This window comes from Lepidochelys olivacea, assembly GCF_965140295.1.
Source record: "Lepidochelys olivacea isolate rLepOli2 genome assembly, chromosome: 4".
Lineage (NCBI taxonomy): Eukaryota > Metazoa > Chordata > Testudines > Cheloniidae > Lepidochelys > Lepidochelys olivacea.
This window is the reverse complement of record NC_140414.1, coordinates 33545896-33617984: the sequence shown is the minus strand read 5'-3', so window position 1 is coordinate 33617984 and position 72089 is coordinate 33545896. Positions and strand designations below refer to the sequence as shown.

At 43.7% G+C, this 72089-nt stretch overlaps 1 protein-coding gene across 1 annotated transcript; it reads left to right on the top strand.

The window, feature by feature from the left end:
• Positions 1-57302: 57302 nt before the first annotated feature.
• LOC311519748 (uncharacterized protein C4orf54 homolog) lies at positions 57303-67411 on the top strand (the record flags this gene model as incomplete). Its single annotated transcript, XM_084626604.1, has 2 exons — positions 57303-62022; positions 67222-67411. One exon carries the CDS (start codon positions 57303-57305, stop codon positions 61998-62000), a length of 4698 nt encoding a protein of 1565 aa, XP_084482730.1. The 3' UTR covers positions 62001-62022; positions 67222-67411.
• Between the last annotated feature and the right edge of the window lie 4678 nt (positions 67412-72089).

The following is a 72089-nucleotide window of genomic DNA, read 5'->3' as shown; positions in this document are numbered from 1 at the left end:
CTCAGTGTCCCCCTCTGGATCCCTGCTTTTGAACCTGTAACCCTCACTCCTGTCCCTGTTTTTCATTTATTATCCCCTGTAATCTTTTGATGCCTGGGTCCAGTGGCTCCTCCCCTGAGGCTGGCGAGGGCTTTTAGATGCGGTCGGGCTTGTGCCCACCCATTCCCAGAGGCTCAATAGGTACTGTCCATATGGCTGCATGGATATAACTGAAGAAAGAATTTGGCTCTTGTGTTTCACTGGCATAGTCTAGATTCTCATGTTTGTAAATCCATGAGAGGTAAGATTTGTCAGACTTTTCTCCAACTTCAGAGTCTAGATTCAAATAGTATAGAGAATATATACGTAAGTTATCAAAATTCATGGCCTATTTTTTATGCCACATTGTCTTATTAAACTTTTAACTCTGGGACAAATTGCATAAGCAATTGATGCTGACTGATTATGGATTCTTTCTCCTAAATAAAGTTATGGTTTGTAAACAAATGTAACATCCTGCAACATTCAATGGTTTACATTATATTACAATGTTCTATGAAAGAGTACTGTTCATAAGCTGAGTAAAAAAAAAAAGTATGTAAATTTCTTTCTGAGGACAATGATATTGGCTTAAATGCCTCCTCACTTCTGGAGGGACATGGGTTAATGTGCTGCTTACATCTGTGTAATTGAAACCCAAAAGGCACCAAGCAAGATTTATGGACGCAAGGCATTTTTCAAAGTGGTGTTGACAGCTCTGTTCATTGCCAGTTGCTTATTTAAAGTTACAAATGCCCTCTGGCATGAAAGTCTTCTAAAAAGACAAAGTTCCTAATCTTATACAGCATGCAAATGTTTCTCTGTAAATATTTCATAGGCTTTATTCAACTCGATTTGTGTTTAATGCATTGCATGCCGTGTATCTCGATTGATCCTTTTCTCTCTGTCCTTCAGCAGCAAGTGATATGAATGATGTATTTACACGCCATCGGCAGTTTCGTCTTCCATTTGAGTTGAGGCATTTTGGTGATTCTAAAAATCAGTATTTTGTCACATTAACACTCTGTACTGACCACCTATCAGGCTGCTAGTTATAAATAAAGATCCTCTCTAGAGGTATAGTCTTACCTGGGACAGCCATCTGTGAGAATTACATGGCATGATCCTGGCATGTCTATTACTTGGCAGTTGCTATTGATTTTGCTTTTGAAGAGAAGAGGCAGGAAGTATGCATTTCGTTACTGTGTACAATGTGCTTTGCCAGTTAATATTAAAACTCCCATTAAATGAAAATGAAGGAAGCAAGTGCACTGTTTTTTGTTGAGCAGAGAGACACATTTAAGCAACCTCAGAGGCATTATTTGAATAGCTGGTGGAGTGGGAGAGGTAGGCAAACATGATGTATCCTGATCTAATTCTTTCTTAGCACATGAGCTATATACGCTGCTAATAGTAAACATGTTTTAAACTGAAAGTATGTAATTGTTGCAACTTTTTGCTTCTCCTACACCAATTTGTACACATTTGTGTAACCAAGTGGCACAGCAGGTGGTATTCCCCCCAGAAAATCTATTGTGACCAGGTACCTTCTCATGGTTATTTATTGTAACACAGACTACAACAGCTGCACTCAGGTCCCATGTGATATACGGGTTGGGTCTCTGCCAGCATGTCAATCCATCAAGTCCTTTATTTTTATGTAGTGCCTTTCATAGTAGTGATCTCGCTCCTCTTCACGAACGTTATAATTAGACCTTCAAAATCAGTTCAGATAAACAAAAATCCAATTTTACAAATCCCCAAACCAATTCAGATAAGACCGGGAGAGCTCAGGAGGCTTGGTTGTGATGTGCCCTTGTCACCATTGCTCTGACACAGCAGAGTAGCTCTGCTTTGGTTAGTAAAAATGCTGCTATTTGTAATGGCTCCATTTTATGGTCCCAGAGTCATTCCTGAGAATGGAATTAATTAGTTCACAAGGGATGAATATAGTTAATTCCACTTGCAATGTAGCCATCATGGTTATAGTAACATAAAATGGGGTGAGTTTTATCTCTTTATTGTTCTGTTTAAAACTGTTTACAAGTTTCTGTGTCTACACAGCAGGTTTGCTCAAGTTACAGCAACGAGTGTAATTGCATTGGTGCAACCACTAGTGTAGGTAGGCAAAGCTGCTCTAAACCGTGACTGTATACAGCAATGCTAATAACTGAAATCCTCAGTGTAGACAAGGGCTTCATCATAACTCAGCTAGAAGTATTCCTGTGCAATAAGAAACAAAATTGACTTTAAAGAGGACTATTCCGCAGCCCTATAGAGTCACCAGTGAAGTATTGCTTCATCTGCATGTGATTAGAATAAAGCACTGAGGGTTGGGAGCGGAAGGATATGGAAGGATTGAGAAGCTGAAGATTCTAGACACAAACAGACATGATACTCTAAGGGGAACTGGAATAAGCTGGGCTCGTGGTAGATCCTGATTTGGCTTCAGGGAATTAAGGGTTGCTTTTCTGAGACTCAGAGAATAGACCTGTGTATGTATTAGCCAGGAGAGTTTGCTATCTGTACAAGTCCTGGTTCATTTTGAGACAGAACAGCTAAATTTGGAACTCAGCTTCTTTTACGGACTATCTTTATTTTCAGCACTTTCCCAGTTATTGAAGTTGACATGTAATGTGCAGCGTTTGATTTGAAAATTTGACTTGTATAAACAAAGGATAGCTGTATGCTCCATCAAAATCCAAAACCTAGGACAAACAAATCAGAAGTTGTTGACAGTTTACCACTAACTAGAAGCAAGCACTTCCCTAGAAACCTTTATTTTTTATGGATTTTAAAATTTGACAAAATGAATGCAAATTTGACAAGCTCAGGTTCAAAAGTATTCAGTAGCCCAAGAGCCTAGGTACATAAAAGGCAGAATGCTTACCAAAAGTTTACAGGCTATATTTTGTAGAAAGTTCCATCCATACATAAGGAGCTTACGCATCCTGGAAACCATGCCCATGTCAATAGCTACCCAAATCTTAGCAACCATGAAAAACCAGAGATTTTCACTTCTGCCAGAGCTGATCAGAGTAATTGTAGATGTTATACCGATAGTCAAGTAGATTTCCTCGGCTGGTGTATAAACTAGACATGGTGCATGGATACGTTTATTTCAAATATTGTAAGAGCTTCATGCACAAAACATTCCTTGACAAACATTATTCCTGTAAGTAACATAGGATCCTGCTAATATCTCATCACCCGCAAAGTCTCGGGAACAGGGCACTAGTAAAGAACACACACACACTGTAGAGGCAAGTCACATTTAGGCTAGCAGAGATGACTCTTGTCTCTTCAGGACATACCTGTAGCATCCATGCTGTCCACCTTGTTTTATTTGGCTACAATATGTCTCAGCTCAGGATCTCAAAATGTTTTACAGACATTAACTAGTTTGCACAAGGTGCTAGTGAGGTGGGTGAATGTTACATGCATTTTGGAGATGGATGAACTCCAACACAGTGAGAATGAGTGATTTGTCCAAAGTCAAATAGTAAGTAGCCTAGCTGGGAATAGAATTTTACCTGTTAATTCCCTTCTCCACTCACAAGACAAATCTGTCTCCCTTATGATTCCTACCTGCCTGAGATGTGTCATGAGGTTTAATTAAGTAATTTGCCCGGTACTTTGAGTCTTCAGAAGAAACGTGCTACAGGAATGAAAATTATTATTGTGATTTAGGAACTTTTTATACTTCAGCATAAATCTGAATCGCAAAGTGAGCTCAGTGAACTGTTTAGATCTGATCCTATACCTTTGAAATATAGGGCAGTTTTGACATTGATTTAGTAGGAATTTTGAGGAGGATTTGAAGAAACTGAAGCCTTGTAAATTGAAAGTCTAGTTTTAAAATCAGTCTGAGCTGAAGTGGAGAGCCAGTGTATGGAACTGGGGATACAGCAAAATTTTCTGTTTGCTTCAGGTGGCAGGGGTCATTCTGGCTGCCACATTCTGGATGGATCCCAAGTCATGTAAGAGTGTTCCTGGCAAAGCCACAAATGAAGAATTTACAGTAATCCAATCTGGATGTAACAAACAGTATGGGTCCACAGGAGTTGGGCAGCATTTAATATGTGACATATTTCACAGGTGATATTAAGCTGTTTAAATAGTAAATATATATTTTTAAACATGTTCGTAAAAAAAGAGACTTGCAAATCTAAAATAAGTTGGAGGTGGCTTGCTGGTGCATAAATAGGGATGCACTCTCAGAAGCACCTAAAGAAATTTAGTGTAGTTGGATTGGGGTGTGCATTCTGTTTAATGCCAAGAATGAAAATGTCAGTTTGACTCTGGCGCTTTGTCAGTGTGCTATAACGGGTACAAGAAACAACCCAGCCTCCAGTCTCTGCCAGTTCTCTGTAAAACAACCACTAGGTTTCACTCTGTGGGGGGGAGCAAGGGTGAAAACTGCTTTTCACAGCAAGGACTGTCATTTACTACACGTTTGTGCATCACAATGGGGCCCCTATTTGGTTGGCCTCCAGGTGCTACCACAATATACATATTCATAAAATATTATAATATTTTCCTGAACACTTTCAGATCAGATTCAGGGAGAATGTTAGCTCTTCTGCTGGCAAACACAGCTCTTTGACTTCAGGAAATACCTTATCATATCTGTAGAACCTTTAAATGCCTCAGCATTGCATAATTCTTTAAAATTGTATAGATGTGGCCACCTCTGAGATTGAGTGGCAGAGAAGCAGGCAACTGCTAAACAATGGTAATGTGGGAGGAAAGAGAAGGGAAAATTTATCCAAGAGGAGTTCGTACATTGCTGTTACAAAAAGCACCCTGGGGTCTTTAAAGTTCACATAGAGCAGATAGAATCTTAGACTTTAAGGTCTCATCTGTAGGTTTCCACATAGGGTAAATTGCAGAGAACTCTGTCACCTGAGAAGAATGAAGGCTGAGTCAACCCACTGATGATCTGAACCGGTGGATTCAGGGGTCTCGGTATTTTATTTCTGATGCTCAACCCAGTAAGCCCAGCAAGATATTTCTTGAGTGAACATACATTTTTCCTTGAAGAGAAATTTTGCCAGTGTTGGCATTTTACAGTCGAACATCTATCAAAATTCCCAGTTAGTTACATTGAAATCTGTTGCAAAGTTGAGGGAACATGGGGAACATATTGTGTGTTGCCTTCAGTAAGAAACTGTGGATAGAGCTCTTGTATCTGCAGAACTATTTGGAAAGCGCAATAGAGTGTGAAAAGGGTCTGTCAAGAGCTAACTGTGACTGGGGGCAGGTTGTCTCCTCAGATCTAAAATTTCAGACTTATGTCTCAGTGAATCCTTTGAACAGGCAGCAGCTTTTACACACAAACAAGCAAAAGGATGTATACAAAACCAGCCCCTATTGGAGCTTACTTCAGTGCTGTACCAGTAAACAAGTCGTGAATAATGTTCACCCAAATTAACAGAGAGAGAGTCATCACCAAACTATGGTATGAGCCAGGCCAATGTGTACTGCCTGAAAGGCCTGCATAGCTTTGAGATCTATCCCAAGTGTTAGTAGAGTCAATGTCCCATTCCTTGTGAGTTGCTGAGTGCCCTCACATTCGCAGGCCTTTGGTTCTGGGAGTCGGGTTCTCGGCTGGTCACAGTATCCAGCCCAAAGTTCTCTGTTAGATTTAAGAGCAATACTGCACCCTCTCTTTATCTAAGTCAGCCTTGATTGCACTATGAAAAAAATCTTTAAATATTATTAGGAATTATATTTGTGGCCAGACTGTGCTATAACTTTGTGTAATTTTGCCTCCTTTGAGCAGCAGAAGAAATTAACCCATGTTATAACTATGTTCGAGAACCATGTTTCAGCATGTAAGTATGTAGCAGTGTTTAAAATATGATTATAACATATCTTTGTCCATCTACACGGGCAAGAAAATCCACGCTAATTATAACACTGTTTGGCCACACCTGTGTTTAAACATGGTTATTTCTGAAGTGCAGACAGGCCTAAGCTTGTCTAATGATTATAAATAATAATAAAGCCGGTTTTGTTCAGTAAGTAGGCCCATGTGCTCATCAATTCCATGGCCACAAAATTCCACTCTTGCTGAAAAAGTGTGCTCCAAAATCTAAGCCTTCATTTACAAAAAAGCAGTCCAACTCCCCAGGCTGTGAAAAATAACCTTGAAAACATGACCCAAAACTGCTACAGAATATTTAGTCTGCCACACTGAAGTGTTATTGAAACAGAGTATGTGGGGATTATATAGTTCTGAAGAGATCCAGAGTGAAGCTTCTCAGGAAAATTACAGCAATTCAGATGATTTCCATATCCACCATTTGTTTCCCCCAACAAATATTCTAAAAGAGAGAAAATTACTAAAAAAAAAAAAAAAAATCTCCATTGGCCAAAGACCTTTACTCAAGTTCAAGTGTCACTAAACCAGCTGGAAGGAAGGTTCTCTTATGCCTGTTACGTGCCTACAAAACCAAGCAGGCTGGATAGAATGATAGTGTGAGTCTAAATCAGTTTGACTAACAGAAGTCTTGTTTAGACATCTGCTCCACTACAGTAACCAAAGGTAACTGATCTCTTTGTAAGTGTACATGTCTAGACAGGCCTGCAGGTCTCAATGACCTCGACTAAAATTATCCTATTTGGAGAGGAGTTTCTTGTGAATCTGTTTTGAATCTTATATTCCCTTCAAATAAAAATGAAAAACCAGACTAGCAGCTTACTTGCACACCCTTTTTTCCTGAATGTTTTCATGCTCATGGTTTCCTTCAAAGTCTGGTGATCAGAAAATGGTCATTTGTATATGGGAGTGAAAGGAATCTGTACGGCAGGTTCAGCTTCTTTTAAACTACCACTAACTTCAATATGTAGGGCCGATCCAAAATCAATGGATAGACCCTTGTTGACTTCAGTGCAATTGGATGAGGCCCTTTGGGAGGCAGCATAGTGTGGTGGACAGGGCACTCTAGTGGGAGTTGGGGAGCTAGGTTCTATTCCTGGGCTCTGTCGTCAGTTCCCGGTGGACTCCTGTGTAAACCACTTCATCTTTCTATGCCTCAGTTTCCCCATCTGTAAAATGGGGTAATGATACTTACCCACCTTTTTAAAGAACCTGGAGATCTTGTATGAAAAGCAGTGTGACCTAGTAGACAGAGTATGGGCCAGGGTTTTAATTCCATCTTTTAATCTTTGGCTGGCTGGGTGACCTTGGGCAATTCACTTTGCCTCTACATGCCTGAGTGTCCCCATCTGTAAGAAGGGGATTGTGATATCTGCTTTGTTTGTACAGCTCTGTGGATGAAAATCACTGTATAAGACTTATGCATTATATAAGTTCCTATTATATATGTTTGTATTATATTTTAGGTTGTAATTCAAAAAGTTACGATCCAGGTTTGTTCAAATGGGGCCAGAGTCTCTGAAGCTTTGGCTACTTCTGCCTCAGGATAGACTTGCCTCAATGGACGAAACGTGCTGTTGCCCCCAGCCCTTCTGCCTGTCTGTTTCTGGTGGGGTGGGAAGGGCAGCTTTAGTTTTAGGCCTGAGCTCTACAGAAGCCCTACTGCTGGGGCCGCTGAAGGGGGTACACTGAATCAGCATATCCCTCAGCTACTTTGGCCGCTTGCACTTCCTGGCAAATCTGCTCACTCTTTGGGCTTCCCTGGCTATCTGTCTGCCTAAATGTATTTATATTATGCTTGCCAGACACTATAATGATGAGTGTGTATGACTCGATTACAGAGCACGCTCTTCACTGAACTATCTGAATGTGGTGTAAGTATGATTGGACAGAAGCCACAACCTCCCCTTCTCTGGGGAGCTCTGTTTCCTGCTATTGCAAGTTCTTCCCCTGCTGAACTTCCTGTCTTGGGTCTTTGTGTCTAGGTTTACACTGAAGAAAGATAGGATAAACTTGGGCTGAATCTGTTCTTTTAGCTATAGCGTTGATCCCAGCAACAGTCTAATAGACTCAACTGATAACAATACTTTGCACTCACATAGCTCTGTAAACCCAAGAATGACAGAAGGCTTTATAAACATGAATGAACCCTCACAACAGTCCATGAGGTGATGGGTTCCAGACAGGGAAGCTGAGATACAGAGGGAGAGGTTAAATTATGTAGTCAAGAACTCAAAGCCAGTTAGTGTCAAATCCACAAAACTCAAGTCCTGCTTTCCAGCCCTGTGCTCTAGCCTCAAAACCATCTTTCCCCTCACGAATTGGGAAACTGAGGTGCAGGGTGACTAAGTGATAGAGCCATGGTCAGACAGGAATTTTGTGGCCCACTAATTTCTGCAGAGTTCTTTATCATTTATGCATTCTGTCTGGGACTTGGAACTGATATTTTTTAAATACTTATGTTGCCGGCACCCAGTGCCGAGAGGCTGAACAACAGCTTGAGTTGGTTCGTTACCCGGTGTGCTGCACCCAATAATCACAACGGGGTGGAGAAGCAGAAAAGTTTATTTGCAGCTGCAAAAAGGTACAGGGAGAATGATATTTTTTAAATACTTAGAAGTCCTTGAATGCTAATACTGTATAGCTGCACAGTGTTTCTCAAGTGCAGCCACCTGTGGCTACAGCCTCCTGGATAGTGATTTGGGGGCAAAGCAGCTGCACCTCCCTGTTGCTTCTGGATGTGCCACCTTGATGTTGGTTGCTGGGATTGCCAACAGGGGTTGGCCCGTGCCCCGCTCTGGAGACACCTGGGGCACAACCCTGGAGGAGCAGGCAGCTTATGAGTTCCCCACCTTCCCAGGGGTGGTGGGGCTCAGGCTTCAGCCCTGGGATGGTGGGGTGGCAGGTTCTGGCCACGGGGCTTCAGGCTTCGGGCTCTGGCCCCATCCTGTGGCCGCAAGGCCCCACCTCCTGGCTGCAGGGCTTCAGGCTATGGCCCCGGGCTTCAAGCTTCTTCCTGGGGCCCTATTTCTCAGGCTTCAGGCTCTGGCTCCCCGCTGCCTTCCCCAACCCTCATTGTCCCTGGCCCCTGCTGCCTATCCATCCACCTCCCCATCCAGGACTTAATTTGTCCCGAGGCTTGCCGGGGCTGAGTAAGTCTGCTGTGAAAAGTGTTAATATCCCTTTTCACAGCAGAGAGACTTGTTAGCTAGCTGGAAGGCTGTGAAAAAGTGATACTAACAAATGTACAAAAATCACTTTTCACAGTAGCAGACTCACAAGCTAGCAATAAATAAATTACAAGGATTTGGATGTGCGTATTTATTTGTTTCTCTTCAAGTTAATTAAGTATTTTAGAAAAAATTGTCAGAGCGGCCACGAGCAGCAGTTGGTGGCCGTACTCTGAGGCCACTAAAATTTTGTCGTGAGAAACCCTGGCTTAGGAGTTAGCATGTACATTATGTAAAATTTATAATAGAACTGAAGAAAAACCCAAACTCTCCCCAGGCCCCACGATCCCCTATACTTTCTATTGGTAAAGATTTTGGTTAAATATCTGCTTCAAGGTTCTCAATATATATGTCCCCAAAGGAAATAAATGCTAAAGACTCAAGTGTTGTTTTGTGAAAGTTTTAACACTCAAGATGTCAAACATGAGAATTCCGGAGGTTTCATTATTTCCTTTAATGACTTGGCTAAAAAACTGAAACGCTGTCCTCCACTATCACTGAGCACGCAAGGCTCTGTTGGATTTTTTGTTCTTAATAGTTTAGTGAACAATTATTCAATGTAACAAAGGAGTTGGTGTTATATTTTTAAAAAGTTAATTATTAAAAAGATATATATTCCAAATTTTGAAACGTCCTCCAAAAACGCAGGCACAAATGTTGCCCATGTCCTCATTGTTGTTTGCAAAGAGAATTCTCCCCAGACAAGTTGGGCAAATGCATTTCTAAGGATAAATTCTGAGCTCTCACATGTTGGTTTGCACCCACAAAGGCAAATTTTGTGTGCACAAATTAAACACTTTCTGGAGCAGCTTTGAAGATCATTTTGAAAACTTGGCTTTATATATTCAATAACTGTAAAGAAGGTGGGAAAAGAAACTACTCTTGAGACAGCAGGTGACCATCTGCAGCTGGTTGCTATGGAAGATGTGAAAGAAAACTGTAAACTGTCCCAGGCTCTGCTTAAAGACTAGTCTCCTGAGTGAAAATCCTGAACCCCCTATCTCCCATGTGTGAAATTCTTGCAGGCTGCCCAGATAAGTTGCTGGGATGGCCTATCACCTAAATTTAAAGATAAGATTTATACTACTACAACTGGGGATATCACATGATATCTGAGACCAGAGGGAGTGTGGGGGAAGGAATTGTCTGTCTTGGCAATGCTTTTTGTCTGACTGGCATGAAGCCACCTCCTTTTTCTTGCCACTGGGATATAGATATATATATTTTTTAGAGTGGAAAAAACACAGACAGGATTGCAACTAGCAGTTGTGCTCTGAGCAGAGTTATGATATGGAAGCTAGGTTTTCCCATCCTGCTGTCCAGTAAACTGGGAAAAATCAATACCAAAAATCTAGCATGTATAAACATTTGTCAAACCTATTATTGATTTCACATCTGTGGTTTGTGTACTGTATTGCTCTGAGCTTCCAAAGAATTTCACATGCATTCAGAGCTGTGTAAGGTGATGAGAAATGGCTAGGAGTAGTGAAAAGGAGAATCTTCTGTCTTCTTTTGTGAATTAGATGGTGACTTATTTTGTCTTTTAAAATAATACAATGAACTCTGGCTATAATGGTCTGTTCTTATATGTGATCCCTGTTGCATTATAAAACTTTGTGGTGTCTGGACCAGTCCAATATAAGGCACTCCTCTATAGCAAGCAATCCAGAGCTCCCAGGACCACATTCGCAGGGAAGGGAACAGGGTGATTTATTACTCAAAGGCTCTCTTATATTTTTCTTTCTTAAATGTAGGTTCACTGCTGGTGAAAAGTACCTGTCTGATAGCCCTGGAGAATGAAATAATTAGGGCTGTTACAGCACTGGTGGTGGCATGGCAAAATTTCCCCACGCTGCTCCACTGTTCTGCCTGAACCCTGACCTCTAGGGAAGGATTCAATCTCCATGCCAATTCATTGCTTGGTCTCGCCTAAGAGTGCAAATTAGGGAGCTCCTCAATTTTCCTTTCTTACCCACTGGGGTAGACAGAACAGCGTATGCAAATTAGGTGGTCTGCAGGAAGGAAAAGGCCCTCAATTTTCTCACATCACTCATAGAGGGAGCCAAAAAGCTTCCATTCCCACAACCCCACTAACTATAACTGGCCAGAAATAAGATAGGCATGTTTCCTGGGATAAAAATTAATGATTTTTCACGTTGTTCAAAATTGTGCGTGAAATATTTCACCTTTTGACCAAAAAAAATTCGTTTTGGTAGGGGAAAAAACATTTTTCTTAAAAAGAAATGAACATTTTTTCCACTAGAAAATGATGGAGAAAAGCTTTTCTGTGAAAAATGTCATTGTCAAAAAAAAAAATCAAATCTCAACCAGCTCTATTGCTAATCTTAGTCACACACAGGCTCAGATCCTGCAATCACTTATATATCCATTGATTCCATGAGGCTACTCAGTAGTAAAATTAAGCCTGTGGATAAATCTTTGCAGGATTGGGGTCCTAGATTGTAAGCTTTTTGGAGCAGGGACCATCTTTTGGTTATAAGTATGTACAATGCAGTCTGGGATTGCTAAACAATGCTGTAATACAAATAAATAATACTAATATGTGAGACTGGACAGGAGGGTGCTTTGGGAATCCTCAGAACAGAGGTGATAACTGAAACTGGGGGAGAATTTGGGGGTTGCATAAAAATAGGGAGAAGGAAATGGAGGCTAAGGACAGAACTCTGAGAGATGTAAAGTTAGGAGGAGAGGGTAAGGCCAGGATCTACCAAAAGGGATGTTGAAGCATGGTAAAATGAAAACTAGTAAACTACAGAGACACAGAAGTTTAGAGTACTGCAGCCAGATAAGAGTGAAAATGGAGAAGTGCCCTTCAGGTCACTGGTTAAAATTTGGTCAGGCTCCTCCCCCCCGCCCCGCCAACATATTTTTTTTAAAAACCCACAACATTCTAAACTACTTTTTAAATGAAAGGGAAGTTTTCGTTACATTTAGAAACAAAATAGAATTTGGGGGGGTTCCCGTCCTTTCTCTCCCTTTTTAACTCCCCCTGCCCCTTTCTTTTATTTTATTAACTTTTTCTCGTTTGAAATAGAGGAAGTAAAAGTTAAAACAAAAGTTTTAAAAAAAGAATAGAGTGACACTTTTTGTTTGTTTTTTGGCCATTTCAAACAAAACTTAAAACCACCCTGAAATACCTTCAAAAATGAAAAATTGTAATGATATTGAAATTTGCCATGAACATTTTTTGCTGTCATTAAAACTCCACATTTCAGAAAAAAAAATTATATTCATCTGGCTCTGGTCAGACCAGCAAGATGGAAGGAGCAAGGAACGCTGAAGGAGAAGACAACTAGCAGCTGGAATATATAGCCCAGCTCATTCCAGGATTTTAGAGGCTAACGAAAGGAGGGAGACAGGTCCATAGCAAATAAGATTGAGGGAAAACTTGTTCATTTGTTTTTTTTCCCAACATGGGGAAACAAGGGCAGGCTGCAGATACTTAGACTCATGTGGCAGACACTTAGAAGTCAGATTTGGTAGAGAGCAGGTAAATAAAGGAGTGTAAAGAAGCTAGAGAACTGAATGAGGAATGACTGGAGATGGCAAAGGATGGAGTTGAGGAGTTAGAGGCAGATTGGAAAAGGGCAAACTTCGAGTCTTGCATTAGACCCATCGAGTACTTTGTCCAGTCTATATTTAAATAGCACTCAATATTTGTGAATCATGGAAGAGCTGCTCCGTCTCAGCTGTAAAATCAGCAAAGACAACATATATTTCATAAAAATTATAAACACGTAAATCTGTGGGTTCCATATACAATTCATACATTAAAAATCTTAGGTGTAGTTGTTTCTGATGTGGAGTGGGGCTCTACAATACTCACCATTTCTAGAAGGAAAATAAGGATTTCCCTTTTTATTGACCGTATATGGGTATTTCTACACTGCAATTAGACACCCATCGCTGAACTCTGCCAGCTGACTCAGGCTTGCAGGACTCGAGCTAAGGGGCTGTTTAGCTGCGGTGTAGATGTTTGGGCTTGAGCTGCAGCCTGTGCTCTTGGACCTTCCCACCTTACAGGGTCCAGAACCCAGGCTCCTGCCTGAGCCCGAACATTTGTGTGTATAGCGAGCTGGAGAAAATGTATTTGGGAAGAAGTGGTGGACATGCTTAATAGGTAGGTCGAGTGAGGGCGACCCTCAGACTAGCAATGCCATGGTCAGAGGGGAGAGGATTACTTTCAAGGGATGAAATCTATTGACTTCTCTTTTTTTCTTGGTAGTTTAGATCAGAAAGGCTAATCTGGTTTCCCTGAGGAAAAGGGAACTCTTGAGATTTTTAGGCAAACCATTTCTTTGGTTTTGTTTTTTGGGTTACTTTACACAGACTACCCTCAAAGAAGGAAAACACTCTAACCTCTAACAGGAGGTGTTGAGGGGTAAAGAGTTTCTGAAACCTAGACCTCTCATGCAGTCTCAGTCAAGGGGCTTGCATGAAGGTGTCCAGTCCCAAGGAGTTGCGTTACCATCAGGATGCAGTGGGTGAGCTCAAGGAAAGAAGCCAAAAGACCAAGGAGGAGACAAAAGTTGATGGTGATGTTGGCTGCGCAAACGTTAGCCCTCAGGCCATGTCCACATTTAAGAAATTACTAAATATGGATTTACCTTAGTGTAGGTGGGGCCTAACTAATGCTTATAATACCCCCTGAAAGGGAAGTTAGTAGGTATTATTCCCATTTCCCCAGATGGGGAAACTGAGGAAGAGAGGTGAAGAAGCTTGCCCAGGACCACAGAGCAAATCAGTGGCAGAGACAGGATTATAATTCAGGAGTTCCCAGTTCCATGCATTCAGTCCTCTAGACCATGGTCTCTCTTAATTTTGCAGGGATGGAATTTGCGTGATATTTAAAGAACAGTGTATCATTTTTCCATGGAATTCAGACTAGAAAGGCACAGACAGCAGTTGATAGCTATACGTTGGCATGAAGAGGGTGACGACATACCCAGAGGAATCCAAGCCCTGTGTCCCCCATTTGGAATTCTCTGTACATGGAATAGCTGATTAACAAAGGCATAAAATTAAGGGTTAAAATACAAACTTGCATGTTGAAGGGGTTGCCTACTGTGCTTGTAGCAATGATTATCATGACTTTCCTAAGAAGATCTCAAAGCACTTTACAAAGGTGGGCAAGCAGTAGATACTTCATTGCATACGCAGGATGAGAAGACAATTTGATGATACATTATTTTTTAAAATGCAAAACAATTGGACAAACCAAAACAATGCCAGGAGATCCTCTTTCTCAAACCCCAATCTGCCTTCACGTAAAGTGGAACTTGGACTGAAAAGGGCCTTTAGCTACCTGTGGAGGTGTGTGTTCATTGTTTTTGCAACTAAATCCTCCAAAATGTATATGCTCTAAGGGAGCAGTCCAGGATATTGTACAAAGTCAACTCAGTGCCCCTCTTTTTTTTTTTCCAGGAGGTGAGGAGGATGTGTGCTCAACTGTGGAAAAACAGTAATATTTTGCAAGTAAAGCAAAAGCTTTGTAATATCCTGTATTCATACTGTATGAATAACGATGCACTTATTTTTAGAAAGACTTGAGGATTAGATGCAGCGAAGTGCAGCTATGCAGCCATCTCAGGGAGGAAACATGAGGAAGACTGATAACTTATCATTCTGTTCCATGTGCCAGAAGACTAAAAAAAGTTTTGTTGAGGAAACCTTGCAAAACCTAGTATTGTTTTGCTTTGGTATTTAATGTAAATGTTCATGCTGGTAGCATCTCTGTTTTCTTCCTTATAAATGCTATTTTCACCCGCCTTTTTTTAAGATGCTTGTTTTAATCAATGTAGATTTGATTTAATCTTGATTGCTCGTATGACAATTGGGACCAAATGAACCCTTGAATCAATCAGTGGATCCCATTGGCTTTAATAGGATCTTGGCATCTGAGGGAAGAATTTTGGCCACTGAATGCAGATAAGCGGAATGGCAGAGGTGAGGAAGATGGATGTGGGCTGTACAGAACCCAGTAAGAGAAGCTGATTGGTCTGAACAACCACCTTTCACTGACTTCAATACAGTATATTGGAGCCATCACTTAGATGCTTATTGATTTAGGTATGGAAGTGGTTTTCAAGTGAAGGTAATGGTAACATGAAGGGGACTGTGACTGCTTTTACACACTCAGTAGCAGCAGTGTCTTACACTCCAGGGGATGTTTGTGATAGTCCCAGCTGTCCTGGGGTTCTGTGATTTGAGAGAAGAAATATTAACCAAAGAACCGGTAGCAGCTTCCACACTTGTTGAATAATGTTACAAGAGCTTTAAATTAGCAGCCCAGCAGTCAGAGGGGGCAGAAGTTTGATAGGATGCTGCACACAAGCAGTCAGAGGGACGATGAATTCAGAGGGGTGAAAACTCAGACAGGTGGCAGAGCTTTGTGGGCATGCTTCTTCAAGAGGCCGCTGTGCATTCCCATGTCTGGGATAGAAAAACTCCCACGCTTCTGGCTGCGAATTTGGTAGACCCCTAAATATAAATGCTGCTTGTGAGACATGAAAGGGTAAAAGTTTAGTGAATGCATGTGTGACAGTTGCCCCCCCACTCTGTGGTGCCACCTGATATACTGGGGTCCCACTCAGCCCACCCATTCCACCAGCCCGGGCTCCCTCACTCTGCCCTGCTGTGCCAGGCCCTCAAACCTACTCCAGCACACACACACAGGTAGGGACACACCCAGCTGCAGAAAGATACACAGACAGTGATCAGCTCTGTGTGGGAAGACTCAGCTTGGGGATTGCTCAGCCCTCAAGTGCACACCTCCTATGGAATGCAAACCCAAAATTATATTGTCTTGCACTGCATAGAGATCTATACAGCGTAAACTCATGAAATCTGTCCCCTCTCTCAATGTGGAGGAAGATATGCAAAGCTTTTTGCTGCCCCAAGTTATGAATGACACAAACTGCTTTTAGAATAAACAAAAAACAAGTTTATTGACTACAAAAGGTAGATTTTAAGTGATCATAAGGGATAGCAAACAGATCAAAGCAAATTACTGGGCAAATAAAACAAAACATGCAAACTAAGCTTATTATATTAAATTAACTGGTTAATAGTAGCAAACTCTCACACAAAATGTTTTTTTATGCAGATTGCAGAGTTTCTTGAAGGTAAACTGCACTGCTTGCAGCTTAAATCTCCAGGTATTCCTTTCACAGGCTAGACCTTTCTCACCCTCTCTCCCTCCTGCCCCGCCAGTTTAGTTCCTTTATTTCTTCAGGTGTTTTCAGTCGTCTCCTTTCTTGGGCAGGGAGGCAGTTGAGAAAAACCTAGATTAACTGACTCCCCAGCCTTAAATAGGATTTGCATATGGTGGAAATCCTTTGTTTCCCAGTTTGACCCCTACCCCCTCCTAGTGGAAAAATACCAGCAGTCCAAGATGGTGTCCAGTACCTGGTGACGTGATCACATGATCCTGCAGTGTCAAACCAGCATCCCAGGAAATGTTTCAGGAAGGAGGGAGATTAGTATTTTCAAAATCCTATGGTTCTCCCTAATGGCCCATTCCGGGCTGATTGCATACTGTCCGGTGGGTGTTCCCCAGGTGAAAACACAATTGTAATTGTTACATAGTCAATATTCTTAACTTCAGATACAGAAATGTTATAGGCATACAAATTGGATAATCACATTCAGTAAATGATAATCTTTCTAACGATACCTCACATGACCCGACTTGCATAAAACATATCCTAGTTACACCATATTCATATTATAAGCATATCTCTATGAAGAATATGGGGCGCAGTATCGCAGTATGGGTTTTATTCAGCTCCAAAAATTAAATCATGAGCAGTGAAAGTTTTCAAACTGAGTCTTTCTTCCCCTGTGACAGTCTTAAGAGTTTTTGATGGCTACATTGTGAAGAGAGCTAGATCTCCGTATAAAAAGATCCATAAGCTTCACACGTATTAGGTTTTTATTACTTCATTTTGACATCCTTCCTGAAAGGTCTGCCATGTGACTAGCTTAAGTTCTTCATGCTTCCTCAGTGGTGTTAATGCTGTTAATTTTACACTCTTTGCTCCTAGTCATATGACAAAACCTGGACATCGTACAATGCTTTATGGCTATAGTACATATGATTCGGTATTAACATGTCACATTAATTTATCTTTGAAATGAAACTGGGCTTAAATACATTGAAATAGTTTTCCAATTATACAGTTTGAATGTACTCTCCAAGAAAAGATGTCTTTCTCATCAAGAAATCTTTTCTCCTCTCTCTTTAAGAACAGCTTTGTCTCTTTTTTAATATATGGAGAAGGAGCTCAACACCTGTTCTCGGCTCGATTCATATCTGCTGCTACAAGGAGCCAATTGTGCCCCAGTATGTATTCACCCCCAGAGGAGGGCGGTGGCTATTTGCAATGCTGAACTCCCTCAAGGAGAGAAGATCTTTCAAGGCATCTGTGGCTCCATAGGAATCCTGTCTGTGGAGGCTGCCTGAGGGATGCATTGAATCAGCACATTGCTTGGCTTTCCTACTCAGGCCCTCTCCATGACCATTGTTAGATTCATAGATTCATAGATATTTAGGTCAGAAGGGACCAGTATGATCATCTAGTCTGACCTCCTGCACAACGCAGGCCACAGAATTTCACCCACCGCTCCTGCGAAAAACCTCTCACCTATGTCTGAGCTATTGAAGTCCTCAAAACGTGGTTTAAAGACTTCAAGGAGCAGAGAATCCTCCAGCAAGTGACCTGTGCCCCATGCTACAGAGGAAGGCAAAAAATCTCCAGGGCCTCTTCCAATCTGCCCTGGAAGAAAATTCCTTCCCGACCCCAAATATGGTGATCAGCTAAACCCTGAGCATACGGGCAAGATTCACCAGCCAGATACTACAGAAAATTCTTTCCTGGGTAACTCAGATCCCACCACATCTAATATCCCATCACAGGCCATTGGGCCTATTTGCCATGAATATTTAATTACCAAAACCATGTTATCCCATCAGACCATCTCCCCCATAAACTTATTGAGTTTAATCTTAAAGCCAGATAGATCTTTTGCCCCCACTGCTTCCCTTGGAAGGCTATTCCAAAACTTCACTCCTCTGATGGTTAGAAACCGTCGTCTAATTTCAAGTCTAAACTTCCTGGTGGCCAGTTTATATCCATTTGTTCTTGTGTCCACATTGGTACTGAGCTTTGTTGCCTGCTTTGAGGCTGTGTCTTGCTACACTGTCTTGCTACAGTGCAATTCCTGTTAGACGTCCCACCTTAGGGATAAGTGTCCATCTGCCTAGGTTATACCCATGGAAGAGGGCATTACTCAGAGATGAGACCGATCCTGGAGTTACTCAGGAAGTTTAGCATATAGCTCCTGTTAGCAGAAATAGAAATGTTTGTGAGATCACAATTGTGTCAGTCAGTTCCCATTGGTGGAAGTGAAGCAGGAGCAAGTTGTTCTGTGTGTTCTGAAGGAAAGTGCACACATCCACGTAACTGTTCCTGATCACCTTTCTCTCCTCCAAGTGCTTCAAAGTGGATTCCTTGAGGGCCTGCTCCATGATTTTTCCAGGCCTGAGGTGAAGCTGATCTGTCTGTAGTTCCCCAGGTTCTCCTCCTTCACGTTTTTAAAGACGGGCACTATATTTGCCTTTTTCCAATTGTCCGGGACCTCCCCCAATTGCCATGAGTTTTCAAAGATAATGGCCAATGGCTCTGCAATCACATCAGCCAGCTCCCTCAGCACCCTCGGATGCATGGCATCAGGCCCCATGGACTTGGGTATGTCCAGTTTTTCTAAATAGTCCTTAACCTGTTCTTCCACTACTGAGGGCTACTCACTTCCTCCCCATACTGTTCTGCTCAGTGCAGCAGTCTGGGAGCTGACCTTGTCTGTGAAGACCGTGGCAAAAAAAGCATTGAGTACTTCAGCTTTTCCACATCATCTGTCATTAAGATGCCTCCCCCATTCGGTAGGGGTCCCACACTTTCCCTGACCTTCACATATCTGTAGAAACCTTTCTTGTTAGCCTTCACATCCCTTGCTAGCTGCAACTCCAATTGTGCTTTGGCCTTCCTGATTACACCCCTGTGTGCTTGAGCAATGTTTTTTATACTCCTCCCGAGTCATCTGTCCAAGTTTCCACTTCTTGTAAGCTGTCTTTCTGAGTTTAAGCTCACCGAAGATTTCTCTGTTAAGCCAAGCTGGTCACCCTCCATATTTGTTATTCTTTCTGCACTTTAGGATGGTTTGTTCCTGCACCCTCAATAAGGCTTCTTTAAAATAGAATCATAGACTCTCAGGTTGGAAGGGACCTCACGAGGTCATCTAGTCCAACCCCCTGCTCAAAGAAGGACCAATCCCCAATTTTTGCCCCAGATCCCTAAATGGCCCCCTCAAGGATTGAACTCACAGCCAGCTCTCCTGGACTCCTTTCCTCCTCATATTAGCCTTGCAGGGGATCCTGCCCATCAGTTCCCTGAGGGAGTCAAGGTCTGATTTTCTGAAGTCCAGGGTCCGTATTCTGTTGTTCTCCTTTCTTCCTTTTGTCAGGATCCTGAACTCAACCATCTCATGGTCACTGCTACCCAGGTTGCCACCCACTTCTACTTCCCCTACCAGTTCTTCCCTGTTTGTGAGCAGCAGGTCAAGAGGAGCGTGGCCCCTAGTTGGTTCCTCCAGCACTTGTACCAGGAAGTTGTCCCCAATGCTCTCCAAAAACTTCCTGGATTGTCTGTGTACTGCTGTATTGGCTTCTATGATGAGATAACTGGCTCTGTGGATATGGGGAAAGTGCTGAATGTGATATACCTTCACTTTAGCAAAGCTTTTGTTACGATCTCCCACAGTATTCTTGCCAGCAAGTGAAAGAAGTATGGATTGGATGAATGGACTATAAGGTGGATAGAAAGCTGGCTAGATGTTAAGACTGTCACAGGGGAAGAAATACTCAGCCTGAAAACTTTCACTCAGAGTTGGCAATATCGGCTTATAACTCATCTATGTTGCTCATACAGTGGTCGCCATTAAAAAAATATAAACATTTACCTACAGTTAGAATGGAATGATACCTGAGATCCACAGGGCTATCCCTACCCTAAGTATACATTTGACCAAAGGTCCAAGTTTTTGTAAAAATGTTTGTTTAGCTGCAAAATACTCACAAAGCAAGTATGGGTAATGACCATAGGTCTCGTCATTGGTAAGTTTTTTCTGCAAGGTCCTGACATTACACAGCCCTTTTAATGCTTGCAAGGATGCTGCAAACTGTTTGAGGGATTCTCCTGACTTCCGAGCTCACTAGCTGAAAGTAAAATCCTGTGGTGACCAGGCTCAATGTCTAGTTGACAGCCGGTATCAAGCAGAGTGCCCTAGAGGTCAATACTGGGGCTGGTTTTGTTCAACATCTTCATTAATGATCTGGAGGATGGGATGGATTGCACCCTCAGTAAGTTCGCGGATGACACTAAGCTGTGGGGAGAGGTAGATAAACTGGAGGGCAGGGGTAGGATCCAGAGTGACCTAGACAAATTAGAGGATTGGTCCAAAAGAAATCTGATGAAATTCAACAAGGACAAGTGCAGAGTCCTGCACTTAGGACAGAAGAGTCCCATGCACCGCTACAGGCTGGGGACCGATTGGCTAAGCGGCAGTTCTGCAGAAAAGGACCTGGGGATTACAGTGGACCAGAAGCTGGATATGAGTCAACAGTGTGCCCTTGTTGCCAAGAAGGCTAACGGCATATTGGGCTGCATTAGTAGGAGCATTGCCAGCAGATTGAGGGAAATTATTATTCCCCTCTATTTGGCATTGGTGAGGCCACATCTGGAGTATTGCGTCCAGTTTTGGGCCCCCCAAGTACAGAAAGGATGTGGACAAATTGGAGACAGTCCAGCGGAGGGCAATTAAAATGATTATGGGGCTGGGGCACATGACTTATGAGGAGAGGCTGAGGGAACTCGGCTTATTTAGTCTACAAAAGAGAAGAGTCGGGGGGCGGATTTGATAGCAGACTTCAACTACCTGAAGGGGGATTCCAAAGAGGATGGAGCTAGGCTGTTCTCAGTGGTGGCAGGTGACAGAACAAGAAGCAATGGTCTCACGTTGCAGTGGGGGAGGTCTAGGTTAGATATTAGGAAAAACTATTTCACAGGGAGGTGGTGAAGCACTGGAATGGGTTACCTAGGGAGGTGGTGGAATCTCCATCCTTAGGGGGTTTTAAGGCCCGCCTTGACAAAACCCTGGCTGGGATGATTTAGTTGGGGTTGGTCCTTCTTTGAGCAGGGGGTTGGACTAGATGACCTCCTGAGGTCTCTTCCAACACAAATCTTCTATGATTCTATGATTTTTATTAGTTCTGAGTAACATTTGCCAGAAGAGGATAGTTTGTTTGTTCAATGAATCACTACACGAGGGCACAATGCGATATCACAATCTAGTGACATGAGGATAAAGTCTCAGGTGGCAGTTATATAGGTGGAAACTCTGCACAGTTAGCTTAATCCTGCAACTACAGTCCCACTTCTTGGTAGTACCAAGGGATCCTTGTATAGCACCTTAGTCCTGGTGGGTGTAGTTTAGCAGCATTTTGCTGGTGTTCAGGCCACAGGATGTTACAAATATCTGTGCAAGCTGTTCTGTGTCATAATCAGGAGAGCCAGGATGTATGTGCAATGAAGGACCTCAACCAGCAAATATGAATAGGCTAACAGTATAAGGGGAAAAACTGGGTACTTCGAGCCCGGTCACCACAGGATTTTACTTTCAGCTAGTGAGCTCTGAAGTCAGGAGAATCCCTCAAACAGTTTGCAGCATCCTTGCAAGCATTAAAAGGGCTGTGTAATGTCAGGACCTTGCAGAAAAAACTTACCAATGACGAGACCTAGGGTCATTACCCATACTTGCTTTGTGAGTATTTTGCAGCTAAACAAACATTTTTACAAAAACTTGGACCTTTGGTCAAATGTATGCTTAGGGTAGGGATAGCCCTGTGGATCTCAGCCATCAGTCCATTCTCACGGTAGGTAAACGTTTATATATATTTTTAATGGCGATCACTGTATGAGCAACATAGATGAGTTATAAGCCGATATTGCCAACTCTGAGTGAATCTCCCCATAATTGGTGTTTTTCTTAAAGCCCCTGGAATCCGTGACTAGATACAAATCTCAGCTTTCATATAAAAATATATATTTCTGTCCTTCATGGGTGCAGAGAAAAGGATGAAAATTTCAACTCTCAAGGCTCAAACATCCGAGAACAACTAAAAGGACCCCCCCCCTACTATTTTTAAAAAAATCTCATGATTTTTAGGGGCCAGGTACATGATTTTTAAATGCTTGGGGTTGGCAGTACTGTGAACCATAGGGTCAAGACTTGAACATGTACTGAAGAATATCCACAGTGCTTGAAGTGCTAACATGAAATTCTTGGCACCACACCACCCTGGTCTTTTAACCGTATGTGATCAAAGCGCTGCGCTTTGTGTGACTTAAAACTGCAATTCGCTCTAGGACTGATAGATTGTTTAGGGAACCTTGACAATTCTGTCCTTTCATTTCTGCCCCCAAGTTTCTTAATTAGTGTTATTTCCAACACTCTGACTTACTATCTAATAGATATTTCTGCCAAGTACCATAAAAGATGTATATTATCCTTCCAGAAACAGCTGTTTGAGCGCCATGTAATACCTTTATATATAGCCAGTCCAGCTAGCACATCAACATTAACAATGTTTTCCTCCATGTGGAGGATACCAGGTTTTAGAGGGTATTGGATTTCAAGCTTCTCACTCAACCTACCCATGTTTTATGGGGATGTCCCTCACAGTTTCAAATTGAGGGGAATTATGATGATGTACTGAACTTAAAACCCCAGTGAGCTGTTAAAACACTGCCCAATCAATGTGAATCTTGCCAAGGGTTTCTCCATTCTTGTTGTTTGGAAACTGAAGTCCTCCTTTGCTTCTGGGAATTGCCAACTTGTCTATAAAGGAATATTATCTCCCATTTCTCCTGTTTACTCATCACAGAAAAAGTTGGACACACTTAGTCAGCAAAATATTTAGCAGACAGTTAGGGGCCTGATTCTGCTTTCATATTGGTAAATCAGAACGAACTCCGTTGAAGTAAATGGGTCAGATCCTCTGCTGCAGTAAATGGGCATAGCACCATCATGACTTCAATGAGATTTGTGGGTGCTCAGCACCTCAGAGTCTGGCCACTTATGTTTAGATGCCTAAATATGAATATGAATGGCTTTAGGAATCTAGCTTTGAAAACTTTGTCCTATATTTTACATCAGAAAGTGAGCATGTTAACTTTTTCTAAATCCTACCTTCTCTTTATCTGACTCATCAAAAAGTTAAAATGTTGAATTTCTATACACATAACAAACAGCCTGGCTAGGTTGTTTGTTATGTGTAAATGTAGTTACATTTACAATAACCTGTCTGGTACATTGTTATGCTTTCTTGACACGAAGAATGTTTTGTATTTGTCTCATTGTACTTCCTTATGAAAGATTAGATAACCCATATTCTGATGAGTTAACATATCCAGCTGGTCAGTCAAGAAGTGGTTTGCCATACAATGTCAGCTGTTATTAATATTCATATCTGGGGGATTTCCCTCAGAGGGTGGTGAAGCACCAGAACAGCAGCAGACTTATACAGATGGAGAAAACTTCTAGCAAACATTACTGTGTTCTGTGAATAAATCCAATATCAAAATGGAATAATTTCCCATTCAAACAATACTAGCCCCTCTTTTTATATATACAAAGGGACAGATTGAATACAACTTTAACTTTGTTGTTGCCTGCTTTTTGTGTGCTTTGATTTGCAGTTTTAATGTTCTTTTAATGTAAATGTTTGTAATGAAATAGTTACTCTAATACTCTATGTCCCATAATACTAGGTTACACTATCTGGAAATAAAGACTGTGCAAAATATGATGAAAACTGGCTGCTCTGTGTATACAAGTGCCCAAATTCTTTTCGAGCTATGTCATGAAGGTCCAGAATTTTTAGAGGTTCATTTATCAAGCCATTCCTGAGTAACACAGCTTTGGAACAAAATTCTCTAAAAGACAGAATGTGAACAACCTCCCCTATGCTAGTACCCAAAGACGTTTCTGGGAAAAGTCTAGTGTGTTACGTGCTGAGAGAACATTAATGTATTTGGGGTGGAAGGCGGGGTGGGGAAGAGAGCACTTTTGTACATATGTTTGTCTTGCTTGGTTGGCTTTTGTGCCAGCTTCAGAGCCATCTGCTCTGGAGTAGAAAGCCTGCCTAACAGACTAAGGCAGCTGCCATGAAAGTTTTTGCACACTGCTCCTTCAGTTACCTCTGCTGTAACCTTGAATGACCACCCTTTCTAGGTAAAGGGAGAGAATTTAATCTTACAGTTGATAAGTCCCAGGTTTCTCCTACACACAGACTACTTGTTATGTTAGTCTAGCTAAATGATAGATGATTTAGCCACATCAGATCCTAACTTGAGAAGCTGTTCGTTTATATTAGTGGCTGGAGTTACTTGATTCCCTGTTTCAGAGTAACAGCTGTGTTAGTCTGTATTCGCAAAAAGAAAAGGAGTACTTGTGGCACCTTAGAGACTAACCAATTTATTTGAGCATAAGCTTTCCTGAGCTACAGCTCACTTCATCGGATGCATACTGTCTGTTTCATCTGATAAACTGTCACTATTTTTAAAAAGCATTTGATAGGATATATTGTCTCTCTACCCTTATATGGTTATTTTATGAAAATAGGGACTGCTTTCAGGTTGTCTCCACTTTTATAATAATATTTTAATTCTCTTCTGATCTGTAATGAAAAAAATATGCAACACCATTCTCCTCTGTTGTATTCCCTTTGCATCTGCTCCTTAGACAAGAGGATATACTGTTAGCTAAAACTTTCTTGCCTGCTGCCCCCTTGATTTTATTCAAGATCTTTTTATCATTGCCACCTCCCCATATACACCTCCAACATGGCTGCAGTAGATGTACAGGGATATTAGCTCAGTGTGGCGATGATATTTAATAACAGTGATTTGCATTTCCTATGGACAGACACCAGCCATAGTTGGAAAATTTCTGTACATTTCTATTTTGTGATTTTTTTTTTGCCAGATTCAAAAATTAACTTGCTTCGGGCCCGGGTACTAAGGGGTTCTGAACTCCCTCAATTTCTATTGACTTTGCACCTTCCAGAATCAGGCCTTTACTGAAGAAGCCTTTGTGTAATGAGGCGATTATGTGCAATAGAGGAACACTTGTAAAATAATAATTTTTTTCACTGGAGCACTGACATGTATAAGCAGTTAAATTAATTTTGGGAACATCTTTCAAGCTAAATATAGCATTAGAGCGTAGGAGGAGGTATTAGACATTAATCTCTTATATGACTGCACTTTTCCATACAGAATCATTCGAACATTTTAATAGGATTTACTGTCATTCATAAAAGCAGCCTGAAGGACAGACTGTTTCATTTAACATTTCTTTAAGCAGCTGTAATGTTTTATTAGGTAACTCTGTCCTAACTGGGATCCTCACTCTCTCTATCTTGCAGATATTTTTTTTTTTTTACCAGATATGGGTGTATGACTGGGGTCCCAGGGAGCCACATCGGAGTTACTCAATTAGAGTGAACTGCAAAGAATGGGGCAGATAATCCTCAAAGCTGGTGGATAGTTCAATACTTAAATGTTTTGTGCTGGTTTGGTAAATCTTCTATAATACCTTACTGGTTACCCAGAAGCCACCAACACAGTTCCCTTAAAGCAACCTAACCTTGGGGCTCCACCCAGACACCCAAGTCAAATATGATGAGGATTACTGAAAATCTTATTCATCATATAAAAAAATTATACCAATCCCAAAAGATCGGACACATTACCTCCCCAGTTAATGAATATTTCAGATCTTACCCAAATGTACGCTTACAGCCAATCCTTATTAACTAAACTAAAATTTCTTTAAAAAGAAAAGAGAGAAAATATTGGGTACAGTTTCTGAGATCAGATTCACAGTAGAGATGGTGAGCTTTGTAGTTGCAAAGAGTTCTTTAAGAATTGGTCCACAAGTTATAGTCCAATGTCCATATTCAGGGTGATCCAGCTCAGGACTGGAGATCTCAGCCTTACGACTTAAGCTTCCCTGGCATGAAGTATCAAGCTGGTCTGAGATAAAAAGGATTGGGACCCAAGGCATCTTTATACAGTTCCAGGCCTTCTTTGACAGTTCAGAGTCCTCAGGCGAACAATAGGCAATTATGGAGACTTTTAAGTAGGTCTGTTTCCTAAGCATTACAGGTAATTAGCTATACGGATTAACATAAAACAATTGCCCGTTTTTCACCATTCTCAGGTGATTTGCTATACATTTCAGAGAGAGAGGAATACGGTGATATTACTATGGTTACAGTTCATTTAAATGTTAATATTTCCTTTTGATCTCTGAATCAATACCTATAGTGACAGACAGGAACTGTCTGTTTACATGGCTAACATCTGACAAGATATAAGTACACACATACAGTTAGTACCACCTCCAATTCTCTAACAATACAGGTTTGCATTTCAAAGTTCTAGCCTATCTGTCATGGAGTGGCCCTAATTACCATTCACATACTTTTCTAACATGTCTCTGATGGGTGGACTCTGGTCATTTATCCTGCAGGATGCTTAACCCTTTCTGGCCATGTGTCACAGGGATTTCCAGTCCTGCTGCAGTACTTCATTTACCTCTGCAAAAGCGTAAAAGATGACTAAGGGTACGTGTAGGGAGCCAGGGTGGCTCCCCTCCGAACCAGAGGGTAAAGAGCCACCCTCTGAGCCGGAGTGGGCGGGGCCAGGCCAAGCTTCCACCAATCCCCGGAAGGGGAAGGGTGGGACAGGAAGTACAAAGGGAGGGGCCCCCTGCCCAGTGAAGAGAGCACCAGGGAGGGAGACAGACACAGGCTGCTGGCTGCTCCCTCATGATCCTGCTGCTGACCCAGGCGAAGCCCTGGGCAAGGAGGAGCCTGACCGGGGGGAAGGCCTGTGGCAACCAGGGCTGCCGGCCGCTGAATACCCAGAGGACCTGGAGGGGCCTGACTGCAGCCCGGGCCAGCATGAGTCCGATACCGAGGGGGAGCGGGAGTGGCCTGCAGTGGAATACCCAGGGGAACCGGAGCTGCCCGCAGCGGATTACCCGGACGAGATGGAGGGACCTGAGAGACCTGCCTGAGAGACCAGGTAGGAAGTAGCCCAGGGGCTGAACTACACCGTGGGGTGGGTGTGTTTGGTCAGCGGGTGCGGACGGCCCCGCTGACCCAGCGGCGGGACTTTCGCCTCCCACCACTGCCAGGGCCCTGGGCTGGAACGCAGTGGAGTTGGGTGGGCCTGCGTTCCCCTACCCCGGCGCTCCCTGGCCTGAGGGGCGTGCTACTGACTCTTGCCGGCGCTCCCCGGCCTGAGGGGCGCGCGACCGACTCCGGCCGGCACACCTTCCCGCTAATTCTCCAATGCCCAGAAGGTGTGGCCGAGGCCGGGCACGGAGACCATAGCTCTCCATCGCCCCTAGGGGCTCAGAGGACCGACCGACACCTGTCACAGTACGGTAGGGAATCCCTCTGTTCTTTTATTTTCCTTGTAAATAGAAAACAAGGCAGCTGTTTTATCAGTCACTTCCTCAGGAAGTTGATCACTATCCCTCCCCCAATAATGCTATGGAAGTCAACATTCCTAAAACTTTGTGGTTGGTGAACTTCTTTTGGAACCTTTTGTTGGGCAGACAAGCATCCAAATGGACAGATTCTTATGCAAAGCTTATTTTGAAGCTCTTGTATCTCAGAAGTTGGGCTGGAAGCTTTATAAAGGCAGACCCCTGTTTTCTCTTTTCCACATACTTTCCATGTATCTCTCCAGTTCTGGCTGGCATCAGGAAACGCAGAGGATACAAAAATGAAAAATTATTTCAAAAGGAAATTGACTAAACGTTTTCTCCTCCTTCCCCCACTGCAATCTTCTAAAACAAAGGGTGGAAGGTCCGGAAAGAGGTTTGGGTGGATTCTTATTAGAAATGCTTCTCTAGCATGTCACAATACAGAAGAAATTGTAATGAATATAAAAGGGATTCTTGATTGACAATGTCCTGTGCTTCTCTCTGGCTGCCAGTGAGTGTGTCTACACAGCTCATGGAAGCAAGCCTCCTAGCCCGGGTTGACAGACTTGGGCTAGTGGGCTCACACTAGTGCTCTAAAAATAGCTTTGTAGAGGATGCTCTGAAGTTGCGGCTCAGGTTCTGAAGCGTAGGGAGGGGGATAGGCTTGCTTCCACAGCAGGGGTACTGGAACAATTTGTATAGTATGGGTGCTGAGAGCCATTGAACCACACTGTAAACCCTGGATAAATATTACTGTGTTAGCAGTTTGTTGTTTCTTCATTCCAGTCTTACCTTGATGTATCAATAGGTAGTGGCAAGGCAAGTGCAATATGAGGAATAGCACCTGTGACAGACCCAGACCAGTGGGGTACAGGAGTCTGGCAGAAGGCAAATATACTGGCCACTGGATGAATCGTTTTCTGTTCCCTGAGTGACCAGAGCAGGGGCGGCGCTAGAGCAATCAGGAACCTGCTAGAACCAATTAAGACAGGCAAGCTAATTAAGACACCTGGAGCCAATTAGGAACATACTAGAATCAGTTATGGCAGGCAGACTAATCAGGACCCCTGGTTTAAATAGGACCTCCCATCAGTTAGTGGAGGGTGTGCAAGGAGCAGGGAGTGAGAAGGCCCTGGGCTGGAACCCAGTGTAGAGTGCGGGCCCGGGTTCCCCCTATCCCCTCCAACTCCTGATCGAATACAGGAGGAGTTGACCTGATCTGTGAGCAACACCAGAAGGGAAGTTCTAATTTGGAAAGAGATCTGGCCTGTCTCCGACCCACTAGGTGGGATAACGGAGACGGTGGAGATTGTTCTCCATTTCCCCCATGCTGGCCAGTGATATGGTTAGCTGAGCCTCTAGCAGAAGAGACCAAACTGAAGGCTGCCGTGAACCTCTGAGGTGAGCAAATTGTCAAAAACCGCAGGACCCAGCGAGGCAGAGGAGGAACTTTGTCACACACCAGTTTGAGAAGAAAGGCCTTATTGAAACTGCCTTGTTTTTCCTTTCCCAAGTCAGTGCAGCAGTGAAGCTGACCGTGCAGCCAACAAAGAGATGAAAGGGTCTCTTGGAATGGGACAGCCACCTTTCAAAGCTTTTTGTTCCAAGCACTATTCAGAGCCACAACCACTAGGTTCATTAGCCAAAGGCCTGATACTGCCGCTTGCGCTGAACTGCTAGAGAGATTAAAAAGGAGGCTGCATGAGGCCTGTGCCACAGCTGCACAAGGACATGGCAGCTGGAACTATGTTATATGACCAAGCACCACTTGATGCTTAGACCTTCACTTGCCTGTTTGTGTGTGGGGAGGAAGGACTGTGGGGAAAAAAACAAGTACGAAAATCTGCATCTGAGCAAAAGAATCATTTATTAGTATCAAGAATAGTGTCAACGCAGAGCATATTTATAAAATATATGTTTAAAGATGGCCCAAGCCTACTCCCATCCAAGAGAAGGGGGAAAACATTTCATAGAATTCAGTGATGCAGAATAGGCCCTAAATGATTGAGGGGACAGAGTGAAGAGGTGCTAGCTGCACCAATGGTTTCATACACGAGTCGTTCATCTTTTGGGCCCTGCGTTCAAATCTGATTTTGGCCACAGACTAGATGACTATGCAGATTTTGGGCCTTTTGCATTTCCTGTCCTTAAAAAAGGTTAACTCTGCAGCTTGGAAGTTCTGTCTGGGTATAGCTTAGGGCATTATATAGACACTGTGTGTAAGACCTTACCTTAAAATGTGATGGTTGCTTTTATCTATACTGCAGGAAAAAATTATCAGATTTTGAAAATAAAGCTAAAAAATAAGGATCCAGTTATGGCAATGCCTTATTCATGTGAGTAGCCTTCGCTTAGCAGAGTAGTTCCACTGATCACTATGGGACTACTTACAGGAGCAAGGACTTCTCATCAGAGTGAGGTTTGGCAGGATCAAGAACTAAATTTGAAATTAAAAAAGAATATGCAGTCCAATTTAAACAAATCCCCCCTCTCATATTACCCAGTTACCTTCTGCCAAGATATTATTTTTCAGCATCGTAAACATGTCAAGTCATTAGAGATTTGGCATGATCTCCTTGTGAACCTGACCTTTACAACTAGGTTTAGAAATCTCACTCTTGCTTTTGTTTAAAGTTCTTTGTCAGGGATTTTTTATTTTGGGACAGTTCCCAGCTCAGGCTAACTAAAGTGATTTGCTGTCGGATAGCAGTTGATGTGATTTATAATTGCTTATAATATACACCCTCACTTTTAGGTACTGATTGTACTCATGAAATGGGCTTATGTGTGTGTATAACCTTAGTCCCAGGCAGGCAGATTGCACACAGTTCACAAGGGTGTTTATTGCACTGCCCTATATATAGAAAGGTCCAGTCAGATAGAGGCTTTGCTTTGAGAGCTGTTTGATCCTCCTTTTCATCGCCATGTGGTGAAAAATACTTTGGCTGGTCCTCAGTGCAGGCCAAGGGAGAAATACCCACAAGACTTTCACTGCACGAACTTCAGCTACTGTGACCAAACATAGGCCCCTGTGGCAGAAAGGTTTGCATAATAAACCAGGATTGCTTTTCGTGTGATCTTTCAAACATACTCATTGAACTTGGCAAACAAAATAACTTCAGGCAAATGCTGGCTTCTGTCCAGAGTGCAGCAATTTCATGTTTCAGTGTGACAGGCCAACACTATTAATCTATTGCTTAGATGCCCGAAGCACATTCACGCTTTCAGCCCCTAGAAACTGTTTGATGTAAACGAAGTGTTGCCTGCATTCAAAATCCTTTTGTACTGCAGTTGGTCACATACAATCTATGCATTCTTGTTCAGCATAATACCTAATCTGGACACCTGCATTGTTATTTTTAAAGCAAGCAAACAGCAGTGTGACAAGTCAAAAGCAAATAAATTCCCTAATTAGATTATATTCATCCAGTGATTAGTAGAGCCATGCAAAACTCAACTTACATTCACATGAATTGGTGGAAATACTTTCTTTGATTTCAGTTTGGTGGGCTTAACACCTTGAATTTTGCTTTAAATTTCTAGGTTTGAATAAATACAAAAAACTTACAGCAAAACTCAGTCAAAACATCTGAATGGTATGATGAGACCATGCTAAATGGGTAGAGACAGACCAGAACCAAAATCCTCATTTCAAACACCTCAACCTTTAGATCCAAACCCAGACTTTTCTAAACTTTCTTCTTTAAGCCCATTTCTAAAAATGATGAGTTTCACCTGATTTTAATTGGAAATCATAAATCAGCTCAGGTTTTCTCAGCCTGGCTAACAATATGAAACCATGCAAGCAACATGGTTTTGTGTTTTGTTTCAAGTGCTTTGCACAGCTCTAATGGCCATACATATCTGCAATGAGTTTTTAATCACACAGTAATGCAATACAAATAGCAGTCATGTCCAGGTCAGCACATATCGCCCCATCCAGAAAACACACACACGAGTAAAGTTACTTGTGTGTATCAACAGTCCCATTTTTGATGGGACAATTCCCGTGAAAGTAGTTATGTGTAGAAGAGTGTGTTTATAAATAAATTGTTGCCTGTATTCGCAATCCTTTTATACTGCACAGTCCGGTTCACATTCATTGTTGCTGACAAAACACAGATAGCCACCTAAATATTCTTTCATATCAGTGGCACAAAAGACCCAGTTTAGCTTGCTATATGAAAAATTAAGTTAAGCCTAGGACAGCAGGTATTTAACTCTTAATTCATGTGAGCCACTGAGCATTGCATAAATGCATGGACAGATGTTGAGTATATCTGCAGATGAGCTGAACCATGTCTAAGAAACCTGAGTACTTGTGTTTTTATGAAAGCATTTCAACAGCCAACAAGGAAAATCTTGAAAAGTTGAAGGTTAACATTCATCACTTGGACCTGACAGGGTCTGAAGACCTTCTAAGGTGACCAATGTGACCTGATTAAGGCAAAGGCCAAAGAGACATTAAGGAGTGTGATGCAACAGCCAGAACATGATCCTTTCTCATCCTGGAAGGAAATGTAGTCTTCCATTATAAGGGCCAAGTGAAGGCCTTTAAATTCTTTAAACTCAAACACTTAGGTTAGGGTCTTGAAATCCATCCAGCTCTATGGTTTCTTTTCCTGGAAGAGCATCTCATTTGCAGGGGAAGGGAGGATTGAGAGGGCTGGCAGGAGAAAAACCACAGAGGTTTTAAATTTGCAAGATGATTGGTTAAATGAGGCCCCTAAATCTCTCAAGCAAACTTAGAGGCTGAAAGGAAACAGGGGATCTCTCTCAGCTTCTGTTACCTTCTGAAGTAGATTGGGGAATGATTTCTAGAGGTGCGGACTTCAGTTGGAAGCTCAGCACTTCTGAAAATCAGGTCCTATATGACCAAAAGAGAGCACTGTCTTAAAGCAAACTAAAGTGACAGCTCTGAAAATCCAGAATTTTCTGTAAGGGGGGCATATCACCTGGCCCTTGTGCAGTGTGTGTGTGTGGTTTAATATAGTCCAGTAGCACCCAGAGATTGAATCTGGTTCAGGGCTCTATTAAACGTGGCCAAAACAGAACTTGTAATCATCCCTCATAAACCTTCTCCGCTTCTCCCTCTTCTGTCAGTGGTCCTCCTTGTAGCTCAAACCCACAACATGGGAGTTAACTTTGACTCCTTCTCCCTTGCTCCACACATGGAGGCTATCGCCAAATCTTTACATACTTATTTTGGTTTTACATAATGAAAAGATGTCTATACAAAGCTCTAGGTGCCCAGACACATAATTAATATTACAAAAAATAAAAATCCAAACAAACACCCCCCACTAAACCCAGCAGCATTCAAATGATTATTCAAAAGGAGCTCTGCTCCCCTGACACCTACAAAAAAGAAAAAGGCTCCTTTGTACCCCTGTGTCACTCTGGGAAGAATACCGTCAGCCCTTTCCAAACAACCTGTGAAAGAGATGTCTTTTGCACCATGTTCAGAAGGTCACCAGATCCTGCTGCTTCTTCCTTCTCAATATCGCCAAGATCCATCATTTCTTTTCATCCCCGCAGTCAAATCTCTTATTTGGGCTTTCTTTGTATTCCACATTGATGACTGGAACCACCTCCTTTCCTGGTCTTTTTAGTCACTTTCTGGGTCTCATGCCATGCGCTAATGTTTTGCTGCGGAGTTGGTTTTGCAAATGGTGTAGAAAGGAGCAAGAAGTGTTTTAACAAATAAATCTTCTTGAAGAACTATGATCTCTAGCCATATAGATATCATAATGTATTAAAATACCAGCATGAAAAGGAAAAGGAGTCCTCCTTCTTTCTGAAAGGTCTGCTAGTCTATTTTTATTAGTGCAGAGCAAAAGCCAACTACTGTATTTTATATAACTTCTCCCTGCCGTGACTCAAACAGAAGCATTTGGCTTGAGACAGGATAACTTGGGCTTGGTACAGGCTCTTAGGGTCTTTTATGTCTAGGTAACTGGGTCAAATCTAACCTAGGTCCCATTAGGTTTTGGGTGGCTTTTGACATTATATGTGGGGCGGGAGGATATCGCTGTTTTGGGCGAATTTTTCTGAGGGAAGTCGTTTGATTTCTCTACGTTTTAATAGAACTTTGCAGCACCTGGCTACTTTTGTTGACAGTTACATTGTAGGATACATTAAAAAAAATCTGTGGTTTCAATCTAGTTTAGTTTGTCCACATTATAGCTGGCACTAGCTGGGCCCCACATTGGCAAGTGCATCCAAGAGACCAAGAAATGAATGGGGCTGAAGACTGAACTACAAGAACAAGGCTACGGCCTCTGCCAAGATGGTGTGGGGGAAGCCTGTCCTACTATTGCCTACTACGTGGCATCTGTTCTGTGGGTAAGTTCAGTGTCCAGGGCCTGCCTGTCTGACACCTTTCATAAAATATTAAATTCACTGATAATTTTAAAGGGAAAAATAGCAGTTGAACCTATTCTGCTAATATAGATATCAGAGAACTGATTTCGATGGTACCACGACTGGGCCCTAAATTCATGAAGTATTTAAAATAAAGTACAAGAGTGGGGTGATATCAGACAGTTGACTGTTTTTTTTTGTGAACTATGTAAAACTACTTGTTAAAGGCCCTGTTCTGCAACTCTTAGACATGTGGGTGACAGTGTGTCATACTGGTAGTAGTGGTAGCTGAAAGCCAATGCTGTCTAATGGGTGTAATTGGTAAAGTCAAAATGGCTGAGAACTTAAAAACTGGGTGGTAACAGATAGCGAATCCCAGCGATGATTGAACCTGGTGATATTCTAAACAAAAAAGAGCTCTCAGCCAGGCTTGTAGCAGTTTCCATCACTTCACACTGACTCAACAACCATCCTAAGCTCCAGAGTGACACTTAGGTGATAATCCTGGAATCTTACTATATACATTGTTGACTGTAGTAAGACTGGACAGAAGCCTTAAATTACCTAATTACCGTCTTATCGTTGTATACTGTAGATAGGATTAAAATTACTTAATTTCTCTCTGTTGCATTAGTCTGCTGGGGATTTACATGAATGAAGAAGAGTTGCCTTGCTTCCATTTCTACTCATGTGTACACACATTCAGAATAAACATGTGAGAACATGAATCGGACCAGATGTTTTGCCTGTCATAAATAGAAATGAGCTGAGGAAGAAGTGTTGGGGTATGGATTAGTTTCAGGCTAGAGTTTGGGTTCAGGTTCACCACTGCCAATATCTTTTGGCCTGAAATGACCTCCCCACCCCACCTCACCTCCCCAAAAAGTCACTAGAGCAACTGTTTTCATGACACTTCCGTCATCTTGGACTGAAGGCTCAAGGGCACACATCTGAACCACAGTTGGAAAATAGGCCCCCCCCAGCTTTGGATCTGACCTGTGACTTGAACAGTGGCAAAACTTCCAATCTCAAGATTAAAATCCAACTCTCACCTCACCCCAAATATTGGAAGAGAGATTTGAGGTTCTGGTTTTGGCCCATTGATAGTTTTTTCTCCTAATGGTTTCAGGCCTTTTTCCATGGCTGCCCAGAGGCAGTGAACTGTTGTAATTCCCTGCATGGGGGTGGGGCCAGAATTTAGTAAACCTGTGCACAGCATATGCCCTGTCTGTATGTGGCTTGGAGTACAGCTACATGAAACACTGTTGCATAAGTAAGGAGAGTTGAGTCTAGGCAATGATGGGCCAAGGGAAGAGCAGGGGCTGGTGGGTCCACTGCTGTGAAGAATTACTGGCCATTGTCCCCCATTTTATGGAGTACAACAGAGCCACTGGAGCTAGTGCAGGCTCTGATTTTCAGGAAGACCTATGAAGCCACTCCTTTGCATATGGGAAAAAGTCCTTGTGCCTGGCTCCTATGGAGATCCTTAGCACACGAGCTGGCTGCTCATGCTGTGCTCTGATTCAGCCCTTAGTGACCACTGTCCAACGTAATGTGCCATTGCAAATACGTAGACTTCTAAGGACGGGAACGCACTAGCTCATCATCTTCCAGGTACGGGAAAGCAGCTCCACTATGTAAGCAAAGTCAGTTCTTCTTGCTGTCTCCTTACAACTGGTAGCTATGAAATATTAAATTATATTATAAAACCGTCAGCCTCTTAAAGTTAACCACATTTTTTTACACACCAGCATATGGAGCCTTGTTGACTTCAGTGGAGCTTCTTGTGGGCACAGCTGTCTACCTGCATGCTACACAATATACAATACAATGAGGTATTTTCTCGCTCACCCCCCCCCCCGGCCCTGGCCCAACTCCACCCCTTCCCCGCCCCCATTCCAACCCCTTCTCCAAAGTCCCCGCCCCAACTCCACCCCCTCCCTGCCCCATTGGACCCCTTCCCTAAATCCCCGCCATGGCCCCACCTCCTCCCCTGAGCACGCCACGTTCCCCCTCCTCCCCACTCCCTCCCAGCCACGCAAAACAGCTGTTTCGCGGCTCAAGTGCTGGGAGCTAGGGGGGAAAAGCAGGCACTCTCTCGAGTGATCAACATTCACTTTCTTTCTCGAGTGATCAACATTCACTCTCTTTCTTGAATGATCAACTCTTCTTTGGGGAAAAATAATAATGGCAAAATCAAAGACGTTTTTAGATATTTAAAAATTCCTCCCGGACAGCGATTTAAGAACCAAAAAGCTGGACAGGTCTGGGAAAATACAGACATGTGGTAACCCTACCCTATGAGATAAGCATACTTCATCTTGGGACCACTGCCAGTTCTGACAAGAGAATTTCCTCAGACCTCAGGCCCCTGTGGGAATAGAAGAACTGTTCCAAATTTGTTTGTTCATGCATAGGAAGAGGATCCATAGCTGGCTGATTTCCTTGAGCTATGAAGGAGCAGTCCTAGGTGGTCTCCTGTTGTTCAGTCCCCTAAACTGGCAGCATTATTGAGTTGAGGGAGGTAAATAATGGGGGGGGGAAGCAAAAATATTGTTAAACTCTCTTTGGATTATATTTATTCCCTGCTGATTTTTGTTAAATCCAGTATTTCCAGGTTAATTTAACCCTCTCCTACCTCTGAACGCATTTTTCTTTGATTAAAAGACAGTGTGTAGACTGATTTAATTAAACAAATAAAACCTGGGAATCCTAACTATATTTAACCCTCAGGATCTCACATCTGTGTATAGGTATATATTCCACCTTTGTAAAGTGCATGTGTCTGTGTGTGCATGTGTGTTTGTATAATATAGTACCTAGTTCTTATATAACACTTTTCACCCATGGCTCTCAAAGTGTTTTACAAAGGCAGAAAGAAACATTATATATCTTCTCCCCAGATGATGGTCAAAATGGGTCAGAAAATCCTGACAAAGGATAAATAAAAGATTAAAAAAAGGAGGCATTTACTCTTTAAAATCATGCCTTCCTCTACCAGTCATAAAGAAGCTAGAATGATATATTTCAGAGCGGGAGCCGTGTTAGCCCGTATCAGCAAAAAAAACATTAGTCTCCAAATAAATTTGTTAGTCTCTAAGGGACATCGTATCAAAAGGACTGAAGGTAAAAAATCCATTACAATCTACATACCACACAGACTATGCTGACAGCTTGTGCCACACGCTCTCAAAGAAACTGCAGAACCACCTGATCAACATCCTCTACAGCAAACAGGGAAAGATTAAGAATGAGCTCTCAGAACTGGATACTCTCATAAAAAACCAGCCTTCCACACAAACTTCCTCGTGGCTGGAATTTACTAAAACTAGACAAGCCATTTACAACGCACACTTTGCTTCTCTACAAAAGAAAAAGGACACTAAACTTTCTAAACTACTACATGCTACAAGGGGCCACAGCAATGGTACCCTCAACCCACCCAGCAATATCATTAACCTATCCAACTATACTCTCAGCCCAGCAGAAGAAGCTGTCCTATCTCAGGACCTCTCCTTCTGCCCCTCCACCCCCACGAACATGATACAGTTCTGTGGTGACCTAGAATCCTATTTTCAACACCTCCGACTCAAGGAATATTTCCAAAATACCTCTGAACAACATACTAATCCACAGAGGCCTCCCTACCAACATTACAAAAAGAGGGATTCTAGGTGGACTCCTTCTGAAGTTCGAAACAGCAGACTGGACTTCTACATAGAATGCTTCCGCCGACGTGCACGGGCTGAAATTGTGGAAAAGCAGCATCACTTGTCCCATAACCTCAGCTGTGCAGAACACAATGCCATCCACAGCCTCAGAAACAACTCTGACATCATAATCAAAAAGGCTGACAAAGGAGGTACTGTTGTCATCATGAATAGGTCGGAATATGAACAAGAGGCTGCTCGGCAGCTCTCCAACACCACTTTCTACAAGCCGTTACCCTATGATCCCACTGAGAGTTCTCAAAAGCAACTACAGCATTTGCTCAAGAAACTTCCTGAAAAAGCACAAGATCAAATCCGCACAGACACACCCCTGGAACCCCGACCTGGGATATTCTATCTACTACCTAAGATCCATAAACCTGGAAATCCTGGGCGCCCCATCATCTCAGGCATTGGCACCCTGACAGCAGGATTGTCTGGCTATGTAGACTCCCTCCTCAGGCCCTACGCTACCAGCACTCCCAGCTACCTTCGAGACACCACTGACTTCCTGAGGAAACTACAATCCGTCGGTGATCTTCCTGATAACACCATCCTGGCCACTATGGATGTAGAAGCCCTCTACACCAACATTCCACACAAAGATGGACTACAAGCCGTCAAGAACACTATCCCCGATAATGTCACGGCTAACCTGGTGGCTGAACTTTGTGACTTTGTCCTTACCCATAACTATTTTACATTTGGGGACAATGTATACCTTCAGATCAGCGGCACTGCTATGGGTACCCGCATGGCCCCACAGTATGCCAACATTTTTATGGCTGATTTAGAACAGCGCTTCCTCAGCTCTCGTCCCCTAACGCCCCTACTCTACTTGCGCTATATTGATGACATCTTCATCATCTGGACCCATGGAAAAGAAGCCCTTGAGGAATTCCACCATGATTTCAACAATTTCCATCCCACCATCAACCTCAGCCTGGTCCAGTACACACAAGAGATCCACTTCCTGGACACTACAGTGCTAATAAACAATGGTCACATAAACACCACCCTATACCGGAAACCTACTGACCGCTATTCCTACCTACATGCCTCCAGCTTTCACCCTGACCACACCACACGATCCATCGTCTACAGCCAAGCTCTGTGATACAACCGCATTTGCTCCAACCCCTCAGACAGAGACAAACACCTACAAGATCTCTATCAAGCATTCTTACAACTACAATACCCACCTGCGGAAGTGAAGAAACAGATTGATAGAGCCAGAAGAGTTCCCAAAAGTCACCTACTACAGGACAGGCCTAACAAAGAAAATAACAGAACGCCACTAGCCGTCACCTTCAGCCCCCAACTAAAACCCCTCCAACGCATTATTAAGGATCTACAACCTATCCTGAAGGATGACCCAACACTCTCACAAATCTTGGGAGACAGGCCAGTCCTTGCCTACAGACAGCCCCCCAACCTGAAGCAAATACTCACCAACAACCACATACCACACAACAGAACCACTAACCCAGGAACCTATCCTTGCAACAAAGCCCGTTGCCAACTGTGCCCACATTTCTATTCAGGGGACACCATCACAGGGCCTAATAACATCAGCCACACTATCAGAGGCTCGTTCACCTGCACATCCACCAATGTGATATATGCCATCATGTGCCAGCAATGCCCCTCTGCCATGTACATTGGTCAAACTGGACAGTCTCTACGTAAAAGAATAAATGGACACAAATCAGATGTCAAGAATTATAACATTCATAAACCAGTCGGAGAACACTTCAATCTCTCTGGTCACGCAATTCCAGACATGAAGGTCGCTATCTTACAACAAAAAAACTTCAAATCCAGACTCCAGCGAGAAACTGCTGAATTGGAATTCATTTGCAAATTGGATACTATTAATTTAGGCTTAAATAGAGACTGGGAGTGGCTAAGTCATTATGCAAGGTAACCTATTTCCCCTTGTTTTTTCCTACCCACCTCCCCCGACATTCTGGTTAAACTTGGATTTATGCTGGAAATGGCCCACCTTGATTATCATACACATTGTAAGGAGAGTGGTCAGTTTGGATGAGCTGTTGCCAGCAGGAGAGTGAGTTTGTGGGGGGGAGGGGGGGAGAAAACCTGGATTTGTGCTGGAAATGGCCCACCTTGATTATCATGCACATTGTAGGGAGAGCGGTCACTTTGGATAAGCTATTACCAGCAGGAGAGTGGGGTGGGAGGAGGTATTGTTTCATGGTCTCTGTGTATATAATGTCTTCTGAAGTTTCCACAGTATGCATCCGATGAAGTGAGCTGTAGCTCATGAAAGCTTATGCTCAAATAAATTGGTTAGTCTCTAAGGTGCGACAAGTACTCCTTTTCTTTTTACAAGGATTCCTCATTGTTTTAGAATGATATAGTATTTCAACACTAGGGGGCTGCTTTGTATAATCTAACCATTCCTAGGGCTATTACCAAATTCCCTAGCATGGTGTGCAGGCTTTGTAAAATGCATTGTATTCAGATGTTCACAAGTACTTTGTGGCACGTTTTGTGCCCTGCAGTAAATACTGTTGCACATGTTGAAATGAGTAGTTATAAATAAGACCATCATAATGGGGTGAGAGATGGCAGATTTTTTTTTAAAAAATAGAAATAACTGAAATGCTATAAATGCAAATTTTCTTAGGTTGGAATTTCTTAGGGTGGATTTTTGGGGCTGCCTTCATTTTCTATTCCTCATCCCTATCTCCCACCAAGCATCCCAGGGCATCAAAGCATGGACACATGCTTGCATGGTTTACTTCCCTCAGGTATAGACTCAGAATATTACTGTGTGTGTCTGTGTTGGTCCTAAGCTTTTTCATCCACCCCTTCATTCCAAGCCCACCTTTTTCCATTTATAAACCCGTCCTGTGTTGAAATTGTAACCCTTCCTGAACACTGGAATAGCTCTTCATAACCAGCTGCTAAGGAGTGTGGAATTATGATGCATTTCCTTTCTCCTCCCCAGAGGCTGAAATACCACCCCCAACCCACATGATCTCAGCCCCAGGTGACTTGAGAAGTGAATGTTCCGCGCTGACTTCCATATGTGGGGTCCTTTTTGGCAGATTATTGAATTAGACCCAGCAGTGTGACTGGCTCTGTTCCCTATTCTAACTGATTGAAAATCCATCCTGTAACGTAATCTGAACATTTTCCCCCCAAGAAATTCTGCTTTAGTTATAACTAGCACTTAAAATTGCATATCTATTTGTAGGTGTTTCACTGGTATGGTAATTATCACAGTTAGTGAACTGTTTAACCTCTAAGTACTACAGTTTGTATTACTTTATATTGAATGTGAAAAGAGCATTTCTTAAGACTCTTTCTAAGAAGGTATTCTGTATATTCTATCTCCAGTGAATCCCATACTGTGTGTGGGTACATGGTCTGACTTTGAAAGGCTTACCCTGAATATACATGTTATATGCCATCATTTTACAGTTTAATAATAGAACAAATAATCAAGCCACAATTACAATCCCAAAGAAATAATTTCATTAAATTGGAGTTAAGATGGTAAATATCCATCAGTTACTTAATGTGTAAAAAAACCTTAATGAGAACTATAAAAACCAAATGCTACAAAACCTGCAAATTTAAAGTCAAGGTTACTTTAAAAGAAAATGAGAGTATGGAAATGCAGAAGAAGTAACGGCATCCGAACAGCCTCAACTCTGCCTGTTCTCCAGCAACCTGCCTGCACCACTTTGCCTATGCCACACAACCCTTCCATCCTGACAACTTCTTCTTTGTTTCCCCAGGGGAGATATTTTGATGAAAGAACCTTATTAATTTGATTTAATATGTACTTGAAGTGGTTTGCAGTCAGAGCTACAGGCATCTTCAAACCACTTTATTTGTGCAGTTTGTCTGAGTAGCCAAGGAACTGACAAGAACATAGCTTTAGTTTTGTATGTGCATTTGTGATAGCTAAATGTGATTCCCCTGCACTCACATTGTAAGCAACCTAATTTTTGGCCTGGTTGGTAGCAGGTTTAGCACTCCAGCTATAATCTCTACTTGTCTATGCTAAATCTCACAGAATGACAACACTTTTACTTTTGAAACTTCTCTACTTTTCAGGAATTATCCTAACAGAGTTATCCTGACAGAATGTGGTTAAGATATGTAACAATCTGGCTTTTTTGTGATGACGGCTTACGGCATTATAGAAGGTAGCAATAGTTCCATGTGGCACGATCTCATTATACAGTACTGTACTATTTTTAAATGGAAGTGCACTATGTGTTTAGCAACAAGAGGAGGTAGCCCACTTATCTTCAAACAATACAAATGTCCTAGTTATCAGTTCTTGTGTGGCATAAGAACATAAGAATGGCCATACTGAATTAGACCAGTGGTCCATCTAGCCCAGTATCCTGTCTTCCAACAGTAGCCAACAGCGCCGGCCCACAACATTTTGGCACCTGAGGCAGGGAGCTCAAATGACGCCCCTATGCCCCCTCGCTTGGGACAAAACTTTGAAAGTTCTCAATTCTACCTTCTTCCTCTTCTACTCCTCTCATTGTACTGCTCTGCTACCTACCCCAATAAAGGAGAACTAACAACTTAAAATGCCTTCTTCAAAAATTTTAAGTAACACTTAACTTTCAAACACCTGAACAGCAAAATGTAAACATAGTAAACACTGGCATTTTTATCTGTTTGAATAATCAATGTGGTGCTTTCCGTGCCTTCTTGGTTGCAAAGATTTGAACTGCTTCTTGAAGGTCCACAGCCTGGGCCAGCTCATGCTCTATTGAGATGGCTGCAAGGCTGACCAGCCTCTCCTGTGTCATTGTGGAGCGTAGATGTGTTTTTATTAACTTCAGCTTGGAGAAGCTGCATTCTCCACAGGCAGCTGTTACAGGAAGTGTTAGAAGTATGCGCAGAGCAACAAAAGCATTTGGAAAGAGGGTGGTCATCTTATTTGTGCACATATATTCCTGAACAGCCTTTGGAGTTGATCCTGCTGAAATGTATCTAGAAAGGGCTTTTAGTTCATCACCTAAATCACTCGCATCAATATTGCGGATGTCATCATGTGTCAACACTGTCTCTAGTGCCCTACATTGCTGGTGTAGTTCTTCTTTAGGTATAGTGAGGAGTTTTGGAATATCATACAACATCCCAAATATACTGCTCTGTTCCTTGGGCTGCATGAAATGTTCTTCAACTGAATGCACAATCTAGCACCTGGTTAAAGAATTCAACTTTGAATTGTTGTTTGGGGTCTCTTATGGGATTATCCCATGCCTCATAATCAAAATGTCTTCTTCAGTGACTCTTGTATTGTTGAATGGGTGAGAAAATAGCTTCAGTGTGAAGTTCGTCTGCCAACTTCTGTGCACTCTTCAGAAGGTTTTGAAATCCCCCATCTGACCGGTAAGACTGTAGGTATGACTTTGCTTTGTCCAGTTGTTCCATTGCTCCAGATATATCACAGTTAACACCCTGGAGTCCCGCTTGCTTACAACATTTATTTCAAACAGTATGTCATGCCACAACACTAAGCCACACAGAAATTTGAAGTTATGTATGTTTTTGGTGATTCCATTTCCCTTTGCCACTGTTCTCCCACGAACAGTTCCTGTCATAGCATTATCCTCCATAATGGCAACTAGGGCATCATTTATCTTCCCAATTGGGTGTTAGATAGGCTTTATCGCCTCCACTCGACTTTCCCATCGTGTGGCACTCAGTGGTTTCAGTGTCAGAGAGGATGTTCCCAGATGTTGCTTCAAAATTTGCCATCGATGAGTTGATGCAGTTGATGAGTTGATGCTTTGAATTACATTAAAAAATTCAGCAGCCTCACTAGAAGCTGATGCTGCATCACTGACCTCCAAGTTTAACGAATGAGAACTGCATGGGACAAAAAAAGCTCGAGCGTTTCACTCTCGGATCCATGTCTGCACTCCTCTGTTCTTTCCTCTCATGTTGGCACCATTATCGTAGCCGTGACCTCTCATGTCAGCTATCGCAATTCACGTACCTTCCAGCTTTTTAAGAAGCACATTTGTCATACCAGCTCCTATAGTATCATCAATGTCAATAAATTCTAGAAAATGCTCTCTGACAGTCACCATTGCAGGGACATTTTCACTAGGTTCTGTTGTTGTTACAAAACGCACCATTAAAGTCATTTGTTCTGTATGGCTGATGTCAGGTGTGCAGTCCAGAATAACAGAGTAATATCTTGCTGACTTCAGCTCTGCCACAATCTTCTGTTTGACTTTTGTTGCCAGGATCTGTATGATCTCATTTTGAATTGTTTTTCCAAGGTAGTGGTGTGTGTATATTTCTTGGGTGGTGACTCTTCTTAGATGCTCCTGGAGTACATCATCAAACTCAGCCATCAGCTCCACAATTTTAAGGAAGTTTCCATTGTTTGGCACCTACAGCTGATCTGAAGTGCCAATCAGTGCTAGGTTTTGGGTAGCAAGCATTCTCACAATGGCAATGAGCCTTTTCAGAACATTTTGCCAGTAAAGAGACTCCGATGCAATCTTCTCTTGATGCTGATCATCTATGCTGGCCTTTAACCTTAGTCTCATCTCAAGCTCTTTCCACCTATGGAATGCTCTCTGGTGATTTGCTGCCTTCTCATGGCTTGCCAGATTTCTAGCCAGATTTTTCCAGTCCTTTGTTCCTGTAGAGCCCAATGTGGCTGGAACGTTAGACTGGAAGAGTTTGCAACAAAAATAGTATGCAGCATTCTGGGTTTTTGAGTACATAAGCCCTGGCCTCTCCACTTTGTCACCATTGGGGATTTCACATCCGTAATGTGTTGGATGGAATCTTCTCTTTTCATTGTCTTTCGGGAACATGAAGTTTTTCACTTGTTGTGGCCCATGCTGTACAAGGAAGTCCCTCAGGCTACTGCTCAAGTGGGTTCATGGTCCTGGATCATCTAGACTTAAGGAATTAAACTTAGCAGCAGCTGTTTCTTGCACCTGCACCACACTCTTCTCTGATCTACACTTTTCTTCAGGAATGTGCATGGTTACATCCATTTGAGATGGAGATATGGATGCTGCAGTAGCTACCGAGTCACCTGCACTCTGACTAACTGGAAGATCAGGCATCTCCTCACCACTCACATCCTCACTGGGGCCGGAAGGCTCACCGTGAACATTTGTGTCTATCTATCTCAGGAGAGCTCCTTCCTGCTTAGATAGAAAAGCTTCCTTTGCTCGCTTTCTTTTTCTGAATGCTGCCCCAGAGGGGCGTTTTCTTCTTTCCCTCATAACTGCTGTTCTGTGCCAGCTATGGTGGCTCTCAACACTCATTTGAAGGGGACAAATAAGCAGGCTGGTAGCAGGGCCTGAGTGAGGGAAGATATCAGCATCTTAAGGGCCTAACTGGCTCCTACTACTTCAGTTGACTGCCTGTTCTCCTTAAGTGGGTTCAGGGAAGCAGCAGAAAGCTCCCTGAGAAGCTGGTGTTAATCAGTCCAGCCTCCGGGGAGTGCTAGAGAGATACATAAGAGGCTCCTCCTCCTCTCCCTCCCTGCAGCTCCTGCTGCTTTCTGTTATTTCCTCTCACCTTTCTCCTGCCTGCCTGTTATGTCTCTTGTGCCCTCCTTCCTCCAGCACAGCACTCCATCATCTCTGTACATCTAGAGCAGAGAGACTACATATGCACCAGTAGCAGACACAATTTTCTACACTCTGGGTCCTGGTGATGCCCCCTGCCCCCCCCCCCCACAGTCTAGCACCTGAGGCGGCCACCTCAGTTTGCCTCATGGTAAGGCCAGCCACTTCAGAGGGAATGAGCAGAACAGGTAATCAAGTAAAGTAGGAATTTGAGGGAGATGGTTGGGAGATGTCCAGGTAATCTGCATGCCGGATTTTAACATTGAGAGGGAAGAAAACGAAGTAAGAAAGGATACAGCTGTGGGTAGCAGAATGGACATAAGGCGGAAGGGCAGTGTACATAGCAATCTAACAGGTAATATTGGTGGTAGAATGTCTGTGCCCAATTGGGTAAAAAATGTGAGCGAAGCCAAACGGCAAAAATTAAGATGTTTGTACACTAATGTGAGGAGCCGAGGTAACAAAATGGAGGAACTAGAGCTACTGGTGTAGGAAGTGAAACCAGATATGATAGGGATAACAGAAACATGGTGGACTAGTAGTCATGATTGGAGTACAGGTATTGAAGGGTATGTGCTGTTTAGGAAAGACGGAAATGAAGGCAAAGGTGGCGGAGTAGCATTGTATATCAATGATGAGGTAGACTGTAAAGAAATAAGAAGTGATGGAATGGATAAGACAGTCTGGGCAAAAATCGCATTGGGGAAGAAAGCTACTAGAGCCTCCCCTGGGACAGTGCTTGGGGTGTGCTGTAGACTGCCAGGATCCGATGTGGATATGGATAGAGACCCCTTTAATGTTTTTAATGAAGTAACTACTGATGGGAATTGTGTGATCATGGGAGACTTTAACTTCCCAGATATAGACTGGAGGACAAGTACTAGTAATAATAATAGGGCTCAGATTTTCCTGGATGCGATAGCTGATGGATTCCTTCACTAAGTAATTGCTGAACCAACAAGAGGGGATGCCATTTTAGATTTTGTTTGGTGAGTAGTGAGGACCTCATAGACGAAATGGTTGTAGGGGACAACCTTGGTTTGAGTGATCATAAGCTAATTCAGTTCAAACTGAAAGGACGGATAAACAAAAATAGATCTGTGACTAGGGTTTTTGATTTTAAAAGGGCTAACTTAACAAAATTAAGGAAATTAGTTAGGGAAGTGGATTGGACTGAAGAACTTGTGGATCTAAAGGCGGAGGAGCCTGGAATTACTTCAAGTCAAGGTTGCAGAAACTATCAGAAGCCTGCATCCCAAGATAGGGGGAAAAACTCAAAGACAGGAGTTGTAGACCAAGCTGGATGAGCAAGCATCTCAGAGAGGTGATTAAGAAAAAGCAGAAAGCCTACAAGGAGTAGAAGTGGGGGGGATCAGCAAGGAGGTCAGAACATGTAGGGATAAAGTGAGAAAGGCCAAAAGCCATGTAGAGTTGGACCTTGCAAAGGGAATTAAAACCAACAGTAAAAGGTTCTATAGCCATATAAATTAGAAGAAAACAAAGAAAGAAGAAGTGGGACCACTAAACACTGAGGATGAAGTGGAGGTTGAGGATAATTTAGGCATGGCCCAATATCTAAACAAATACTTTGCCTCAGTCTTCAATGAGGCTAATGAGGAGCTTAGGGACAATGGTAGGATGACAAATGGGAATGAGGATATGGAGGTAGATATCACCACATCCGAGGTATAGGCCAAACTTAAACAGTTTAATGGAACTAAATCGGGGGGCCCAGATAATCTTCATCCAAGAATATTAAAGGAATTGGCACATGAAATTGCAAGCCCATTAGCAAGAATTTTTAATGAATCTGTAAACTCAGGGGTTGTATTGTATGACTGGAGAATTGCTAACATAGTTTGTATTATTAAGAAAGGGGGAAAAAGTGATTCGGGTAGCTACAGGCATATTAGTTTGACATCTGTAGTATGCAAGGTCTTGGAAAAAAATTTGAAGGAGAAAGTAGTTAAGGACATTGAGGTCAATGGTAATTGGGACAAAATACAACATGGTTTTACAAAAGGTAGATCATGCCAAAACCAATCTGATCTCCTTCTTTGAGAAGGTAACAGATTTTTTAGACAAAGGAAACGCAGTGGATCTAATTTACTTTGATGTCAGTAAGGCATCTGATACGGTTCCACATGGGGAATTATTAGCTAAATTGGAAAAGATGGGGATCAGTATGAAAACTGAAAGATGGATAAGGAACTGGTTAAAGGGGAGACTACAATGGGTCACACTGAAAGGTGAACTGTCAGGCTGGAAGGGGGTTACTAGTAGAGTTCCTCAGGGATCGGTTTTGGGACCAATCTTATTTAATCTTTTTATTACTGACCTTGGCACAAAAAAGTGGGAATGTGCTAATAAAATTTGTGGATGACGTGAAGCTGGGAGGTATTGCCAATTCAGAGACGGACCGGGAAATCATACAGGAAGATCTGGATGACCTTGTAAACTGGAGTAATAGTACTAGAATGAAATTTAATAGTGAAAGGTGCAAGGTCATGCATTTAGGGATTAAGAAGAAGAATTTTTGTTATAAACTGGGGACGCATCACTTGGAAGTAACAGAGAAGGAGAAGGACCTTGGAGTATTGGTTGATCACAGGATGACTATGAGCCGCCAATGCGATATGGCTGTCAAAAAAGCTAATGCGGTCTTGGGACGCATCAGGCAAGGTATTTCCAGTAGAGATAAGGATGTGTGAGTACTGTTATACAAAGCAATGGTGAGACCTCATCTGGAATATTGTGTGCAGTTCTGGTTTCCCATGTTTAAGAAGGATGAATTCAAACTGGAACAGGTACAGAGAAGGGCTACTAGGATGATCCAAGGAATGGAAAACCTGTCTTATGAAAAAAGGAGTACTTGTGGCACCTTAGCGACTCTAAGGTGCCACAAGTACTACTTTTTTTTTTTTTTGCGGATACAGACTAACACGGCTGCTACTTTGAAACCTGTCTTATGAAAGGAGACTCAAAGAGCTTGGCTTGTTTAGCCTAACCAAAAGAAGGCTGAGGGAGATATGATTGCTCTCTCTAAATATATAAGAGTGAGAAATACCAGGGAGGGAGAGGAATTATTTAAGCTCAGTACCAATGTGGACACAAGAACAAATGGGTATAAACTGGCCATCAGGAAGTTTAGACTTGAAATTAGATGAAGGTTTCTAACCATTAGAAGAGTGAAGTTCTGGAATAGCCTTCCAAGGGGAGCAGTGGAGGCAAAAGACATATCTGGCTTCAAGACTCAGCTTGATAAATTTATGGAGGGGATGGTATGATGGGACAGCCTAATTTTGGCAATTAATTGATCTTTGACTATTAGTGGTTAATATGCCCAATGGCCTGTGATGGGACACTAGATAGGGTGGGATCTGAGTTACTACAGAGAATTGTTTCCTGGGTGTCTGGCTGGTGAGTCTTGCCCACATGCTCAGGGTTTAGCTGATTGACATATTTGGGGTCGGAAAGGAATTTTCTTCCAGGGCAGATTGGCAGAGGCCCTAGGGGTTTTTCACATTCCTGTGCAGCATGTGACACGGGTCACTTTAAACCACGATTTGAGGACTTCAGTAGCTCAGACATAGGTCAGGAGTTTGTTACATGGGTGGGTGAGATTGTGTGGCCTGCGTTGTGCAGGAGGTCAGACTAGACTATCATAATGGTCCCTTCTGACCTTAAAGTCTGTGATTCTATGATCCATCCTCTGTTGCCCACTCCCAGCTTCTGGCAAACAGAGGCTAGGGACAACATCCCTGCCCATCCTGGCTAATAGTATTGATGCACCTATTCTGTGTGAATGTATCTAGTTCTTTTTTGAACCCTATTATAGTCTTGGCCTTCACGACATCCTCTGGCAAAGACCCACAGGTTGACTGTGCATTGTGTGAAGAAATACTTCCGATGAAGTGAGCTGTAGCTCATGAAAGCTTATGCTCAAATCAATTTGTTAGTCTCTCAGGTGCCACAAGTCCTCCTTTTCTTTTTGCAGATACAAACTAACACGGCTGCTTCTCTGAAACTTCCCCTTTTGTTTGTTTTAAACCTGCTGCCTATTAAATTCATTTGGTAACCCCTAGTACTTGTGTTATGAGGGGTAAATAACATTTGCTTATTGACTTTCTCCACACCAGTCATGATTTTATAGACCTTAATCATTCCTCCTTAGTAGTTTCTTTTCCAAGCTGAAAAGTCCCAGTCTTATTAATCTCTCCTCAGATGGAAGCTGTTCCATACCCCTAATCATTTTTTGGCCCTTTTTTGTGTCTTTTCCAATTCCAATTTGGGCTGTCAAGCAATTAAAAAAATTAATTGCTGTTAATTGCACTCTTAATAATAGAATACCATTTATTTAAATATTTTTGGATGTTTTCTACATTTTCAAATGTATTGATTTCAATTACAACACAGAATACAAAGTGTACAGTGCTCACTTTATATTTATTTTTATTACAAATATTTGCACTGTAAAAATCAAATAGTATTTTTCAATTCACCTCATACAAGTACTGTAGTGCAATCTCTTTATCATGGAAAGTTGAACTTACAAATGTAGAATTCTGTACCAAAAAACCCCTGCATTCAAAAATAAAACAATGTAAAACTTTAGAGCCTACAAATCCAATCAGTCCTACTTCTTGTTCAGCCAACTGCATGGACAAACAAGTTTGTTTACATTTGCAGAAGATAATGCTGCCTGCTTCTTGTTTACAATGTCATCTGAAAGTGAGAACAGGCATTTGCATCGCACTGTGGTAGCCAGCATTGCAAAATATTTACATGCCAGGTGTGCTAAAGATTCATATGTCCCTTCATGCTTCAACCACCATTCCCGAGGACATGCATCCATGCTGATGATGGGTTCTGCTCGATAATGATCCAAAGCCGTGTGGACCGACACATGTTCATTTTCATAATCTGAGTCAGATGCCAGGAGCAGATGGTTGATTTTCTTTTTTGGTAGTTTGGGTTCTGTTGTTTTTGCATCAGAGTGTTGCTCTTTTTAGATTTCTGAAAGCATGATCCACACCTCATCTCTCTGATTTTGGAAGGCACTTCAGATTCTTAAATCTTGGGTCAAGTGCTTTAGTTATCTTTAGAAATTTCACATCGGTACCTTCTTTGCATTTTGTCAAATTTGCAGTGAAAGTGGTCTTAAAATGAACAACATGTGCTGGGTCATCATCTGAGACTGCTATAATATGAAATATACGGCAGAATTCAGGAAAACAGCAGGAGACGTACAATTCTCCCCCAAGGAGTTCAGTCACAAATATAATCAACACAGTATTTTTTTAACAAGCGTCATCAGCATGGAAGCATGTTCTCTGGCATGTAAATATCTTGCGATGCCAACTTACAACAGTGCCATGCGAGCACCTGTTCTCACTTTCAGGTGATGCAATTAAGAAGTGGGCAGCATTATCTCCTGTAAATGTAAACAAACTTGTTTCTCTTAGCCATTGGCTAAGTTAATCGCGTGAGTTAACTGTGATTAATCGACAGCCCTAATTCCAATATTTCTTTTCTGAGATGGGGCGACCACATCTGCAAGCAGTATTCAAGATGTGGGCATACCATAGATTGATACAGAGGAAATACGATATTCCTAATGTCCTATGATGTTCCCAACATTGTTAGCTTTTTTTTGACTGCCGCTTCACATTGAGTGGATGTTTTCAGAGAACTACCCACAGTGACTCCAAGATCTCTTTCTTAAGTGGTAACAGCTAATTTAGACCACATCATTTTATATGTATATTTGGGATTATATTTTCCAATGTGCATTAATTATGTTGCATTTATCAACATTGAATCTCATCTGCCATTTTGTTGTCCAGTCACCCAGTTTTGTGAGATCCCTTTGTAACTCTTTGCAGTCTTTTTTGGACTTAACCGTCTTGAATAGTTTTGTATCATCTGCAAATTCTGCCACCTCACTGTTTACCCGTTTTTCCAGATCATTTTTTAATATGTTGAACAGACCCCTGGGGGCCACTGCTATTTACCTCTCTCCATTCTGAAAACTTATTTCTATCCTTTGTGTCCTATCTTTTAACCAGTTACTGATCTGTACAAGTGGTGTTCTCGTCCATCCTCCCCGTGGAAGGAAAAGGCCTAGGTAGGGAGCGTCGAATCGTGGAAGTCAACGAATGGCTACGCAGGTGGTGTCGGAGAGAAGGCTTTGGTTTCTTTGACCATGGGATGGTGTTCCATGAAGGAGGAGTGCTGGGCAGAGACGGGCTCCATCTTACGAAGAGAGGGAAGAGCATCTTTGCCAGCAGGCTGGCTAACCTAGTGAGGAGGGCTTTAAACTAGGTTCACCGGGGGAAGGAGACCAAAGCCCTGAGGTAAGTGGGAAAGCGGGATACTGGGAGGAAGCACAGGCAGGAATGTCTGTGAGGGGAGGGCTCCTGCCTCATACTGGGAATGAGGGGCGATCAACAGGTTATCTCAAGTGCTTATATACAAATGCACAAAGCCTTGGAAACAAGCAGGGAGAACTGGAGGTCCTGGTGATGTCAAGGAACTATGACGTGATCGGAATAACAGAGACTTGGTGGGATAACTCACATGACTGGAGTACTGTCATGGATGGTTATAAACTGTTCAGGAAGGACAGGCAGGGCAGAAAAGGTGGGGGAGTAGCACTGTATGTAAGGGAGCAGTATGACTGCTCAGAGCTCCGGTACGAAACTGCAGAAAAACCTGAGTGTCTCTGGATTAAGTTTAGAAGTGTGTGCAACAAGAGTGATGTAGTGGTGGGAGTCTGCTATAGACCACCGGACCAGGGGGATGAGGTGGATGAGGCTTTCTTCCGGCAGCTCACGGAAGCTACTAGATCGCATGCCCTGATTCTCATGGGTGACTTTAATTTTCCTGATATCTGCTGGGAGAGCAATACAGCGGTGCATAGACAATCCAGGAAGTTTTTGGAAAGTGTAGGGGACAATTTCCTGGCGCAAGTGCTAGAGGAGCCAACTAGGGGGGGCGCTTTTCTTGACCTGCTGCTCACAAACTGGGTAGAATTAGTGGGGGAAGCAAAAGTGGATGGGAATCTGGGAGGCAGTGACCATGAGTTGGTTGAGTTCAGGATCCTGACGCAGGGAAGAAAGGTAAGCAGCAGGATAAGGACCCTGGACTTCAGGAAAGCAGACTTCGACTCCCTCAGGGAACGGATGGCCAGGATCCCCTGGGGGACTAACTTGAAGGGGAAAGGAGTCCAGGAGAGCTGGCTGTATTTCAAGGAATCCCTGTTGAGGTTACAGGGACAAACCATCCCGATGAGTCGAAAGAATAGTAAATATGGCAGGCGACCAGCTTGGCTTAATGGTGAAATCCTAGCGGATCTTAAACATAAAAAAGAAGCTTACAAGAAGTGGAAGGTTGGACATATGACCAGGGAAGAGTATAAAAATATTGCTCGGGCATGTAGGAATGTTATCAGGAGGGCCAAATCGCACCTGGAGCTGCAGCTAGCCAGAGATGTCAAGAGTAACAAGAAGGGTTTCTTCAGGTATGTTGGCAACAAGAAGAAAGCCAAGGAATGTGTGGGCCCCTTACTGAATGAGGGAGGCAACCTAGTGACAGAGGATGTGGAAAAAGCTAATGTACTCAATGCTTTTTTTGCCTCTGTTTTCACTAACAAGGTCAGCTCTCAGACTGCTGCGCTGGGCATCACAAAATGCGGAAGAGATGGCCAGCCCTCTGTGGAGATAGAGGCGGTTAGGGACTATTTAGAAAAGCTGGACGTGCACAAGTCCATGGGGCCGGATGAGTTGCATCCGAGAGTGCTAAAGGAATTGGCGGCTGTGATTGCAGAGCCACTGGCCATTATCTTTGAAAACTCGTGGCGAACCGGGGAAGTCCCGGATGACTGGAAAAAGGCTAATGTAGTGCCAATCTTTAAAAAAGGGAAGAAGGAAGATCCTGGGAACTACAGGCCAGTCAGCCTCACCTCAGTCCCTGGAAAAATCATGGAGCAGGTCCTCAAAGAATCAATCCTGAAGCACTTACATGAGAGGAAAGTGATCAGGAACAGCCAGCATGGATTCACCAAGGGAAGGTCATGCCTGACTAATCTAATCGCCTTCTATGATGAGATTACTGGTTCTGTGGATGAAGGGAAAGCAGTGGATGTATTGTTTCTTGACTTTAGCAAAGCTTTTGACACGGTCTCCCATAGTATTCTTGTCAGCAAGTTAAGGAAGTATGGGCTGGATGAATGCACTATAAGGTGGGTAGAAAGCTGGCTAGATTGTCGGGCTCAACGGGTAGTGATCAATGGCTCCATGTCTAGTTGGCAGTCGGTATCAAGTGGAGTGCCCCAAGGGTCGGTCCTGGGGCCGGTTTTATTCAATATCTTCATAAATGATCTGGAGGATGGTGTGGATTGCACTCTCAGCAAATTTGCGGATGATACTAAACTGGGAGGAGTGGTAGATACGCTGGAGGGGAGGGATAGGATACAGAAGGACCTAGACCAATTGGAAGATTGGGCCAAAAGGAATCTGATGAGGTTCAATAAGGATAAGTGCAGGGTCCTGCACTTAGGACGGAAGAACCCAATGCACAGCTACAGACTAGGGACTGAATGGTTAGGCAGCAGTTCTGCGGAAAAGGACCTAGGGGTGACAGTGGACGAGAAGCTGGATATGAGTCAGCAGTGTGCCCTTGTTGCCAAGAAGGCCAATGGCATTTTGGGATGTATAAGTAGGGGCATAGCGAGCAGATCGAGGGACGTGATCGTTCCCCTCTATTCGACATTGGTGAGGCCTCATCTGGAGTACTGTGTCCAGTTTTGGGCCCCACACTTCAAGAAGGATGTGGATAAATTGGAGAGAGTCCAGCGAAGGGCAACAAAAATGATTAGGGGACTGGAACACATGAGTTATGAGGAGAGGCTGAGGGAGCTGGGATTGTTTAGCCTGCAGAAGAGAAGAATGAGGGGGGATTTGATAGCTGCTTTCAACTACCTGAAAGGGGGTTCCAAAGAGGATGGCTCTAGACTGTTCTCAATGGTAGCAGATGACAGAACGAGGAGTAATGGTCTCAAGTTGCAGTGGGGGAGGTTTAGATTGGATATTAGGAAAAACTTTTTCACTAAGAGGGTGGTGAAACACTGGAATGCGTTACCTAGGGAGGTGGTAGAATCTCCTTCCTTAGAGGTTTTTAAGGTGAGGCTTGACAAAGCCCTGGCTGGGATTATTTAACTGGGAATTGGTCCTGCTTTGAGCAGGGGGTTGGACTAGATGACCTTCTGGGGTCCCTTCCAACCCTGATATTCTATGATTCTATGATTCTATGATCTATGAGAGACAGAATTAAGGCTGCCGGGCTGACCCTATCTCTGCATTTCCATTTATAAAGTGTGATCTTAACTTAGTATTTCCTGTCTAAATTTGTGTTTTATGGAAAATGGCCCTTGAAAGTCTTTTCCCCTGTAAATTTCAATAACTATAAAGAGGGGAGGACACAGAGTTAAGATCACATTTTAAAAAATCCTCACTACCTTAACACCAGATGGATATATTTTTTATTTTTACTATTTTGGCCTAGGAATTTAATAATTACTCAGTGAGTCGAGTTTGCAACCTCTGCCAGGATTCCAGCTATGGACCTTTCTCAGTCAACTGTAAAATCTACTCTGCCACAAACTGTTCCGTTTCTGTGCCTGGACCTCCTACTAATATTAATGGGAGTAATGCATATCAGTCGTGTGCAGGACAGGGTTCTCAACTGGCTCAAAATGATCTCTAGGGGGAATGGTTGGCAGTTGAAGGGACCTGCAGCAGGTCAGTTTGTTCCATTAATTTATCCGCCTCTTCCCAGAGGCTAAGATTTTGATTCCACTTCCTTTTAAAAATTGGCTTTATTCCCTAGTTATATCTTACCCTTATGCTTCCTCCATTAAGCATCTTACCATTAATTACATTTCCATTTTCTATAAGGAAGACCAGGCAAAATTTGGTGACAAAACAACTTCCTTTGAGAGATCTGCTATCAGATACTGAAGATATACAGATCAGAACAATATTTTTTATTTTAATAGTGCCTACCTGATACATAGCGTTTTTAGTGGAGCATCTCCTTGAAGGATCATTTTGCTAGAGACCAAAGTTTCTGTAAGTGCGTGGCATTTAGAGAGCCAACCGATTGGAGAAATTCTGTTGAGACGTTGTCCATCCAAAAGAATCAAGTTAGTCTTCCACTTAAGCAATCTTCTCTACCCATAGTAACTTAAATGCAGGAGGGGAGTGCAAATAATTGTAGGTAAAAACTTGCACGTTTTCTGTGCCTTTTTGCATTCCACATAGGTAGGTATCCCCCTTTCAGGTTTCTTCCAATGAGACAAATACTCAGTCCCTGCTCTAAATATTTGAAACTGGAAAGATGAGTAACAACATTCTGTGTTGGTGGGGGTGTGATTCTAGTAAGTAATGGCTGATCGTGTTATTTTCGTTATACACAAATGCGAACGTTTTAAATAGTACTTAATTCAATCCGCATAAATGACAGCATAGTCTATGTTTAGTTAATAGTTTTGACCCGGCCAGTGGCACTGTTCTCACAAAACCGCACAGCAGAGCCTTTACCTCGAGAAAAGTGGCAAAGAAAAGCTGGATCAGTTTGCATCTGATTAGCTGTGACCCCTCTTCCCGAATCAATCAGAATACATCTATGAAGATCCAGTACAACGAGACTTGTTTTACATCTCTGGCTTATAAAGGGTAAATTATTTGTTATACCTTATCATTCGCGTCTCCTGTGCTGTAATGTGTTTGAAATATGATTGGACTAAATCATCGAACGGATCTGTGTTTAATAGGATTTTAATTTTCTTGCAATTGATTTTAGAAGTTCAAGAGCATAACAGAATGGCCCCCGCGACTTTAGACCGGTTAAGTTTGACTATCACTTGGCATCCTGATGTTATTCAGAGCATCAGATCAAGTTAAAATAACGTTTTCACATGTCCACATTTCATCATAAATATTCTTTACAGAACCGCAAGGACTGCTCAAATATCCACAAACACAGGTGTTTAAATACTCTGGGAGGAAAACGATTTATCATGAATCTTGCTGAATGGCTGGAGTAAGATAAAAGCTCCTGGAAGAACAGCTTTGGATACCTTTGCAATGAATAAGTGGGCACGTTTTAAATACATATGAAACCCATAAGATGAAGACCGCCCGTTGGAAAGTTAACTGAACATAACCGGTTTGCTTAAGTTTATCCTCCGGGAGAAGCAATGCGCCTAACTTCTGAAAATCCTTGGGTGCAGTGTCTGGGCAACACCTCTGCAAATAGTCTATGAAATGTGGGCTTTAGAAAGCAACTCTTTTAGTAAGAGAACACGTGCCTCTCTGTCTTCTCCCTGCGTCCGCCCCAGTGCCAATTCACAAACGGGGCTGGCTAAGGGCCCCGCAGGAATGACCGTGGAATGAGGCAAGCCTCCCCCCCGCCCCGCCCGTAGCACAAGGAGAAACAGAAGAATTGCCATGTGCTTTCTCTTCGTTTCTGGGTGGCTGGGGGTCGGGCTGCAGCTGCTGTCCTTGCTGCTACTTCTGTTACCAATGGCATTCAGACGGACAGCTCTCAGTGCCAAACCAACAACTGTACTCAGGAGCTCCGGAACAAGCCACTGGCAGCGGCCGCGGGAACAGCCGCCGCCGCCACCCCAGCCCGGCCGGGACACTCTCCCGGGTCCACCGCTGCCACGGAACAGCGAAGAGCGAAGCTGGGGGCGACCCTGCAAGAGACCCGTGCGTGTCCGCCGGCTTTGCAGTCCCGGGGCCATATCTCCGCCTGGTGCCTTCGCCCTCGGCCACATGCTGACGGGATGAGCATGGAAACCCTCTCACAATCGCCCGGCGAGCAAAGCACGAGCCAAAAGGGGGGAGCGGGAGCGAAGGGCGGCAGAACAAAGCGCCGCCCTGCAGAGCCGGTCACCGCCGTCACCTCCAAGGAATCGACCTATGTGGAGATTCAGGATTTCCCCCGAGGAAGGGACGCCAGCCCCCAGACCCTAAAGCTGACTTTGGCAGGGAGCGGAGGAAAAGTGGCCTTTCTCAGCCCTAAAAACGGAGCTTGCGAGCTCAGCGCTGTTAGCAGCTCGGAAAGCGGAAAGCCAGCAACCCTGGCCGGTGAATCGAGACCAGGGGCCAGCCCGGGGTCCCCGGGGAGGAAGGATAATGAAGCGGAGGGATGCAGCGCTGGCTCCAACTCAGGAGGGTCGAATGAAAACACTTCGCCTGGACTCCCCCACAAGCCGCTTTCCCCGAGCGGCTGCCCGGAGTGGTCCTCCTCTTGCCCATCCCCGGTGAACAAGACAAGCGCCTTCCCCAAAACGGATGACACCGTGACCGAGGGCAAAACCTCCTCTTCTTCCTTTGGGTACGAAAGTGACGAGGACGAGGACGCGGACTGCAAAGCAAGCTGCTTGGTTAACCCCACAGGGGGCAGCCGGGGGGCTACCCAGCCCACCTACTGCGGCAAGAACAGCCCTGCTAACGAGGAGGCGCATTACATTACCACGCACGAAATCCAGCTCAGCGAGGTGGACCACGACATGGACTTTGACTTTGGCCTGGCCTCCAGGTGGGACTTTGAAGACAACAATGTGATCTACTCCTTCGTGGATTACGCCTCCTTTGGGAGCGACGAGACCCTCGGGGACACGCAGACGGAGGAGGACAATAGCTGTTATCTCAGCACGACCAGCGATGCCAATAACCAGACGGACAGCATCGAGAATACCAGCAGTACGGAGATAGTCAGCATTAACTCTGAAAACGATACCCCCAGCACAGACAAATGCGCCAGCTCGGAAGAAAGCCAGTCCAAGAACCCCAGCCACATGAGCGAGAACCCAGCTGCAGGCCACATTCTCCTATCAATCAAACCGACTTCCAGGGCTATAAATGAGCTTAGCAACCTGCCCGAGAAGCAAAGCATTATTTACGCTGCCAAGCATGAAGGCGACATGAGCCTCCGTGTCTCCACAGCTCCCGAACGCAAGGCCAGTTTCAAACAAGACGCGATTCATGACCAGGCAAAAAAATTTATTGCCGTCCCCGCGCGTTTGCAAACGCGGTGTGGAGCCATAAGGGCGAAGGAAGTGGGGGGATATTCCAGCGGTGCCTCCAGCGCGGTCAGCGAGCTGGATGATGCGGATAAAGAAGTGCGAAACCTGACGGCCCGAGCTTTCCGGAGCTTGGCTTACCCCTACTTTGACACGCTGAACTTAAGCTCCAGGGAGTCCTCCGCGTCCCTTTCGGACCAGGCGCTCGGGATCAACCGATGGTCCACTTATTTAGACCTGAAGTGCGGCAATCTCGGGCAGAAACCGGAGCAGAACCTGTTCAAGAGCAGCGCCGAACCCACCGGCTGGCACAGAAGCGCTGGGGCGAAGACATGCCGTGACCAGTTCTACATTCGCTCCAATAAATCGCAGACGAAAGCCCTAGAGTTCGTGGTCAGCAAGCTCGATGGGGAAATAACCCACGTGGAAACGCCAGCGTGCTTCGAGAAGCGGATCCAGTCGGGCTCCCGGGTTGTAACTTTGTTGGAGACGCTGAATTTTAGCAGCAATATCAATGCTGGTGTCCCCAGAGCTGCGAAACGTCCTGACCACGCTGCCGCTGCGGCAGGTTGCGCAGATGAGCTTCCAGAAGCGCTGCCCAGGGAGCCGGGCCAGGAGGCTAGCAAACAAACCGGGCTGGCCGCGGCAGAAGTCCCGGAGGGCACCCCGAATAAATCGAAATTCGCCTCCAGCCTCCTCAAGAATGTCATCTCGAAGAAAATGCAGCGGGAGCACGAGTTCAAAATGGAGAGGGGGGAGATCACAGACACTTCGTACACCAGGCTGGCCGCGTCCTTGCCCGGCAAGGAGCAGGAGGGCTCGGCCAGGGAGAAGCTGAAAGCCGGGGGCATGCAGAGGCAGAACTCCAGGTATTCCGAGGGCAGCTCTGACTACACCATTGTGACAGCAGAGGACCCGGGGGAGTTTTCTGACAGCAAGTCGCCGACCTCCAAGGCGTCTACCCCTCGCCTAGACCGACCCCTTTCGGAAACGCGATTGGAGGACGTGTGTGAAATTAAGAAGAGCGCCTCGGAAGCCATCAAGGCGACCTTCCTCCGCAGCCAGAACAGCGCGTTCAGATCCTGGAAAGAGAAAGAGGCAGAGAAGAAGAAAGAAGAGCGGGCTCCCATCGGGAAGCTTCAGTTCTCCTCCGCCAAATACGACTGGCGGGCCGATCTGGGTGAGATCTCAGCCGGCAAGTCCACTAAAATGTCGCGTCTCTTCGTCCCAAACATTCAGCGCACCCCCAAGGACAAACAGCCTGGCACACAGGTGACACAGCCCTCCGCAGCCATCTACGCGGCTCGGGCGGGCACCCCCGTCAAGCCCAGAGCCCCCGAGATCAAGATCAGCCTGGGCAGCGTGCAGCCAAGCAAGGATCACCCCTTTGACCTCGCCAAGCTGCTCACCCCCAAACTAGCCGCTACCGCACCCACCCTTTTCAAGGCAGCGGAGGAGCCCCGAGGCCAGCCGCAGAAGGCATTCAAAGCGGACGGCCTGGACAAGGTGCCGCAATTCTTGGTGCGCGATATCAGAGACAACAAGCCGAAAGTCCCCGGCCCCATTCACCAGGTGAGGGACGTCAGGAAACTGATCAAGAGCGCCTACGGCCACGACTCGGGCGATACCAGCAGCGACCGGAGCAGCGCGCTCTCCGATCAGGGCAGCGCGGAGCAGAAACCGAGGCAGCTGGCCATAGCGGGGATCCCCAGGGCTCTGTCTCCCATGGTGATCACCTGCCAGGCGGTCAGTAACAGCAGGGAGGACAAGAGGCCGGGCGAGACGGGGGCCAAAGCCCCAGCAGGGGGCAAGGTGCTGCCTGCCACGCCGGAGGGGACAATCCTGGTGCACAGGACCTCGGGGAGGCTGCCCGTGGCCACCATCGCCCCCAACAAGAGCGACCCTCGCTTGCCCGCCGTGCTGAAGATCGTGTCCAAAGCCTCCGCCCCCTGGAGGCAGCAGCAGCCGCCGCCGCCCCCGCCGCCCCCCGCGCCCGCCCCGCCTGAGAGGGGCAAGGGAGCGGACGAGGAGCCGCGGGAGGAGGCCAAGGCGCCGCCCAGCCGCAACGCGCTGGAGAAGCTGACGGCGGCGGTGCGCAGCATGGAGGAGCTGTACAGCTTCAGCAAGCACGAGTGGAAGCGCAAGAGCGACCCGCGGCCCATCACCGACAGCCACGTGCTCTCCCTCATCGCCAGCGAGGAGCGGGGCGGCCGGGCGCCCGCCGAGGAGAGGAGCCCGGCCCCGGCCGCCCCCGAGCGCCAGCCCCTCCCGGGCTCCGGCCCCAAGCCCGACAAGGTCTCGGCCAGGGCGGCCGCCTTCGAGAGCCTGGCGCGGGAACGGCCCCGCCCCCTGCCCGAGCCCCGCGGGGAGGCGGCCGCGGCGGACAGAGCCCCGGGCCCGCAGCCGCCGCGGAGCAGCGTCTTCACCGTCAGCTCCGCGCAGAAGGCGGCGGCGGCCGCCCCGGCCAAGCTCCCCGCCGCGGCCTCGCCGCTCCGCGGCCTGAAGGGCCAGGCCGGGCCGGCGCCGCGCTCCCTCAAGCTCTCCCCGGCCCCCGCCGCCGCCGCCGAAGGGAAGGGGCCCGGCGAGGCCGAGAAGGGCGCGGCCGGGCCCGACTGCGGGAACTACCTGGCCATGCCGCTCAAGGAGCCGCCGGCCGCGGGAGGGGGCGCCCACCCCCCGGGCCCGCTCTCGGCCTCGGCGGCCGCCGCCGCCCTGCAGCCCTTCAGCGCCGCCAAGAGCCGGGGCCGCCTCAGCCCCAAGCAGCAGCCCGGCCCCGCCGCCCCGCCTGCGGCCGCCCCGGAGCTGCCGCCCGCCGCCATCTACCACCCGCCGCTGCCCGTGGCCGCCCTGCACGGGGCGCAGCCCCCGCCGCTGCTCTGCTTCTCGCCGCCCTCGGCCGCCGAGCCCTTCCCGCAGACGCAGCGCAAGGTGCTGCTGGACCTGAGCACCGGGCAGTACTACCTGGTGGACACGCCCGTGCAGCAGCCCCTCAAGAAGAGGCTCTTTGACCCCGAGACCGGGCAGTACGTGGAGGTGCCCGTGCCCATGCCCCCGCAGCCGGCAGTGGCCCCGATGCCGCTCCCCATCTCCCCGCTAGCGCTCAACCCGGGGGCCTATGGGGCCACCTACATGATCTACCCTGGCTTCCTGCCCACCACCATGCTGCCAGCGAATGCCCTGCAGACCCAGCTCTCCCTCCCGGGCGGCGACGTCAGCGCCCCCGCCGAGACCAGCAGCCCAAGGGCAGCGCTGGGGGGAGGAGGAGAGGCCACTTTCGTGGAAAGTCCTTATTATATCGCCACGGGTAAATCCCAGCCGTCAGCCGCCCCTGCCCAGCTCAGGGGGGCAGAGGGGAAGCCGGTCATCAGCATCACATCCCAGCAAATGGGGCCAAGGATAATTGCCCCGCCCTCCTTTGATGGTACCACCATGAGGTTCGTGGTGGAGCACAGATGATGATAAACCAAAGAGGCTGCTGGTGAGTTGGTTTGTGCTCTTAAAAATGCATGTGATGGGAGCAATTTGAAATCAAAATTAAGCATCCAGTAGGTATAATAAAATAATACTTAATCTCGGAGGTGGGTAAGTATTCAAGCTTTTGTAAAAAATTGTCCTAATGTCCCCAAAGATTTTTTTTTTAAATGTCACTTGACACAATCTGGTGTAGGCACCAAAGTGGGAGAAAATAACATTTGTATGGATCTTTATTAATCTTCCCTGGCAGAGCTGGTTTGAGCTCTCTTCTCCTTTTGCGTATTTCTTAAAACACTTGCCTAATTTGAAAGGTAAAGATACCTAAATTGTAACCTATTTTCCATGACAATGGGCATTTATTTACTTCTCCCTCTCCTCCCTTCTTTGTTGGTTAGTGTTTGCAGGATCTGATTTTCTTAGGACCCTTAGTTTTTGTAAATATCTTCTTAAAACTGTTTCTAAAATGTGTCTATACCTAAACACACTCAATATTATTGTCTGGTTACTTGGTCTCAGTTTCAAGATGAAGGTCATAGCTTTCTAGTGAAAAAAGCCGTCCATCTCTTGGTGGCAGGGGAAGCAACAGCTAAGTTTGAAAGGCCTTCCTGCCTTAATTTCTCCTTCAGTAAGTTAAGGAGGGTCACACGCGAAGGTGAACCTCCCTCTTCTCACTCCCCAGTGGGAGGGGGACACAAGTTAGCATTCCTTTTTCTGTGTTCCAGTGAAAGAGTATTGGGTCACCTTCTTGCTTGTTTTCAAGATAGGTAGGAAGAAAAAGAAAAGCAGACCACCCTAGTGCATTTCTCCTGCTCATTGGGGATGGTGGAAGATTTGGTCCGAAAGATACCAACTCAATTTCACTTCCCTTTGTTGGGGAGGTTCTTTTGAAGACCATGCCAATTGCATGAAATGGCACTAAAAGGAGCACAGTCATGGGGATAGGAGTGTTCTGAGGCTTTGTTTACACTGAGAATTTCAGCAGTTATTGACCAGCTGTCAGCATAGCTGTATGGATGCAAACCTCTAGTGTAAGCAGTCGCTACAAACTCTGATTCGCACAAGTTCAACTTGCCTCCGTTTCAAGCATGGGTAATGTCGTACCAGGGCAAATCACAGCTTAACCTGTCTATTCTGAAGAGTTTGCCTCTGTGCAGTTACACCAGTGTCTGGCCACAGATGACTGTAAGCAGGGCAAACCTTCGGTGTAGACATTGCTTGACTGTTCAGGGAGGTTAGATGTATCACCCAAGAGGGAAGATGGGATTGAGTACAGTATTCAACAAATGCAGAAGTCAGGCTGCAAAACAGCTTAGCATTTTAATTGTGGGGATGGGTGGCAATTCTAAAAAGACAATGAACATCTTTATCAAAGGCCAGTTTACATTTCATTACAAAACAAATGTAAATATTAAGCAATTGACTTTGGGATTGGTGGTGTTTGTTTGGCTCTAGAAAGTAACAGAAAAACAGATGGGAATCTGTACTTTACCAAGAATATGTGCGACAGTTGTGCACAGTGCTCTTGTCAATCTTTTTAATAAATTCCCAAAGTTTTAGGTTTAGCCCTAATTTTCTATCTGCTTTGTTTAGTCCCACATTTGTTTCTAATTTTTTCTTTCCCCTATTTTGTGTTGTCATAAGAACGGCCATACTGGGACAGACCAAAGGTCCATCTAGCCCAATAGTCTGTCTTCTGACAGTGGCTGATGCCAGGTGCCCCAGAGGGAATGAACAGAACAGGTAATCATCAAGTGATCCATTCCCTGTTGCTCATTCCCAGCCTCTGGCAAACAGAGGCTAGGGACATCATCCCTGCCTATCCTGGCTAATAGCCATTAATGGACCTATTCTCCATGAATTTATCTAGTTCTTTTTTTTTTTTTTTGGTCCTTTTTTGTGTTTTAATCCATGGGAGTACAAAAATTACTGAATAATTGGTCTCCAGTTGACTAAAACTTTCCTTAGGTTAGGTGCCTTGTGCATCCAGCATTCCTTTGTTTGTAATTGTTTGTTAATTATTTTATTTTCTTCTACATTTAAATTGAATTGTTTCCAGTGTTAATTATTGGATTCACCAAGAGGTAGCCAAACATCACTCGGGTGGATTCACAATCCATTGTTTAGGTTGACAGTTATCTAATGCTAATCTAGCTAATCCTAGCAGGAATTTTTCATCTGGGAAAATTGTACACATCTTTTCCTCTCCTTTGTTTCATCTCTTTCCTCTTTAGAAAAGATCTCAAGTCACTGGTGCAAGGGATTGTGGAGAATAATTTATTCCTTAGATTACTGTGCAGATATGAGTTATTTTAAAAAATAGACGTGTTTATATATGTTATATTAGGGGCACAGTATTGTAATTGTAACAACTGTACAAAAGAAAAGAATACATTTTTCAAATACGTCTTTTTTTATTACTCTGAGAAGCGAAAAGTTTACCTTTAGTCTCATGTTATTTGTGTCCAAAGTTAGTGGGTTATTCTACTATTTGTTTAGTTATCTATTTGGTTATCTAAACAAGTGTTTCTGACTGAAGGATGTGCTTTGAGCACAGTAGTCCATATACCCCTTGATAGTGATGGGCATATTGCATCCATTTCCCTTTGCATCTCACTGAACATTTATTCCTGTGAGTGCAGCATGAAAGATACATCATATGACCAAAATATGGGTGACATAAAATGTATGATACTAAATTTGATACATAAAATAATTCAGGCGTTTACAGCAACTCACTGGACTTTTCTATACTCAAAAGAATGCTGTTAAATTGGTTAGGCCTAAAATTTCATCTACTCGTTTTTTCTTCTAAAATGGGAAGAAAGGTGTCTAGCCTTAAGGATGTGGAACTGAGGTAAACATCAGACAGGTGATACAGCATGGGATGCTTTTTGCTCAACACCTGACTTAAAGCAAAAAACTAACGGAAAGAAATAGTTTTTATTACTTAGTCACATACCAGAAGACACATTTTAGTTCATCTTCAAGCTTTGGTCACCTAAATTATTTTCAGTGAAAAAATTGTGAGACAATGTTGCAACCATAAACGGTTGCCCTGTTCTCCTTTCTGTATGTTGACCTCATTTTCCACTTCCCTGTTCTTTCATCGTGTCTCCTACTATCTTCCTTTTTCTGGGTATCTTTCCCTGCATCTTTTTATATATATTTTCTCTCTTCTTCCACTTTTGCCTCTTTCGCTTTTCTCTTTTTCTCTATTCTCTCTCTCTCTTTGATTTGTCTACTTTTGTTTTACTTTTCTGGTTTTGTTTTCTCTGCCCAGGGATAGTAGACACAGTACTAGTGCACTCAATAGATCTGCATCTGAAACCCACTAACTAGGACTCTTCATTGCTGATTGATTTCACTCGGGTTCCAATTCCATTTGTAAAGTATTTGAGTGCAGAACTTTCTTACAGAGCCTAAAGTGAACTGAAATAAGTGCCAAATCCCGTGAGCTAGCTATGGATTTTCAGGAGTTTTCTTTTTAGCTTCTCTTCTCACAGAGAAATAACATAATTTACTAACCTAAAAGATTGTGTATGAGTGTTCTTGATTCCCTTTTTCCATTCCTTATTTTTCTTTCTTCCCATCTCTTTCTCTCCCTCTCTCTGCTAGCATATCATTTTCCTTCTTCCTCAGATCCTCCTCTGCTAACTGTGTCACTGTGCCAAGGACTGATAGATACCGGAAACTGGTATCTTTGGGAGGGTCATTGTGACTTGAGTCACTTTGTCTTGTTTCTTTGTATGTTCCTATTGGTGGTGATTGTTTTATTTTAGGGCCTGATCTTGCAAACGTTTGTGCCTGTTGTGTTTCTTTGCTACTGTGCGTAGTTCTGTTAACTTCAATATGAGTAGACCTGGTAGAAAATGTTTGCATGCGCTACTGGGCTCTTAGTCAGCTATCTGGTTAAAGTGCAACCTTGCTGAATATTTTTTAGATTCTTAGTATACAGCATATGTCAAGAAATACGTTGCTTTATCCCTCAGATATAGCTTGCTATTTATTCCTCCCTCAAAAAATGAATGACCACTTTTGTGAGCTTGCTGATAAAATAGTTCTTAGTTGTTAGGGTTCCTCTATTTCTATAGCAGCAGTTAATTAAAGCTGCCTGCTTCCCTGGCATTAGTTATGCTGGTGCGCATACAAATAGGTAAATAAAAATTAATATTAATTTTCATCTCCTTTGGAATACATGCTGGGTGGAATGAGGTGGGGAAAGCCTGTTTGCTACATAGAAAAGACCAACATTGGAAGGAGAGCCGTTTGATTTCAAGTTCCTTTGGGATTATCATGAACAAAAGCCCTTGTCTTGCAATGAATTTATTATGGGTGGACCCCATGCACCTGCATGAGGTCATGGAGTTCTGCCTGCTTGTATACAGTTCATTGCTGGATTGGACCCTTAGATTTAAAGAAAAGTAAAACTGTTCCGGGGCTGGCAGCACTTGGGTGGCCTGGGAGATGGGGGCGCTGGGAGGGGGAGTGGAACTCCAGTGAGAAAGGTGGGGCCTCACTCAGGCAGAAAGGGTGGTCCAGGCCAGGGGCTAGCCTTCCCGAGCCAGGGGTTCACCCACTGCTCATACCTGGGGCTCCCAGACACTGCTAGCATGGCAGCCCCTGTACAGTTGCCGCCTTTGCTCCCTTCCCCCCTCTCCCCCCGTCAGCAGGCCTGTTTACATTTAATATTCTTGGAGGGTTATAACATGGTTATATATCTTTGCTGTGAGTCGAAACATGGCTTAAAACTGCTCAGGCTATAAGTGAGTTGTGTTTTCTCTACCCATGTAAGCACTTTTAATTACCAAATGAAATGGTCACATTTTTAAAAGTCTGACTTTCTTTAATTATGGAACTATTCCGTGCACATGATGATGCACTTTATTAAGCCTAAGAAATCAACCTACGCTTAAAAGTTCTGCATTTAGAGTTCAACTGTGCAAGGTGCCTGATCTAGTCCTGATCTAGCCAAAGCTGTGAGACCAGAATTCAGCAAAGCATTGAATCTTCTAGACACTATTATTTGATATTGGCAACAGATTAAGAAATTGGCAGTAACATTATTGTAATAATGAAGTGAAATGTTATTTATTGTTCTGCAATACTATCGAGTGCTTAAATTAGTGATTAATTTAAGAATTTCTAATGTAAACCTGTACAATGTTCTAAAAACTTAATTTCTTTTATTGGTGTATTTTTACAGGAACAAGGAAGAAGAATTATCCTCCTTTAATCTGAAACATGGTAACACTAGGCATTCATCCTTAAAAACTGCTTCCACAGTTTTCTCATTTTTTGCTTCATACAAAACAAGTGTGTAAGTTTCTTGTTTTCTCCTCAATACTCCCATTTTTGGTGTATGTATACATTTAATTATGCAAAGCAGGCTGAATTAATGCATTATTTTCTGTAAAATTGTTCCTTTTTATACTGAAGCCAAGCAGACATTATACATGCCCCATCTCTTATGGCGAAGTGAAAATGCTAAAATTGTTCACATACTTCCGTTTCTTTTACCTTTACAAAAAAACAAAAAGAAACTTACTGAGTAGTGTCAATACTACTCTACTGTTCTTGTAAAAACAAGTGTGTAAATGTGACATGATTTTAAGTTTGGATCAAAATATATCTTTTTACAGGTACTCAAAATTTGTTATGAATATGTAATGCAGCTGTATAATTTACAAAACAGAGGCCCTAAATCTTCTCCCATTGAAGTCAACGGGAGTCTTGCCATAGACTTCAGTGGGAGCAGGATCAGGCCCCTAGTTTATAACATTATAGGTGTGCACTTTGAATAACAATCATAGGGATATGTAGTCTTTAGGTTATTGTTAGTGTGTATTTTTGGCATGACTTCAAACATGGTTGTGAAACTATCACAAAACTTGTTTTGATTGCTGTCATTTTTTATTTGCTCTTTTGTACTGTGTTTGACATTACAAGTTGCCTTAATCATGGCAGTTTTTAAACACTAGGCAGCCAGAAACTGAATGTAATCTTTTTAGGCCCCAATTTTAAAGGAGAGGATAGCATTTATTTCTCTTTAAGACTGCAGTCTTTTGTTAAAACTTTGTAACTTTATTCAAAATTTATTTAATCTCAGTGATCCACACAACAAAAGAACTTTGTAATGTTGTTTATTCAGCGTTGTGTTCTTTTGTTTCCATTCTACAGCAGATTTATCTGAGGCCCAAATTAACAATATATTTGCTTAAGAAATTATTTCTTTCTGAAGGGGGGAAAAAATACCATATATGGCTAGTCAGAAATGGGCCTGTTATAACTCTGCTGAAGCTGGTGGAGTTATACCGATGATGAATTTGTCTTATTAAAAGAGAACTGTTCACATGATGGTAGGTTTACATTACATTTGATTTTAATCAGTGACCTGCTCGTGTATTGATTGCCCTCACAAAGTTCCCATTCAAATCAATGGGAGGGCAAGGGATGCAAGATGAGCCTATAGTGTCTAATTTAAAGCGCTCTCAAGGGCACAGTATGCCTTCCATTGATGCCATTTAAAAATAAAATAAAAAAGGACATGTATGTGTATAGAATTTATCCAGATACGCAGTTTTCTCATATTGGTTCCAAAATTTGCCCTCATCTTACAAGCAGTCTGTCGTTAACTGTAAACAACCTCTAATCTGTACCTGGTCTTGATTTGTGTATGAAAGAAAAATAACATTTTGTTTTTTTGTAAAATGCTGTGCTGTTCAGAGAATATGGCAGAAATTTAAAGCAGAACACCCAAGTATTGTAGGGGACAACCTTCGCTCTGCGAGTTCTAACTACATACACAGTAGGTTTCAGAGTAGCAGCCTTGTTAGTCCGTATTCACAAAAAGAAAAGGAGGACTTGTGGCACCTTAGAGACTAACAAATTTATTTGAGCATAAGCTTTCATGAGCTACTGCTCACTTCATCGGATGCATTCAGTGGAAACTACAGTGGGGAGACAGGCCAGTCCTTGCTTACAGACAGCCCCCCAACCTGAAGCAAATACTCACCAGCAACCACATACCTCACAACAGAACCACTAACCCAGGAACCTATCCTTGCAACAAAGCCCATTGCCAACTGTGTCCACATATCTATTCAGGGGACGCCATCATAGGGCCTAATCACATCAGCCACACCATCAGAGACTCATTCACCTGCACATCTACCAATGTGATATATACCATCATGTGCCAGCAATGCCCCTCTGCCATGTACATTGGTCAAACTGGACAGTCTCTACGTAAAAGAATAAATGAACACAAATCAGATGTCAAGAATTATAACATTCATAAACCAGTCGGAGAACACTTCAATCTCTCTGGTCACTCGATTACAGACCTAAAAGTCGCAATATTACAACAAAAAGACTTCAGAAACAGACTCCAACGAGAGACTGCTGAATTGGAATTAATTTGCACACTGGATACAATTAACTTAGGCTTGAATAGAGACTGGGAGTGGATGGGTCATTACGCAAAGTAAAACTATTTCCCCATGTTTATTATCCTCCCCCCCCCCACACACACACACTGTTCCTCAGATGTTCTTGTCAACTGCTGGAAATGGCCCACCTGGATTATCACGACAAAAGGTTTTCTTCTCTCTCCCCCCTCCCCCCGCTCTCCTGCTGGTATTAGCTCATCTTAAGTGATCACTCTCCTTACAGTTTGTATGATAACACCCATTGTTTCATGTTCTCTATGTATATAAATCTCCCCACTGTATTTTCCACTGAATGCGTCCGGTGAAGTGAGCTGTAGCTCACGAAAGCTTATGCTCAAATAAATTTGTTAGTCTCTAAGGTGCCACAAGTCCTCCTTTTCTTTTTACATACACAGTAGTTTCAGTTGCTGGTCAGTAATATTCTTAGATTCCAAAGCTTTGGTACATTGAAGTCCTAAATTGTTCATAAATCATAGACTTTAGAAAATGAATGATTGAGGAGCCTCAGAACCAATTTTAAGATCAAATAAACTTTCAGTTCTTTAGAACACAAACAGGAACTTTACAACAAAACAGAATTACTCTTTTGTGTTGCTGAATTGTCACCTTTTAAAGGTAATTATCTTTATCTTTTTTACTTTTAGAAAACTCTTTTATATTATGTGCCGTTCTAAAATACTCATGGCTCGTTAGTTAGATGTTTAGAACTATTACCTATTTATCTTTATATGAAAGATATGAAGTAGACTTTTGCTTTACTGGTTAGTAAGAACTGAAAATGAGTGTAACTTTAAAACATCAGAAACACTTGAGGAGTCTCAAGCCTAAGAGAAAACAAATTTTTATTTGAGGGTATGTCTATATGAATATTTAGTTCACGGCAAGCTGGGAAATCTACCTCGTGCTAGCCTGTCGTACGTGAAGTGTTCGTGTGGAGACTGTTGCTGCAGACTAAAGGTTCCATAGTGCTCTTTGATCTATCCTGCTTTGAAATGGGAGTAGGTCAAAGCATCTTTGGGAACTTTTAGTGTTTGTATAGACAGGCGCTTGGATGAGATGTGTTTCAGGTTCTTCAGTTGAGTAAAGAAAGATATTTGGTTTTGAATACGTATAAATGTAACCATCTTAAAAAAAAAAGTTGACAGGATGTCAAAATTCAAGAAGTCAGATCTTGCATTCTTTACTCAGTCCTTCCTTAAGTAAAATTCCCATTAATTTCAAAGGGGTTTTCCCAGAGTAAGGAGAAATAACCCAGTCTTCCTCCCGTTGAAGTCAGTGGCTAAACTGTTACTGACTTCAGGGGAAATAGGATCAGGCTACAAGTAAGGACTGTGGGATTTGTCCCTAAATTCATTTAAAGTCATTTGATATATTTTAATATAAAATATTGTTTTCCATATTTAAACATACTGCAGCTGAATTTGATCAATGGCGGAAACCTGTTCAAAAATACAATATATTTAGTACCCAACTTTCTTATTTATGACTTTCTGCAGAAGAAAATATCTGGAGCCTTCTGACCATGCAAGCCTGGGAAGGCTCTGGCTTTTGGCTCTGTGAAACATTGACCTATTCAGAAGAAAGGTCTGCCTTCCATTGAAGCCCTAATAAAATAAAATCTAACAGCTCAGTTGCCAAAGACTGTGGAGCTGACAGACAGCTGGGAAGCTCATGCAAATAAATTTGCCTCCCAGAATGCCTGATTCTTGCTTCCTTTGTAACCATCGTCCTCCTCAACTACCCGTGGCCATTCAGTAAGTTGGAATTATTCCAGTGGTAGGTCAAAGTAGTTCTGCTTCGCAGGCTTTGGAGTTTTTTCCTTTGATGACCTACCTATATATAATGTAACCATAACTATGGTTTGGCGACTGCTCCATTGTAGTACATGTTTAAAGTTTTAAAAATGACTTTATGGTTCTGAACCTATTTGCCCCATGTCCATTTGTTTAATTGCTGGTCTCTTCATTCTTTTCTGTAGCTCACAGGTTCATTTGTGAAACCAGCCAACAAGAGCTGTGACTCTGCATGGCCCAAGGGCCATACAGTAATCGTTCCTGCACTACAGTCCATGGATCACAAATGGTCTCTACAACAAAATGTTTTCACATTGAAACAATAGGGGATTGGGAGGAGAGATGCTATGAGAAAATCTCTCTCTCACAAACTGGTCCACAGGATGAAATGTGCATCCCTGCCACACAATAAATCCCTGCCACACAGTATGTGGAAATTAGACTCCTGAAAATGCAGTTGGGGATTCCATTGAACTTGCTCAGGGATTCTACTCGGAGCATTTCTTTCAGATGAATAGGCCAATGGTGACATGAGTAACTCACTTGGGCTGACTTTTAAGAATGGACATGTCAGCCTAGCAAGAACTCAAATGCAGAATTTCTCCAAGTTCATTCCCTAGAGAACTCATTCCTTTAAGATGTCTGTGGAAATGGTCTCCCTTCTTGGGGAAACTAGCAATTTGCTGGAGAGAGACTTAGGCTCTGTAGTCTAGACCCTCTCTGTGTTGGCATAGCTATGCTGGCATAGCCCTGTAGTGTAGAAACAGCCTACGGCAACCAAGTTATTTCCATTGGTGTAGGAACATTACCTCCCTGAACGACGTTAGCGA